This window comes from Canis lupus, chromosome 17 (genome assembly GCF_048164855.1).
Source record: "Canis lupus baileyi chromosome 17, mCanLup2.hap1, whole genome shotgun sequence".
NCBI lineage: Eukaryota > Metazoa > Chordata > Mammalia > Carnivora > Canidae > Canis > Canis lupus.
This window is the reverse complement of record NC_132854.1, coordinates 31449623-31521711: the sequence shown is the minus strand read 5'-3', so window position 1 is coordinate 31521711 and position 72089 is coordinate 31449623. Positions and strand designations below refer to the sequence as shown.

The 72089-nt window shown below is 35.0% G+C and overlaps 1 long non-coding RNA gene across 1 annotated transcript; it reads left to right on the top strand.

The window, feature by feature from the left end:
- Nucleotides 1-15063: 15063 nt before the first annotated feature.
- On the top strand, nucleotides 15064-43942 carry LOC140608372 (uncharacterized). Its single transcript, XR_012010384.1, has 5 exons — nucleotides 15064-15128; nucleotides 35962-36059; nucleotides 36939-37081; nucleotides 42839-42924; nucleotides 43582-43942. It is a non-coding gene; the product is annotated as an uncharacterized lncRNA (long non-coding RNA).
- Nucleotides 43943-72089: the final 28147 nt, after the last annotated feature.

Below are 72089 nucleotides of genomic sequence, written 5' to 3'. Positions count from 1 at the left end.
TTATGCACTTTATTTATTGCAATAATTATGTAGAATTCTGTAGTCAAACATATGTCTAGTAAATGCTGCTCACTGTTGTTGTTAGGTGTTAATATCATTATTAGCTACTCTGCATTTCTGAATGGTGACAGTGGTTTTTTTTTTTTAAGATTTTATTTATTTATTCATGAGAGTCACACAGAGAGAGGCAGATACATAGGCAGAGGGAGAAGCAGACTCTTCGAGGGAAGCCCGTTGTGGAACTCTATCCCAGGACCCTGGGACCATGCCCTGAGCCAAAGGCAGTGGCTCAACCACTGAGCCACCCAGGCATCCCATGAATGGTGACAATGTTATTTGTATTTACTATCCTTATTATTATTGCCCAGATCCTGTCATTCTAAATGGTATAAGAGAGTAGACCCTTTCTTGTGCTTTATTAAATTCTGTTCTGTGAAGCAGAATTGATATATTTTGTTTGCAAACACAGTTAAACCATCGCATTTTTACATATAGATTTCTTATTTGCAAGGGAATGATTTGGCAAAATACCAGACTAGGAATCAAAGACCCAGATTTTACCAGCTGTGTGACTTTGGGTGAGCTCCTTCATCTATCTTAAAATGGGTGATTGGGAAAATCAAAGGAAACTTGTATGTTAACTCCACTCTCCTTTTCCAACAGCAGCACCACTGCTCTTATTGAGACTGGTTAGGGCCCCCAAGTCCATGTCACATACTGTTTCAGAGGAGTAAGTTTCTCCCACTCAGAGTTAGTATGCAAGTCATCCTGAGATGACTGAAAAAATCCCTTCCTGTTTCATCATTCACTATTTGACAAGTGAAGAACACAGAGAAGAATTTGTTCTGTCCCCACTGGATCCATAGGCTCCTACTCACAACTTTTCATCGGATTCTCCTAAAATATTTTTTAGCACAATCCACTCTCTAAACTGCCTGTCTTGCATTTTCTAGTCAGTGTACTACAGGACTAAGGGTAAAGGCCACATCTGTCTCCACCTCAAGGAAATTACTCCCTAGAGGAAAACATGAAATTCTCTGTTCTTGTTTTTATAGATCCAGAGGCATACCAGTTCCCCCTGGGGCATAGTGTGGTCAAGATAGTTTTCCCTGCAAAAAAGAAATGCTTGTGCTCCATCTTCCTTTAGAAAGTCAAGGCAGATAACTGGCTTCTTTCATCAAACCTGTGTCATGGAGGTGTTATGAGATTAATGAGCTAATGTTTATGAAGTGCCTTGAGGAAAAAAGAGATTAAAAAGAACAACTCACTAAAACCCCTTCATTTTAAGTAAACCTTCTGACCTGCTCATTAGAGCTCATTTCCAGCACTGAGATTCTTGAAAGCCTGTATAAACCATTTGCAATTTACCAGAGGTTTTACTTTCGTATTTGAGAATAGGGAATAGTGAGTTTTGTCTCTCTCGCTAGTTTTTTAATTTAAAATTTTTGCTTCCTTACAATATTTCTTACTCTTTGGTACAAATGGAGGATAGTAAAAGAAAATGATTGTTTTAAGAGTGAGAGTATGGCCAGTCTACAAGCCAGAAATCATTAACTGCCACTACCAACAATATAATGATAAGCAAACATTTTAATTTCTTTTTCAACATAGAAGAACTATATTTACCTCTAAGTCCAGAAAAATACAGTGGGGGAAGCTTCTCTTGAAGAAACTTTGGTAGCTTTGCAGAAACCTCTCATTCAGTCATAAGCTATTCTACTGAATTCAATGAATCCTCACTCTTCACTCAAATTAAATTTCCTGGGCACATCTGTTGCATAATGTATTGTGATTACACATGACTGCTAAAATTGTTTACAGAGAGCTTTTTACATCTGTTGGAATGGCTGCCTCACAGGAAAACTATGTGGAGAATTAGTTACAGTTTGTAAATGCTACAGCAACACGTTAGTGTGATCATCATGGGTCTGGGGTTGCCACCACTTGATTCTCTGATGGGGAACTTTCCAGAGGAAGTTCTGGCCCAAGAGGGAACCCAACCTAAGAATGTCTCTTTCCTTTACTACTTAATTCAACTGAGTTACAGGTAGCTCCTGCGTCCTTCTTCTACTATATTTTCTCCTTCCCAATGTGGAAAAGTATATATACACCATCATTGGACTTTCAAAAGGCATTGTGATACTTGCTATAGAAGATTCAAACATTCCTGAAAGAAATACCATCTTTAACCATAATTATCCTTGTCCATAATTGTATTATATATGTACATAATACAAATATACATATAAAACTTACCCATTATAAAAAACCTTACCCATTATATATAATTACATCATATTTATATGTATGTGCCTATATCTAGCAGTTGATCAATAGATAAGTTGATTTACTCACTTTTGAGTGAATTTTAAAAATGCCTCTAAAATAATCATCTGATAAATATTGAAAAATTATATGTAACTCATTATGAAAAAGAAAAGTAACATGGTACATTCAATTCATATATGAATGTTTCCTTTGTACATGGTATTTCTGTTATGACATGAAAGATTTAAAAGTTCAAATAATTAGAATAACTTCACATATCTAATAGTTTCCAGAAAAAGGTGGGGAAAGAACACATATGCATAAATAACAATGTAGAGGATAACATAACTGCAATAAGAGAGCAAGGCCTTCTGAGTGTGTAGGAGAACAGATGTTACTTTATTTAGCTTGAAATGGAAAAGGGAAAGTTTCATGGAAGAAATATCATCACACTGGATATTGGATAAGGGTAGAAATTTGATGTTGGAAATTCAAGGAATGGGCAGTATAACCAGAATGAACAGCAAGGGTAAAGGTATGGAAACATGAAACTTTCCATTATATTTAAAACATGTTTAAGTGGAATATAAGGAACAAGCAAAGAGTAGTGGGGGATAATGTAGGAACTTCTTTTTAACCTAAACCATAGTGTTTTCACCTATGAAATGGGCATAAAAATAGTAAATTGTATGAGTTGATGTATGTGAATTTCTTAGTGCCAAATACATAGAAAGTATTTAATAAATGGTAGCAACTGCTTCCACATTGCAAAATTTTGTAAAGAAAGTATATTGTCTGTTTACATGGAACTATGGTTAATTTCTATCAATTGGATCAGTATAGTAATATTTTTCAGATCCTCTATATGCTTACTTAATCAGTTGTGATCTTGAGCAGATGTTGGCAAATTTCAGTCAGTGGGCATACCCCCCAGCAATCTGTTTTTATAAATAAAGATTTATTAGAATAAAGCCTGTTTATTTATATAGTGTGTCTGACAGAGTTGCATATTTGCAACAGACACTGTGGCCTTAAAAGCCTAAAATATTTACTATATGGCCCTTTACAGAAAAAGTTTGCTGACACTTGGCCTAGAGAGTGGCAAAATTTGAGTTTCTTGTTACTATTTTGTTTCTGAATTTCTTGTACTTACAGTAATTTTTAGTATTTGTATTTTGGTTTTCTGTTATCTGACACTTAAAAAATGATCATGGCATTTAATTTTTATCATCTTTTGAAGTGTTTCTAATTTATGTTTTGCAATTAACTTTATCTGGTATCTATATTATCAACTTCTGACATTTTGTTTACATTTAATATCTCTTTGTTTGCATGGTTTTATCCTTTTTTAAATAAAACTTATTTATTTATTTATTTATTTATTTATTTATTTATTTATTTATTTATTTATTTATGAGAGAGCACAAGCAAGGAGGAGCAGAGGGCAAGGGACAAGCAGACTCTGTGCTGAGTGCAGCACCTGACATGGGGCTCAATCCCACAATGCTGAGCATCATGACCTGATCCAAAATCAAGAGTAAGATGCTTAACCAAGTGAGCCACCCAGGCGCCTTGGCCTTACCCTTTTATAATCACCTTGTTATGATTGCATATATTTTTAAAAATCTAATATAACACAAAGTGAATTTATCCCACTTGCCTGTAGTGTTGTAATTATTGTTCTTAATCTTAATACCACTATTTTATTTTATATTTTTCTTTGTAGCCATCTTTTGCTCCATGGGATGCACATATGTATGTGGATCTATATATAAGAGAGAGACATGAAAGAGAGGAGAGATAGAGGAGAAGAGGGAGAGAAGGAGAGGGGCAAAGAGGGAGAGAGGGTGAGAGAAAAGGAGAGAGATAGGATCAGTATTGCAGGTACTGATTAGAGAAGAGGATTTGCTACCAGGTACTTAAGTGGTTTGTGATATTGTTGGAAAGACTAGAAAATCAGGCTCTGGGCAGAGTTGTTTTCTCCTAGGTTTGCACTATTCATCCATGATTGTGGTTGAGAAACCTGAGGTAATGTTTAAGGAAACTACTGAAACAGAAAGATGTTCCCATGGCACTCAGTTTATTACACTTAAGAAAACTGCCATTCCCCTTGTGGCTGGTGCTTTTTCCTGGGCCACACTGGTTACATTGTGATCTCTGTCAGGAAATGGATGCTTTGCATTCCACTTCTCTCTTTCTCACTTCCATGTCCATATCAGTGAATGGATATGTCTGGTGGATGCTCATACACACCTGGAACCCTCACATGTGTAAGTCGGGGAAATCTAGATTTCAGTTATCTGTTCTCTATACTATAGAAAGGCATTTAAAAATATATAAATGTTGAACAAGCCAATCCACTATATTTATCACCTGGTATTCTTTGCCACTTTAAATAATATAGCTTAAATATGCTTTAAATAAAGCATAGCTTTGAATAATATGGATGAGTTTAAATAATACATATACGTTTCTATTTATTGATTTATTCATATTAATTGGGACATATTCCCTCTGAAATATGAAGTATAAAGTATCCAACTGGTCTATTTCTTTGAAATATGAAAGATGAAGCAATAATCTAACTCCCCATGTTTTTCTTCATCTTTCTCATACTGTATATTAATTGTATTACTATTTTTAAGTGGCCAAAGTTTATAGCATTTACATTCTGCCCTGTAACTGTAGTTCACCAAGTGATTGGCATTAATTCTATACTTTTATAGATTTAATTATGCTGACAGTCTTTTCATACCATGGAATTTCCCCTTCTTTTAACTTAGTATATCTTATGCTTGGCTATATTTCATTAACAAGTTCGTCTACTTTGTAGCATATTAGTAAAAATTTGAAATAATTCTATATAGGATGACTAGTGCTAATGGGTCCTCCGTGAAATGCTATTCTTATTGTTATTTTATATTAATAATGGAAAATAAATCGAGAGGACAAAACTGAGTATATAAAGAAGATAATCGTAGAATACAATTCAGGCATATGATAAATAATGAATACATTTTGAGCCCTGTTTATTTCTGAGCATCAAGAATGCTAGATTTGAGTCTTTGCTGTGACACTAAACTATATCATGATATATATTAAACTAGAGAACCTGTCCAAGGCCACAGAGTCATTGATTTTCTGAAATATAACCCAAGAAATTTTAAAGAGTCATCTGTGACCTTAGGCAAGTTATCTAGTTTAATGGGCCTCAGTTCAGCCACCTATAAATTGAAAAAGCAGTGTTCATAATCCCTTCAGCCTCTTACTACACTATATTGTATTTTCCTGACTCTTGGTGGATTACCTGTAACTATTTTTAGAATCTAAGTTTGCCTTCTTCCAGGTGCTCTGAATGCTCCTTGACATATTTTCTGTGCTGTCAGTTGATGCACATGACAAGGAATGCCAACAAATTTGAATATTAATTTAAGAAAGCATCATTAAAACAGAAATTCATGTCATGTTTATCAAAATCAAAGAGTAGAGATCTTTTGCTTATCTATTGTATGCTGGCCATGTTATTGCAGGTCTTTTGTAGTATGTAAAATAAAAATAGAATTTTAAGGGCTCCTGGGTGGCTTAGTCAGTTATGCATCTGCCTTTAGCTCAGGTCATTATCCCAGGATCCTGAGATAGAGCTCTGAGTAGGACTCCTTGCTCAGTGGGGAGCCTGCTTCTCCCTTTGCCCCCGCACCTGCTCTCTCTCACTATCTTTCTCTCCCAAATAAATAAATTCTTTAAATATGTATATATAATTTGTATATATATAATTTGTAGTTTTATTTGTAGTCAATTCCCAAATAGTATTTTTGGGAACTCTGAAGCCATTTTGGATATTTATTTTTTTAAATGCCACACACACACATATATATGCCAATGGAATATATATATATATATATATATATATATATATATTCCACACACACACACACATATACATATTTCATTGGAATACATTTCTTTCTGATAGCTTCTAACAGACTGAAAGTCCCATTAAAATGAGAATACTGTCAAAACTAAAATAAAATAAGACAAGAAATACAGAAAAATCTCATGACCTCATAAATGACTTTATTTTATAAATTTGTGTAGTGGTTACAGGTTTCTAAAGCTGTGGTCTGGAACATTCTATTGCAAACTCATAACTGGATATCATAATACTGGTTTTCTGAAATATTATCTAAGAAAATTTAAAAACACTTAAGAACTAACATAGCAATGATTTTTCAAATCATTTATATCATTGAAATTGGAGATAATAGGGAACATATCAGTAAAAGTAAAATATTAACATTTGGTAGGAAAACATTTTTTTCAGTCTGCAATGTGGTATGGAAATATGATTAAGAGGTAACTTCATAGTGGCCAATCATAACCAAGGTTATTATGGAAAAGTTAAATTGTGTTTGAATATTCTCACTAAGTCTATGTTTAGTGTCTGGAATTCGTGTTAGTTCAAGTAACTATAAATAAAAAAATAGCTGCCACCCAGGCAGCTCTGACTTGGAATCCCACAAAAGAAAGTGCTAAGAACCTATTTGCAAAATTTGAAAATGAATCCCATATTTCTTGCAGCACGGTAGGTTTTGTGAATTGTTTTAGCACAAAGATAGCACCATAAACAATCATAGCAACCAGCTCAGAAAAACCAGATCCCTGGACAACAGTTAAACCTCAGAGAATGTTAGGTTCCTTCTCTTCCTCCTCTTCTTCCCCCCCCTCTTCTTCTCCTTCTTCTCCTTCCCCTCCTCCTCCCATCCATCCTTTTCCTCCTCCTCCTCCTTCTTTTTTTTTTTTTTAAGATTTTATTTATTTATTCACAAGAGACACAGAGAGAGAGAGAGAGAGACAGAGACAAAAGCAGGGTCCATGCAGGGAGCCCGATGCGGGACTCAATCCCGGGCCTCCAGGATCACACCTTGGGCTGCAGGCAGCGTTAAACCACTGAGCCACCCAGGCTGCCCCCTCCTCTTCCTTCTAAGGAACATCTGTATGATATTGAATTTGGGAGGAAAACTTTAAATTATGTATGTATATGTTGGTGTTGCACAAATTCTTCCACCTATCAGCATGTAACTTTGGGGAAATCATTTCATCTCTTTGAGTACTATGGTTGTTTTGAGATTTATAGGAGAAAAGCCATGGAAATGATAAAAATCTATGTGGTAACATTATTACATAATTTCATTTTGAAATTAGTGACATCGCAGGTTATTTAAACTCATATCAATCAGTTAGAAAAAAAAGATGTTTTAAAGCAATGTTTAAATCAATGCAATACCTAATATGTGAGCCTTAACAATTCTCATTACTGTTTTCTTAACTATGGTTAACTTTTAATTATCAGCAATGGATTACCTACACAGCAATTTATCATCAGTGAGAATTCATCCCCTCAAAAGAAACACTATATTAGGATATACTTTGATTACTTATCAGTGGACTTTTAATTAAAATACAATGTGTAACGATGGAGGTAACTGCAAGGTGAAACTTTTAGGTTTTCTATATATATTCCACCAAACCCAGAAAAGGATGTTTAAGACATATTTCAGTTTTAACCAATCTCAGCATCTTATAAGATTGTGAGAAAATCATCAATTGGAAAATGTTTAATAGTCATATCTTGAAAATCTCCTATTTGCAAGGCATTGTGCAGTGGTCTTTGAATAGTGGTTCTCAACTTTGACATGCATTAGAATCACCTGGAACACTTACTAAAATGCACATTGCTGGACCCCACTCTGAGTTTCTGGTTCAGCAGATCTGGAGCAAGGGTCAAGAATTTGCATTCGCAGCCAGTTTACAGGTGATGTTGAGAGAGCAGATCTGAGAACCACAAGTTGAGAACAACTATTTAGATAAAGAGACACAGGAGATAAAAGGATTCAGACCTGAATTATTTATTTGTTTGTTTATCTTCATTCATTCATCCATCCATGCATCCATTCATCCACCCATTCCAGTATGATTAGCATACTCTATTATATTAGTTTCAAGTGTACAATATAAAATATAATGATCCAACAATTGTATACATCATTCAATGCTCATCACTGTAAATATACTCTTAGTTCTAGTCAGCCATTTCACGCATACCTCCACCCACCTTCCATCTGGTAACCACCAATTTATTCTCTATATTTAGGAGTCTCTTTTTTTCTTTGTTCATCTGTTTTGTTCCTTAAATTCTATATATGACTGAAATCATATAGTATTTGTCTTTTTCTGACTTTTTTCACATAACATTATACTCTCAAATCCATCCATGTTGTTGCAAATGGTAAGATTTCACTTTTTATGGCTGAATAATAATCCATTGTGTGTATGTGTGGTATATATACATATAATGTCACTATCTATATACATAATGTCTTCTTTATCCATTCATCTATCAATGGACACGTGAGCTGCTTCCATAATTTGGCTATTACAAATAATGCTGCAATAAACATAGGGGTGTATATTTCTTTTCAAATTAATGTTTTTTTTTTTTATTCTTTGGGTAAATAGTAGTGGAATTACCGGATCATATATGGTAATTCTATTTTTAATTTTTTGAGGAAACTCCATACTGTTTTCCATAGTGGCTGCACCCATTTGCATTCCCACCCACAATGCAAGATGGTTCTTTTTTCTTCACATCTTTGCCAGCATTTTTTGTTTCTTGTGTTTTTTATTTTAGTCATTCTGACAGGTACGAGGTGGTATCTTATTGTGATTATGATTTGCACGTTACCGATGATGAGTGATGTTGAATATCTTTTCATGTGTCTGTTGGTCATCTGTCTTTTGCTCATCTTTTAATTGGATTATTGTTTTTGGTGTTGAGTTGTATAAGTTCTTTATATATTTTGTATACTAACCCCTTATCAGATATGTCATGTGCAAATATCTTCTCCCATAAAAGTACATTGCCTTTTCATTTTGCTATTGTTTCCTTTGCTGTGCAGAAGCTTTTTATTTTGATATAGTCCCAGTAGTTTATTTTTGTGTTTGTTTTCCTTGCCTCAGGAGACATATCTAGAAAAACGTTGCTATGGCCAGTGTCTGAGAAATTACTAACTGTGCTCTCTTCTAGGAATTCTGTGGTTTCAAGTCTCACATTTAGATCTTTAATACATTTTGAGTTTATTTTTGTGTATAGTGTAAGAAAGTGTTCCAGTTCCGTTCTCTTCCATGCTGCTGTCCAGTTTTCCCAGCACTGTCTGTGGAAGAGCCTTTTTCCCATTGCTTATTCTTGCCTCCTTTGTCATAGATTAATTGGTCATATGACTTTAGGTTTATTTCTGGGCTCTCTATTCTGTTCCACTGATATATGTATCTGTTTTGTGCCAGTAGAATATTATTTTGATTATTATAGTTTCGTAGTATAAGCTAAAATCTGGGGCTGTGATAGCTCCAGCTTGTTCCTGTTTCTTTTTTTTTTTTTTTTTAAGATTTATTTATTTATGATAGACACAGAGGGAGAGAGAGAGAGGCAGAGACACAGGCAGAGGGAGAAGCAGGCTCCATGCCTGGAGCCCGATTCGGGATTCGATCCCGGGTCTCCAGGATCGCGCCCTGGGCCAAAGGCAGGCGCCAAACCACTGAGCCACCCAGGGATCCCCCTTGTTCTTGTTTCTTAAGATTACTTTGGCTATTTGGCATCTTTTGAGGTTCCATGCAAATTTTAGAAATTTTTCTTCTAGTTCTGTGATAAAAATGCTGTTGGTATTTTGGTAGGGATTGCATTATATCTGTAGATTTCTTTGTGTAGTATGGACATTTTGACAATATTTGTTCTTCCAATCCACAAGCATGGAATATCTTTACATCTGTGTTATCTTCAATTTCTTTCATCAGTGTTTTATAGTTTTCAGAGTATAGGTCTTTCACCTCCTTGGTTAATTCCTAGGTATTTCATTATTTTTGATGTAATTATAAGTGGGATTATTTTCTTAACTTCTCCTTTTACATTATTAGTATATAGAAATGCAATAGATTGCTGTATATGCATTTTGTACACTGCAATCTTACTGAATTGGTTTATCAATTCTAGTAATTTTTTGGCAGAGTGTTCAGGATTTTTTATGTACCGGGTATCATGTCATCTGTAAATAGTGAAAGTTTTTCTTCTTCTTTACCAATTTATTCCTTTATCTTGTCTGAATCTTGTAGCTAAATATTCTAGTACAATGATGAATAAAAGTGGCGAGAGTGTATGTCTTTGTCTCGTTTCTGACCTTAGAAGAAAAGCTCTCAGTTTTTCACCATTGAGTATGATATTAACTATGGGATTTTCATATATTGTCTTCATTTTGCTGAGGTATGTTCCACCTAAACCTATTTTGTTGAAGGTTTTTATCATGAATGAGTGCTGTACTTTGTCAAATGATTTTTCTGCATCTATTGAAATGATCATATGGTTTTTAAACTTTTTCTTGTTGATGCAATATATCACATTGATTGAGTTTTGAATATTGAACCACACTCGTATCCCAGGAATAAAACCTACTTGATCACGGTGAATGATTTTTTTCAATGCATCATTGGATTTAGTTTGCTAATATTTTGTTGAATATTTTTATATCTATATTCATGAGAGAAATTGGGCTGCAGTTCTCTCTCTCTCTCTTTCTCTGTCTCTCTCTTTTTGTAGTTTCATTATCTGATTGTGGTATCAGAGTAGTGCTGACCTCATAAAATGAATTTGGAAGCTTTCCTTCCTCTTATATATTTTTTTGAAATGGTTTGAGAAGTTTAGGTATTAATTGTTCTTTGAATGTTTGGTAGGATTCACCTGTAAAGCCATTGGGTCTTGGATTTTTGTTCGTTGGGAATATTTTGGTTACCGATTTAATTTCATTTAATTAAATTAATTAAGTTTCATTTAATTGGTTTGTTCAGGTTTTCAGTATCTTCCTGATTCAGTTTTGGGAGGTTATATGTTTCTAGGAATTAATCCATTTCTTCTAGATTGTTCAATTTGTTGGCATATAATTTTTTTATAATATTTTTTATAACTTTGTATTTCTGTGGTGTTGGTTGTTTTTCCTTCTCATTCATTTCTGATTTTGCTCATTTGAATCCTCTCTCTTCCTCACTCTGCCTCTTTCTCTTTGATGACTCTGACTAAAGGTTTGTCAATTTTGTTGATCCTTTCAAAGAACCAGCTCTTGATTTCATTGATGTGTTCTATTGTTTTTTAAAATTTCTATGTGGTTTATTTCTGCTCTAAACCTTATTTTTTCATTCCTTTATAGGTTTTGGGTTTCATTTGTCCTTCCTTTTCTGTTTCCTTGAGGTATAATATTGTTTATTTGAGATTTTCCTTGCTTCTTGAGGTAGGCCCATATTGCTATAAACTTCCCTCTTAGAACCACTTTGCTACATCCCAAAGATTTTGGACCATTATGTTATCATTTTCATTTGTCTCCATGTATTTTTTATTTGTTTTTTAAATTATGATTTGGATTCTTAATTATGCTTTGATAACAGATAGCTATATGTCTGAGAGCTGAGTCATATAGCCTCTGCAAGATTCTGTTGGCTCATTGGGGTTGAGAATGCCATATCTCCTCCAAGTAGACCAGATTGTTTTTGAGAGAGCCTTGATTAGTGCAGGTAGGCATAGACAATGCTTACTTCACTGACTTTCTCACACTAATCACCTGCCCCTGTGTGAGATAGTTCTTATTTATTATGCCTGTGCCTTTGGGCAAGGATCAGCCTGCTATGACACACCCAGAAGCTGCTCTTTAATGATTGCTTTTTTCTTCCCTATTCTTATCCATTGGGGCATGATTTCTTAGAATGACACATTTCTCATCTTTCCAACTTCTTGAGGGCATTCCTCTCTATTATCCTAATATAATTCTCAGAACTTTTTCTTTTTTTTATAAATATATTACCTTGTTTATGAGGAAAGACTAACTCCTCTCCTCTCTGTATTGAGTTGAGACAATAAAATGAGATAAGCACTGTATAAAGGTTTATAAGCTACTTTATAATGGTAGATAAAGATTTGGGAGGACATGTCTTATAGCCCTTGGAGAATACCAGATTGAAAAGAGGATTAATTTTATACACATGAACCTGCAACAACTCTTGGTAATCCAGCAACTGACAGTATTATTTCAGTAAATCTGTATTCAAATGTTCACTTGTGTGAGTATAAACTGCCCCTCACCTTTCTCTCTTCTCTCTCACATCCCAATTCTCCTACTGACAACTGAAATTTCTGCAGGAAGGATGCTCTTAACTTGAATCAAAGAAATATGATAGAGACAAATTAAAAATGATCCCAGAGAAATGAAAAGATTGAGAAATAAAATGAGAATTTTTTCATCATAAAATAACCACTCACAGAGGAGAAGACATTTTCCTCTTGAGGTTCTAGTTTCATAGCGTTGGAATAAGATGTTAGAACTTTGGGGAAACTACATGAAAGGGGCAAATACTGGTGACTTTTGAAGTATGGAAAAGACCATTGGGTCACATTTCTCTCTCTTTCTGCTTTCACTTATCCAGTGAGGTACTAAGAACTGGGGATGGCTGTGCCTTATGGTTGAGAAATATTTTTACTCCTACAGGACTAAGGAACCAGGATGACCCAGGAGAAATTTTGGACTGATATTTAAGAGAAGGAAGAATGGATTTGAGAGTCTAATTAGTCTCATTCAAGTCTGGTCTAGCCTTATTCACTAAGAAGGAAAAGCTAAAGGGAACTCAAGGGAAAAAAAATTCCTGCACTTTCCTAGAGTGGCCCCTCTGGTGTATCTTTCAGGAATTCAAATCCATAGATTAAATTATATAATTCCTGGACTTGTTTCAAAGCAATCCAGGGAGGGTAGGAGAGATATATGTACATGGATATTCATGAAGCAGGTTTTGACATGCATTGTTTATTGTGGAAACTGGGGAAAAGGTTAATTTTACTATTCTCTATACTTTCAAATTCTATGCTCAAATATGCCTAAAAATGAAAAAAAGAGAGAAATTATTAACTTGTTTGATGACCTATAGATCCAATGGAAGAAAAGAAAACCCAGTATTTAATATGAAATAAATTTCATACAACTAGATTTTAAAATAATTTCCTTTAGGAAAGTTTCAAAACATTATATAAACTCAGTATTCATTCCGATTGTAACATTGTCATTTTATGATGCCAAAAACAGCTTCTCTCTATTACAGGGATAGCTGGCAGTTTGTATTTGATACTAACTCCTCAGTCACTATATCATTATTTTGTGTCATTAAAACACTGAAGTTATAAGTATAAGCTATCAGATGTGAAAATCACACCTAAAAATATAGCTTGTCATTTAGATGTTTCTAAACATTCCATTATTTGACAAAATACATATAAATATATATTTCTGGCAAATTTTTAAAAATCCATGGACTGTTTGAAAATATGAAGAAACAACTATAGAAGATTTCCAATGTAAATGACTAGACTGGCTTGTTGCATTTGCCAAGACAAGTGAAGAACTGACAATTAAACATATAATTTGAGAAATTGGGCTTTTCATATGAATTACCTAGATTGGATCTTTATGTTAACTGAATTCTCTGGATAAAACAGCTCTTCACTTTCTTTTACCTTTATAAATACTGTCTCTTTTAATTTTGTTTGATAGCGATAAAGTGAGCCTTTTCTAGCACCAAGCTTCAGCTTAAAATATGCACTAATTTCAAGTAAAAGTGTAGAGTAATTTGGGAATGTTTCATCTGCGGCTTTAAATGTGTGCAGACTGATTACATAATTATAAAAGCAGTCAGGTGGCTTAATTAGATGCAAGAGTGCTCACTGGGGCAAAACTAGGAGTCTGTACATATCTGTAATACATTTCTACATTTTGTACACTATCCATAGATGGAAAGTGAATTCTTCATGATTCTTTTGAAGAGCTTATTAGTACCTGAACAAGACCTGCACATTAGTATTCTCTGGACCAAACATACCTACCATACCCTGGCTGGCCACCAAAATTTGGGAAACATGGAACCAAAAGGAGCCAATCCTTGCTTACATATCTGACCTCATTCTATTCAGTTTGAAATTAAAATATTTGCTTGGCAATTTTCAATCACATGCTTGACTCCTAAATATCAGGTCTAAGTTCAGTATTGCCCTCTCAGAGAGGTCTTTTTGGGCCATTTAACCTAAATGTCTATTTAATCTAAACCCAGCCCTTTTCACCCAGCCCTTCCCAATTAATCACCTGATGTCATTTTCTTCATTGCATTTATCCCTAGTGAAAATTGTCTTGTTTATTTATTTCTGTTTATGTTCTATCTTCTTCACCAGAATGTAAGGTCCATGGACTTTATTATTATTATTATTATTTTCTTTACCATGGTGGTTAGAATACTGCCTGACACATGGCTGGTATTCAAAAAGATTTGTCAAAGAAATAAATGACTAAATGAATGAGTGAATGCAGTTAATTAGGACTTTTTTCTGAATCACAGAGTCAAATATTTATGAAGTATTGGTTATCAATAAAAAATGACCACATTTTCATTGGGATTGGTTACTAAATAAGAGCCTTGATTAAATCAAGCATTGAACCAAGGGCAAAGCCTATGTAATTTACCACATAAAGTTTAACTACTATAACAGCAAAAGCTCAAGTGCTTGGTAATACACGCAGTGTGAGAATGTCATCAGACAGTAGTAGTTCTGCCTTTGCCCCAGAGATCCCCAGGAAGCTGCAGTATCAGGAGGAGGGCTTCAATTAGGACCTATCACAGTAAATGTGGAAGGATGGCATTCTATGACTTAACAATGGATTGTGTGTAAGGAATGAGAACATGATGACTCCAGTGCTCAGAGATGGTGAAGGTTGCCCTTGGTGATGCAGAAGGTTAAATATTGCTAGAGAATGTCATACTCTAATATTCATATGACCCTATGTGAACTAGCTCTAAGATGGGTTGTTATCTCTTTATAGGGAGCTCTGCTGGACACTTCAGAGATCCCCAAACACTGGGGGTCTATGACCTGCAGTTTCAAGGACAAAGAGGAATATGTCTCTTCTGGCCACACTTAGTGATTGCCCCCCTCCCTCCCAAATACCTTCATTGTTCCATACAAATGTCCTCATTAGTGGGTCTACTTCTATATTTTTTTTCTCACAGTGCTATTCCCGTCAGGAATGCATTCTACTTGTCCACACCCATTCTTCATGTGTTAACTCATATGTTTATTAACTTCCATGAATATTCGTTGATGTGGCCACCTGAACACCCATTCTTCATGTGTTATTTCATCTGTTTATTAACTTCCATGAATATTCATTGATGTGGCCACCTGAAAAAAAAGAAAACTTTCCAAGTGGTGGAAAGTTTACTAAATCTGGCAAAAGAGTGAACAAGCTCTCTAGTGTCTCTTCTTACAAGTACACTAATCCTATTGGATCAGTGTCCTCACCTTGTGACCTTATTTAATCTTAATTATTTCTATAAAGGCTCTATCTCTAACTACCATCACATTGAGAGTTGTGGCTTCAACATAAATATTGGGAAGGGGTACACAACATTCACTTCCTAACAGACAAGATGTATTGTTGGTAGTTTTGGAATCTACTCATTTTATTTTGAATATTTGCAATACTCATAATTAATATTAGTCTATTATTTTAGTATCAATTTTATCCTTGCTTTGTAAACTGAATTTGAATGTTTTTGATCTTTAATGTTCTAACTGATCTCTGTTTGGTAGAATTATTTAATGAACCCGTTTGTCTCTGATATGTTTTTCTGAAGTAGTTCCTTTACAACTTCATTTCTTCCATTAAAATTTATCTGTTTAAGCCTTTCCTGGGGTTAATTTTGATAAACTGAATTTTCTTCTAAATTATCTATTTATTTGTATACAGATCTACCTTAATTTCCCAATAGCCAAATTACTGAAGGCTGATCTAGGTTTACTCTAATGTAGAAAAATAAAGATGAAATTTTGAGTTTAGAAAAATAGATACATGAGTTTTTCCTTCTACTTAGGTATCAAGGAACTTATGTATCATAATAACATATCTTTTATTTTTAAAAAATATTTTTATTTTATTTTAATTCCAGTGTAGCTAACAGAGTATTATGTTAGTTTAAGATATACAATATAATAATTCAACAATTTCACATATCACCTAGATGTTCATCAAGGTAAGTACACTCTTAATCCCCAATAACCACTGTTTCCATTCATTTGCATTTTATTTATCCTTTTTCTGTTTTCAAGAGGAATCGGCCTTTACTTTTACCCAGCCAGGAGAGTGATGACAGTCTCCTCAGGGTCAGGAGCTTGTCTTCTCTTTATACTGCTATAATACACAATACAATGCAATACTCACAGTAGGTGTTTGACAAATAAATATTATTATGAAAAGCAATATGGACCATAATAGATGTTTGACATTTCATAATAATCTTCTAGCAGCATATTATAATGCAGCCATACTGAGAACAAAAATTGATTTAAGGAAACAAATCCTTACATAAAACTTTGATAGAATAGTAGCTATACAGTTTTGCTTTACTCTGCAAATAACTCTAAACAATATACTTAGTAGCAATTGTCAAGAAGTATGTATAAGAAATGATAATTTGACATTTAAAAGAGTAAAAGTTTTACACCATTAACCACAAAGAAATATGTGAGAAGGAAAAATATCTATCAAAGGAAATATTTATGAACTAGTTGGAGTTCAAGGACAAATGCATTTAACATCTAAAAGAAGTTGGTTGTCTTTTGTACAGCCTTGCCAAAGATTGACTTTCACCCACTTTTCCTCAGAAAATGAGTGGCAGTTTGGCTATTTACAGGGTAGGATTCCAGGGATCCATTAAACCTTTCAAAATATCATTAACGGCATAATCATACATTTTTATGAGAGGTAATCATTTCTTCAGGTGGATCTTGTTAGCGAATTTTCACACTCTATATTAGCGTCATTATTGAACAGGATAACAAGGTAGATGCATCACCATTAGAGTATCAAGTGAACACCAGCATAGCAGTTTTATGAGTCACTGATCTGCTGTCAGCAGTGAGCAGTCTATCAGTGGGAAAGTGCCCTTGAAATGAACTTCACTTTGTCTGTAATGTTTCATTCATTATAGACTCCTTATAGTGGAAGGTATAAAATGTAGATTCCTTCACTGAAAACATCATAAATAATTTCACATAGTATCATTTAAAAGCAAAAAGTTCATTTGAAAATAATGAAACATTTATTTTAATAGGAATAATTTAGTCAGACTCTGTTAATTTAAGTTTGATTTGTCTACTTTCATCGTTTTCTTGTCTGCTATATTTAAATAGTAACCAGACAGTTGGAAATACAATGCCAGTACCTTTCAAGTTTTAGACACATTTTAATGTACAAAAAGATTAAATTTGCAAACTGAACTGAACCAAGTTCAATTAAACCAAAAGTAATAGATTACATTGAGCAAGCTTTTAAAAAAGATTTCTTTCAACATATTAGATCACTTGCATAGTATCACTGTATGCTTTGAGCCAAGAAAACGAAAGCTTTCTGTATCAGCATTAACTGTCACATGTAGCTGTAGAATCATAGATATGTGCATGAGTAACAAGGACATATGAAGATGTGTTATAGTTTAGACATATTCACAAAAATAACTTTAATAACCTATATTTCACATGGGCAGCATAAATATGAGAATAATGAATTAAATAATACACAAATAAATTCAGTAGGTATTTCAAGAGTGTCATCTATTTGCCTATTGACTTTTGGTAACACTCAATAAGAAAATTATTATACCTCTACTTTTGTCTGAAATATTGTATAATTGAGGCAAAATGCTTAGGATTTGTTTTTTGTCAGTTTTTCATACTTACAGTTCTTAACTTGGTTTTGCATTTATAGGCTCAGGCCGAGGCTAATCATAATCAGAGAGTAACTACGGATTATTAGACTGCTTCTGTAGTGCACTGATTTTATTGAGCTGAAATATTCCATCGCGTCTAGTTATTATATTGAGGGCAAGATCCATACATTATAAACATATTATTTAGATGATGTAGTTTTTTATTCTTTGACCTTTACATAATAAATAGTAATTGAGTAGGGATCCCTGGGTGGCGCAGCGGTTTGGCGCCTGCCTTTGGCCCAGGGCGCGATCCTGGAGACCTGGGATCGAATCCCACGTCGGGCTCCTGGTGCATGGAGCCTGCTTCTCCCTCTGCCTGTGTCTCTGCCTCTCTCTCTCTGTATGACTATCATAAATAAATAAAAAAAATTAAAAAAATATTTAAATAAATAGTAATTGAGTAAATTGAAATATATACTATTCTCTGCTTATCTTTTTTCTTTTCAATCACCTTGTCTGCTATAAAATACAAATATATTGGAAACTTTGTGAACTACTGTTCTTAGGTGGCAAATAGTTAAAATATTTCAGATAAAACAGTGTTGCTATTCTACCAGTAGAATTTTGGTAATTCATTATGACTAAAATTGAACTTGTTTCTGTACTCTGCCCCTCCCCTATCTCAATTCATGAATTCACCATTTACCCTTTCTTCCAAGCTGGAACTCCTGTTGTCATCCTCGATAGCTCCTCCTTCCTCATATTATATTCTCACCAATTTCTGTCAATTCCATCTTTGTAATATCTTCCAAATCACTCAACTTCATTCATTCTTCAGTTTTAAAGATTGGTTTCATATGCACTTCCCGGGGCATCATTTGTCATACCGTGAAGGAATGTCATAAAGCAAGGGTGGAAAGATGTTTTTAGCATGGAAACAATAGTGACTCTAGTACAATTAATTAAAATGAAATGTTTACTAAAATACATATCTCAGAATTGATCATTGCATGTCACTGGGTGTTGGTAGAATAGTTAAGAAATAAGATGCACTAAAATATTCTGCACTCTATTTACAGTTGTTAAAAACAATTTTGAACATGTCAGTCTCTTTCATGGAAACTTTACAAGCTCTGCATTGCCTATAGGATTAGGTCCAAACTCATTGTCAAACCATACAAATTTTACCAACACAATCTTTGCATGTTATAGGATATTTATCTATCCCCTGTGAGATATATAAATATATATCATATATATACACACATATGCAAACATATACATTCATTGTAAGATATATACACACACTGTGCATAATATATATATAAGTATATATATGATATATATATATATATATCATAAAGTATCAATGTATTGCAGTTGGTTTTATTGGCAATGACCCATAATTATCAGAGGTCAGCATGAAGCTGACTACTATTCATTTTAGTTAGATCAGCACGTTCCCAAGCAAAATTGTGCCATATCCCTTTTGGTTCTTTTTCAACTGCATTGTGGGAAGATGTGTATCCATGAGGTAATTTATGAAATATTTTGCTTTCAATCTCAGTGTGTTTTGGTCCTTATAAATCCTACTCTTACCTCAGACCTTTTTTATTTCACTAATTTTAATAAAATGAAAAAAATAAGGAGACATCAATTCCAAATAATGGAGTCAAGTTAAAATTTGGGGCAGGCAGAGACATTATAGAAATATTATCATTATAATCCAAGGCATCCTTGGATTAGACCAAACTTGCTTGCTGTTCTGTTATATTTTCTTCTTGAATAATTTTTCCTGCCAATACTTCCCCCAATTCTAATAAAATTTTTCTAATATTTCTTTTTAGTAATGGATTATATTAAATCTTTAAAAGCCAAACCATATGTAAAGTTAATTCAGTGATTCAAATTAAAGAACATTTATTCAACATTTGTTGTTAACAAAACACTGTTCTCAGTGCTACAATTATAATTTTCTAATAAGTCATACAATACTTGAAAATATATTTACATAAATATCTCTTTACATACAGAAAGACTCATTCTCTTCCTGTACTTTGAATTTTAACTGATCAGGGACCCACCTAGATTATTATTTTGCATACTTCCTTCATTTTCTAATTCCAAAACAGTCAATAACTCCAGCGAATTCTATTTTGTACATGCATCCCTGCTGCTCCCTAGAATCCTCTACCTACCTACTTACCTATCCATCTATGTTCAACATAAATAAATTATTCTTATTCCTTCATTCTCCATATTTAACCCATCATCATGCTCATTAATTCTAGCTCCAAAATAATAAATGTGTCTCACTACTATGGCAATTATCAACTCTACAGAACACCAAATGTGTGAAGTCATGCAAACTTTTAACCATTATCTATAAGAATCTGCATGATCTTACCTCTATCATTACTTATCCAATTAGTATATATTTATTAAGAACTCACTGTATGTCCAGCTAGATATTGAATATGCAGTAGGAAGACATATACTTTCTTTCAACAATCTTATATTCTAGTGGAAATATGGAAATAAATGTTAGTAAATAAATAATTAAATTATAGTATATTTTGATCAATTCCATAAAAGAAACAAATTTAATACTAAACCATAATGGGATGGAGGGAAATCACATTGAGACAGAATATCCAAACAAGTTGATAAGGGGCCACTTAAAATGCAATGGCATAAGTTGAGATGGAGCCAGCTGCAGGATGAGTGAGGACAAAGTGTTCCAAACAGAGGTATCTGGATGTGCAAAGTTCCTGAAGTGAGGATCAGAAAAAGAGGGCATGAGTGTCCAGATCTAAGTAATACAAGGGGAGAGGGTCAGGAAAAGTAATAGAGTATAGTTAAGGGCTTGTATTCATTTTCTATTGCTGCATAACAAATTATCACAAAATTAGTGACTTAAACTAAGATATATTTACTATGTACTTCACAGTTTCCAGGGATCTAGAGTCTGGGTGCAGTGTAACTGGATCTTCCATCCAGGGTCTGAGTCTTGCAAGGCTCCACTCATAATGTTGGCCAGCATGCTCCTTTTGGGGCTCAGCTCACATGGTTGTTGGTAGATTTCAATTCCTTGTGCTTGCAGGACTGAGGTGCCCATTTTCTTGTTACTAGAGGCCACTCTCAGTTCCTAAATGCACCCAAAGTTCCTTACCATAAGGCCTTCATACAGCCTGTCTCATAGCATGGTATCTGACTTCCACAAGGCCAACAAGAGTATCTCTCATTCCAGGCTGCTATGAAGGAGTCTTATATAATGTGATATAATTAGAGAGTTACTATCCTATTGTCTTTGCCAGATTCTATTGGTTAGAAGCAAATCACAGTTTCCATTGGACTCCAAGGAAGACATACAAGTGCATGACTCATTGGTGATCTCTTAGTATGTTCCTGCCACAGGGTTCAATCAAGTAAATCATGGTAAGGAGTTCGTATGTATTTTAAGTGAAATGGGATTTTGTGAAAGGGAAGGAAGAAAGATGGAAGTAAGGAAAGGTTAAATCATATTCCAGGAAATTAAGACAAATGGAGGAGATGATTCTGTTTAGAGGCTTGGGGGTAATTTCTTGGAGAAGGTGGCCCTAGGATAACAGTTTGAAAGTGCAGAAAGAGATAGTATCAGAGGAAGATTGTGTCTGAAAAAACCTGCAGGTGGACTAGAGCAGTGTGTGACTGAGGAAAAGTAAGTAGTCCATAGGTATGAGTGCTCAGGATGCATAGGGTCAAAAGTAAAGAAATACAAAGGATTTTATGTAGTGGGTGATTTGGGATGGTCTTAATGGAGAGCTACATTATCAGACATGCTAGTTTGCCAGATAGCCTGGTTCTGACAATAGGAAGAATGAACTGAGGAAAGAACTCAGAATAAGTAGGACATCATTATGTCCAGTGAAATTTAAAGATATTTCTAATACATTTTGAAATCTTTGAACTGTACAACAAGGATCAGCCCAATTTTATTTCTTTTTCCTTTCTTTTTAAACTGCTTTGAGTATGCTTGACATATAAAAAACTGTAGGAATTTAATGTGTACAACTTCATTTATTTGGAGAAAAGTGCATGCCCATGAAACCATGATCATTATCAATGCCATAAACTTATCCGTCACCTCCAAAAAGGTTGCTCCTACCAGCCCTCCTTTTTTTGGAACAATTTTCTTTAAAAAGAGCTGCATCATAGTTAGTAATTGGAATAAAACTTTCATTAGCTTATTTTCAAAGATTCTTTTGAAGGACCATGGTTTTAAGGGCATCTCAAAAGAACTAGGTGCCCTATCTTTAATTGGCAATTTCCAGTTTCAGGTAAAAAGAATTAGGGTAAGGAACTAGGGCTTGCAATCTCTGTATCTGCTAAGTAGGAGATTTTGAATTGCTTTGGGACTAGAAGCCTGGCTGCCCTGCTTATTTTTGCATCCTTAGTCCCTGACACATACTAGATGCTTCAAAAATATTTTTAAATGGGAAAATGAATGAATACATAGTCACGTCAAATAAATATTATTCCAGCCACCAGACCACTACCTCTTTCCACCCTCCTTTCTCTTCCCAGCCTTTCTTTTCCTTTCTAATGTCCAAATTCATCATTAAGATTCAAGGCATGCTCTAGTCTCAAACTCTCAAAGCATTCATTTTGATCTTGTTTTGTGTTAGAATGAAATTATGTAGATTGCCTTATCCACAGATCCTATGTAATGTGGGAGATCACCCACAATATGGAAGGCAAGCTCATGCCAATTGCTTGAGTACTAATGAGGACTATTCTCAAATTTGCACTTTGAAACTAACTTTGGATGATTCTTCATCTCAAGGCTATTTAATGCCAAACTGATCAGTAAATTCTGGGTCATGGAAGAATGTCCCCTGGGATATTACTTCTGAGCTAGTAAGTGATGATTGTGCAATGAGATAAAGGAGAAATGCATGTTTACTAGTACATGATTAAAGGTATGCTTGATATTTAATTCAACACAAATATTCAAATATTCTATTTAGAATTTCCTCAATTAATAGCATATTAGCATTTAGAATTATTTAGAATGTTTGTATGTCTTCTTCATTCATAATAATTAATATTAAAGAGAAATGAGGCTATTTTTTTTCACTTAATAGAATTATGGCAAATAAGATATTTCTCTTCCATTAACTCTGTGCTTGATGCCTAGAAATCACTAATAAATGTTTGTTAAATAATTTTTATCTTAAAAATTCAAACAAAACTATATTTATATGTCACTGTGGGTTGAGTAAATTACTTAGAATTGGTAATATAAACTTTACTTTAACTGCTTTACTCTAGGTAATTTTAGAATTTAAGTTAGTATTTTAAATACACAAATAAATATGTAATATTTAGTTTTTGCTTCATTATTTCCTTTGTAAAAAAAATGTTAAGATTATATATAGGAAAGATTATCTGAATAGGTTTCAGTTAAAATATGGCACATTTGAAATTTGAAAACCTCTGAGAATTTTCTAATGTGGGTCACTGTACTAGGAGGTTTGCCGTTGTAAATGGTGTTTACAGTCTGAGTAAACCACAAAAAAATGGAACAGACCAAAAAGTTGCCCATGATACATAGCAGAGCTTTAGCAGATTCTGAATGTGTGTGACATGTGTGAAGTCTGTTCTATTGAGAATGACCCACCATGCATAAATTTTTGTAATGATATGCTGTAATTCTTTTTGTTAAAAATAATGATTTTCCATCACCAAAATAAGGTATCCTGATTGTGATTAATTTGAACAATTAAAAAAATAATAATAAGAGAAAAATCCATCTATGGCTTCACTATCCAGGAATAAACATTCATAACATTGTTATCTTTCTTTTCAGTATTTCTTTAAAAAAAAAAGATTTATTCATTTACTTGAGACAGAGAGAGAGAGAGAGCATGAGCAGAGGAAGGGGGAGGGGAAGAGGAAGAAGCAGACTCCCCACTGAGCAGGGAACCTGATCTAGGCCCCAGATCATGACCTGAGCCTAAGGTAGCCACTTAACTGACTGAGCCACCCAGCTGCCCTCTTTTCAGTATTTCTATGCATAATTTTTAACCTAGCTGTGCTTCTATATTACACGCATAAGTTTATAGTAATTTAGAGGGAAAGCTATAAAATTTGGAAAACATGGGAAGAATAAAGAAAACATCCAGAATTCCATGAACAGATACAGACTCTTTACATTTTAATGTGTTTTCAATTTTTTTTTCCTATGCATATTGACATCATCTTTCATATTCTTTTTTTTTTTTTTAAGAGTTTAATTATTTATTCATGAGAGACACAGAGAAAGAGGCAGAGACAGAGAAGCAGACTCCCTGTAGGGAGTCTGATGCGGGACTGGATCTGAACCCCAGGATCACAACCTGTGTCAAAGGCAGATGCTCAATCAATGAGTCACCCAGACGCCCCCATCTTTCATATTCTGACTGTGAAGGGTGGTTATCATGGAAGTTATTTTTTGATGGAATAAGATATCCTTTGGGACTTTCTTAGGATATTTCTGTGATTAGTTTGACTTGTTAGTTTTTCTCAGTGAATGAAAGCAAGTAATTAAATTATTCAATGTAAGATTTAAAAATATGAAAAATAATTTCTCAAGTTCTTTGATAATTTTCTACATAATTATGATTTTGTAAAGAAAAATTCCCTTAATGTCCCAACCATTTTAATGAAAGCAATAGTATATAGGGTTTAAGATAAAATCCAGGTCTGTCAAGATGAGTGAGCTTGAACAAGTTATTTACCTCTCCATGCTTTGCTGTTCACATGGATAAAGTGGGATAGATGAATTAATATGTGTGAACTGCTTAGCAGAGTGCCTGTCACTTGGTAAATGCTATATATAGGTTAGCCATGACTAGTAAGTTCTAGAAGAGAACAATATCTCCTTTATTGTTTAAAGCGGCTATATGTGGCCATAGACATTATATGAAGTATGCATACAGAAAGAGCTGTACCAAGTTTTGACACCAGGCTACAGTTAATTAATCTAAACTTGATGTTGCAATTCAAACATAACAAGGAAAAGCTTTGGTGTCATGATTAAAATTGTGAGTCTAATTTTAAGCAAGATATTTATAAGCCATAATAATCTTGGGGGATTGTTCTAACTCAATGTATTGACTGTAAATAAACAGATAAAAATGTTTATGTGAAAGGTATTAGTAAAGATGAGATAAGTCACATGTAGTACTGGGCACAAAATGAGCACCCAATAAATGTTACATGCTATTCTTAATTACTAAGGTAATAATAGTTCTTAATAACTCCAAAATTTTCTGTGTCTTTGAATTCTGAAATTTCTCTCACCTCTAAGTCATCTAGAGTAGGTGTTAAATCTATGGTCTCAAACAAAGGTTTATGATGTTTTTTGAGTTTTAATGTATTTGAGAATTCACTTCTGTTTTTTACTAATGAAAGATGACTTGAAGGCATAAACATTTCCTCTATTCCATCTCATTGTCTCAAAGGATTATAGTTTTGCCTCCACTCTTCCCTTTTTGATGGGAAGTCTGAGGTTTGTTTCCATAAGGAACTGTTTTTCTGCCTAGAACTTGTAGGGTTTTGTTTTTTTTTTTTTCCACATGTGTTTTTTGCCCTGGCAAGGCATCATCTCTTTTGACTAATTTCACCTGAAAAAGTTATGATCCTTTTTTAGATCTCCCTAAATTTTTCCAGTTGAGATATTTTTTAAATATGTCTTTTCATATTTCTTCTGTTCCAAGTGCTCATGTTCCTCACTCTTCTCAACCCTCTTAAGAAGCATGACCTTTTCCAGCTTTTTCTTTTGTCTGCCCTTTTTAGTTGCTTTTAGTGAGAGCTTTTCAAGTTATTCCTCTGATTTATGTATTTAGTTTTCCCTAATGCCATTGTAAATTTAAATTTAATGTTATTAGCTTCCTTTTTGATTCTTCCTTACCTTACTCTTCTCCCTTTAAGTCCCATATTTTAATTTTAGCTTATTATTTCTATATAATTTTCTATTCAAACTCTATAGATTCTTTCTTCTAAATAATATAGTTATTAATTTGAAACTTTTCTTTTTTCTTTGTTTTGTTTTTGCTTAATGTGCTTTTCTGTTTAATTTTTTATTGAAGCATAATTTTTAAAAAAAGATTTTATTTATTTATTCATGAGAGAGACAGAGAGAGAGAGAGAGAGAGAGGGGCAGAGACACAGGCAGAGGGAGAAGCAGTCTCCATGTAGGAAGCCTGATGTGGGAATTGATCCTGGGACTCTAGGATCACACCCTGCCTGAGCTGAAGGCAGATACTCAACCGCTGAGCCACCCAGGCATCCCTATTGAAGTATAATTAACATAAAGTGTTATATTAATTTCAGGTGTACAGTTTAGTGATTCAACAATTCTATACATTACCCAGTGCTCACATGATATTATAGTTTTAATCCTCTTTATCTGTTTCACCAAACTGCCCCATCCATCTCTTCTCTGGCAACCACCAAATTGTTCTTTGTATTTAAGAGTCCTGGGGTTTTTTTGGTCTTTTTTGCTTTGTTTGTTCATTTGTTTTGTTTCTTAAATTATACTTATGACTGAAATAATAAGATATTTGTCTCTCTCTGATTTGTTTCACTTATTACACCATCTAGATCCATCCATGTTGTTACAAATAGCAAGATCTCATTCTTTTTTTTATGGCTCAGCAATATTCCCATAGATAGATAAATTGATCACATCTAATTTGAAGCTTTTTTTTCTAAATAATGTCACATTGATTTTGATTCTAAAGGAATGGGTTTTCTTTACATTTTTTACTGCAGGAATTTTTTTACAGGTCTTATTTTATTCTTTCTCCCTCTGTAGATTATTCAGTAAGTAGAATTCTATCCAGGTTTGGTATTGCCAACAGACAGAAACCATAGATTGATTTTAGCCTCACTCTCTATTTACTCAAAAGATGGTCACATTGAACCAGAAGATAAGCTGGTATGCATGGTTTAACTCCTCAGTGTGAAGAAGTTTGTGTATTCAGTGCCCCCACCAAGTGAAGATCTGCTAACTCAGCAGGACAACATCTTTCCTCATGGTCTGATTGTCTGTCACCATGAATATATGGTGCACATGAAAAAATGTAATCTTAATCTCTCTTGCCTTCTTCCCGCTACTTTCACCTAAAGCACTTGCCTTCTTTTCTCTTTTCCCCTTATTCATACAACCAATCCAATTTACCCCATATCTCTTTCTTTTTGGAGATAAGCTTAAAACGAAGTAGGAAGAGGAAGATGAGAATTAGAATTGAATTTTTTAAACCTCCTCTTCTTGCTTTCATTTCAAACCCAGAAATAATAGGAATACGCTATAGGATGACCCTTTTAGATTCTACAGATGAGTAAGACTTGTTATAAACAAGCCTCTGTGCCACAGAATGAGGTATTGCATGATATATTTGAGTAGGAAATATATTAAAAATATATACTAGGATTTCTTTCATTTATTTTAGAATCAAAGGATACACAACTTGCTTTGCATTACTTAACATGTGTAAAGAAATTTGTTTTTGTAAATCCATAATGATCCTTTGTAGATCTTTATGTAAACCTTCACTGCAGACTCATTTCTGTATTTTTGTTTATTTAAGAAGCATGTGTTGCCTTTTATTTCTACTGAGGTGTTAGTTCATGGTGACTCTGTCAAGACCAATCATTAATGATCCATGTGAATAAGTTTTCTTGATAGAAATTGTATCTTCTTTTCAATAGTAGTTGACTGAAGCCATATCATGTGTAGATGCTAATCAAGCAGGGATACTTTGAAACAGCTGTATATCAGACATGGTTCCTGTGTATATGCTGAGTAATGTATATATTGAGAATATTTGGAACAGGATACTTTCAAATGTAAAGAGCTCTAGCAAAAAAAAAAAAAAGAGCTCTAGCTTAGTCAAAAGTTTAATCATAGTGCACAACCGGTAACCTCATGTGTATTTTTCTTTTGTCTGTGACAACTATATGAAATTTGAAAATTAAAAGGATAAGAAAGAAGCTACCAGGATTGGATTACACCAGTGAAGTTCAACACTTTATTGGAGATATTTCATCTTCACAGCTGTTCTTCACACTTCACACTTCTTTTGTGCTAGACTGTGTGCCATACCCGGGCTATATAAAAGTTTTCAAAATAAGCAACCTCTTGGGGGAAAGCATACATATAATAAACAATCCCACCAAATGCATTAGTATTGTGCCAAATGCTATAAAGCAAAATGTAGGATATTGAAGTAGAGTACACTAGAGAGAACTGATCTAATGGAGAGAACTCCAAGATATTATGGGACTTGTAGACAAACTAAAATTTAGATTGTGCTTGTTTTATAATTCTAAAGTCATCCTAATGTTTATAACTTAGCCTTATGAAGTACTGAAGTAGACATGGGTATTTTCTGTAGCACTATTGTAGAGAAGTCAAGATCTCAATATTCTGCTGTCTTTTTGCAACAGGCTCTCTCAAGTCAGTGACAGGATGTTAGGACTAGGAGTCAATCATAGGCTTCACAGAAATCAAGGTGTCAATATTAAGATGCTTCTCTCCTTCTACTCACATTTTAATTATCTCAAACAGGTTAAACTAAAGGATTGTAGTAGTATACATTGACTAAATTTTCTCCTAACATAGCTGCTAGAGATAGCTAGAGGATCTTACAGATTAGTTTGAGACTTACCTTTTGCACCCTTGTTTTAAAATTTAGTTAGCCAGCATATCTGCTGAACTGATGTGATGAAACTCAAGAATTTGGGGCCCACTTGAGTCTGGCCTGTGGAAAGAGTCTTTGGGGGCAAATGGACTTGACTCATTTGACTTGAACTCTCTTACCTCCAGAAACAAGCCTCACTATATAGAAATAGAATTTGTGAAATGTGCTGAATAATGGTAACTGTGTCTAAAACTATCACCTGTCAATGAAGACCCTGAAATTAAATTAGTAAAAGTGACTGAATCTGTAGAGCTAAAATTTAAGCAATTTCTCTGTGTACAGCCTGCCAACCTCAGCACACTAGCTGGGCATCTTGCCTATTGGTCTTTGACCTAGGATGGCAGCATAAAGACTACATCATAATTCAAATTGAAAAGTCTGATTGACCTATTATTTTATGTAGGGTGACTCCTGCCTTAGAATTAACCATGGTTCTCCCTTCTAAATGAGTTTTGACTGGGGAATCATCTTTAATTCATATTTTTCACACTACATTTAAGTTTTTGGGCAAAAGGATTCATAATGTATACATGACTAAATTTTTTAAAGACTAAACATTGCCACAGGCCTGTGGCACTCAAATTTCTAAGTGAAAAACAGAAGCTAGAGCCTCCACTTCACAGATCTCTGACCGCTCTGAATTTTATAACTTGTCAGACTCTTTGCTGTGAATGGGGCCTGGATCCAACCTGACTAGTCAGTATCATCTGTAGGCCCATCATCACTATCACTGACAGCATGCATATGTCTGGAAAGAATGGGAACTATTGCATTATCCAGGAGGGGCTGTGGTAATTGCTGACCTCTAGTTACTAATTTGAATTGTTACTTGATTCCATAATGGAGATGTGGGCTGGAAAGATCAATATGGTTGATAGGATACAACCCAGTCAGCAGGCAGGAAAATCCATGACCATTCTTCCTTCTCTACTGGATCATCCTGACACTTTTATGGCAGCCAATGGTGAATATACTATTGATTGCATTTCAAACTTTCAGGAGGATCTGCAGTTGTTTTCAATTTTTATATTCTCTTTGGTAAGAAGGTTGGACTAGCCATAATTATTATACCTCCATCTCTTCTTGAATGTTTTAATTTCAGAGACCAAGGCCAGATATAAAGGTAGAGTTGAGAAAAGATCTTAAAATGTATTCTTTGGCAGAGATCCTTAGGTGTCCTGGGTAATCTGTTTATATGATATCAGGAAAAAAAAACTCCTGAGATAGAACTCACAGGGGGGCTTACATCTAGAGGAAGTAAGAGTGACCAACTTCACTGCTCTCTTCTATGTCTAATAATCCAGCCAAATACCGACCCAACACAGCACACAATAGATCCCATGAAATCTAGGCAATTCACAAGAGCTGATAAATGTAGTATTAGCAGTTTCCCTGACTCTGACAACTCAGGGCAACTAAAAGAAGTTACTTCCCATTCCCTACTACCACACATCTCTCTTCATTTAGGAAGATGAAGAAAGGAGTGGATGTAATCACAGTATTCTTGGAAAGGTCATTAAGGTTTAATCATGATAATATGGCCAATCTATCTTCCACAGTTTCATGGTTTTTGTATATATGTTTATTTTCCCCCAACTTATATAGATTATTTTTATTTAGGATTGCTAGCAAATAGATTTGGTAGAGAGCAAGAGGAAAGCACTATGTGCAGGCTATTATAGGGTAAAGAATGGTGGAGCTTAGAGACTTGAGTCTACATTAACCAACCCTGTGACCCAGGACAAAACCATTACCACATGATACCTTAGCGTCTCCATCTGTCAAATGTTTTGGCTGGGGAATAACTATAGTCATTGATACCTTCAAAATTACAATTCTAGTTTGCAGCTTTGTTTCTTCAAATAGTTCATTTTATTTATTTTATGGAGATATTAATGTTGGGCCTTTTTTTTTTTTTCAAGATTTTATTTATTTATTTATGAGAGGCAGAGACATAGGCAGAGGGAGAAGCAGACTCCCTGTGGGGAGCCTGATGCAGAACTCAATCCCAGGACCCCGGGATCATGCCCCGAACTGAAGGCAGACACTCAACCACTGAGCCACTCAGATGTCCCTTAATGATGGTATTTAAGGGCTTACTTAATAGTGTTTCTTAAAAATGGTTTTTACAAAAACGTAAATTTAAAAAGCATAGTAATAATAGGTCCTGTGACGTGCCACTCAGACCTCCTTTGGGAGAGTGAAGGACATATTGATCTAGCTGCTATGTGTGCCCAACATCCAGATCTCAGTGGTCAGCCTTCTTCAGAATTGCCTCATTGAGAAGAACCACTTTGCCCAAAGCCATGGTTCTTTGACATGGAAATATGAAGGTTCAGCCTCCAGACCTGAATTCTTAAAAATGTAAAGGGTCATCCTTGAATCAGACCTCCCCATATGGCTGGCTAAGGCCTCCCTTGTGACTGCACCACAGCCCAACATGTTCTCCTGTCAAATTCTGGCTTCCTTCCCTCTCCCTTTCCAAGTGCTGATCTCAGGAGCACTCCCTAATAATCCTCCCCTCTACTAATCTCCATCTTAGAATCTGCTTCCTTGATTACCTAAACTGTAACAGATGGTGTATAATACCTCTCTTGATTATCAAGTCTTGTTTATTTATCTAAGCTTCTAGGGTTCTTTCTGATTCCCAATAATGAAAGTCCACTGTGCTGGTGGAGTAGTTTCCTGGGGACACGTGTTATGATCTCTTTCTCTTGTGCAATATAATCCAAGTAAAATAGTTTGTCTACACTTTGCAGATTCATTAAATGCATTGACTACTCAAGAAAATTGAACTTGTTATTTATGGCTTCCTTAGATAAATGTATTTTTAAAAATTCAATGTTTGTAAATAATTTGAGTTTACTAGAAGGAGTTTGACAGATTATTTAACAGGACATTGAATTTTGTGAAAAGATGGCATTATTTCAACTGCTTAATGTTTTAGCCCACTTATGAAGTCTCCTTATTTATGGAAACAGCATAATTTTAAGCATATTATATTTTATCTTTAAAAAGCACACCATTAAGTAGAAAATTTGCAATTGCACTCTTTTTAGTTGGAATAGAAAAACTGAAATCAAGTTATGAAAAGAAAGATAGTGAGGGACAGTTTGAATGACTTTAACTTACACTATTCAACATTAAATGAAAAATACGTAAACAAGCACTGCAAAAGGATAGACTCCACACCAAAGGTATATTTTCTCATTGACCGTCTCTGAGGAACACCTACAAGTAGATTTAACTCAATGGAATCTCAATGAGAAAAGGAAAAAAAATGGACCATTGAGACATTTATTATGAAAAACATCACAAGGTAGACATTGAAATATTTCTATAAAGAATTTACACTTAATATTTTAATATTTATATAGTTAAAGAATACAAACCAAGGATCAGTTATCTAAACTAGAGGTAGTTTTTTTGTGTGTGTGTGTGTGTGTGGTTTTTTTTTAACAAGGACACTAATACTGAGGCAGCTTCCTCTTCTTACCCCTCTCCCCACCTCCAATTTCTGGAAACCTTACATGATTTTTTGGTACCAACTCTATTTATTTCAGTGGTCCAGAGAGCAGGACAGTTTTTCTAATTAGTCATTAATAAGTTACAAAATAGCATAAGAATCAAGCAAGCAGAAATAAGAACAACTTCCTGGGCCACAGACATTATTTTGTTGCATTGAGATTTTGCATAGAAAGTATGTTATCCTACATCACATTCCTATGCTTCAGGAGCATATGAAAAATTGTTTCAAATCCAGTGAGGAGAGAAATTATCTGAACATAAATAGTAAAGGACAATGGAAACTAATGTGTTGCCTATCTGTATCTAGCACCATTCTAGACACTTACCTCCATCTCCATAGAACCCATGAGGCTTGAATTACTAATCATGCTTTACAGAGAAGTTAGTAACTTGGCTAACATCACACAGTTAAGAAAGAGAGGAGTCACTGGGTGTTATGCTATATGTTGGCAAATTAAACTCCAATAAAAAAATTAAAAAAGAAAAAAGAAAGAGAGGAGTCAAGATTTGAAGTAGGGTCAGTGAACCTCCAAAACCCATACAGAATCTTTCTGTTATATCAGCAGGAATGGTTATGTGCACTATCCTAGGCCCTTCAGACCACTTATTCTCTCGTACCACTTCCTCCCCTTCTTCTTCTTTTCCTCCTGCTCCTATTTTTTTTGTTAATATCTGGTTTGCTTGTCTATTTAATGAGGGATTGGAATGTTAGCTATGAATTACAAGGATGTTTGAGGTAAGAAAGATGTAAAATTTAATTGCAATCTAATGTTGGAATAATAGCATGATGAAAAATTCAGCTTCAACTCACCTGAGCTCACCTCTACTCTTCAAATAGCAAATAATCAAGCCACAGAGGACTTTTTAAATTACAGTGAGCAAAGGATGAATTCATCGCATTGGCTTAGTATGTTTGTACAAAACAAACCTACCACTAATAGAGTCATTTACCACATTTCTGGGATGAATGTGTTATGAAAAAAAGTACAGTTTTAAAAAGACTTAAAATTATTTTTAACAATTCAAAAATAAATCAGATGCACCAAGGTGAGTGGTTATTAACCAAGTGACTTTGTCCCCTATGCAAAATTTGGCAATGTCTGGAAACATTTTTAATTGTCACAACTGAAGGAAGTGCTTTTGGCATCCAATGAGAAGATTCCAGGGGTGTTACTAAATATCCTACAATACAAGGAAAGCCCTTTCCTGAAAAGAATTTTCTAGCCCCAAATGTCACTGGTTGAGGTGATGTGCAATTCTTTTTAATGAGACCAATTTTTCTCTCATCAGATCTCATAGAGTCAAAAGTCATACGACATTTTCCCAACTCAAACATTTATGTCTGTATTTAAAATTTTGCTATTTTATTTATCTGAAACATTTTTGCATCTATATTTTTAAAAATACTTTATCTAAATATTATTTATTTTGACTATTGAGTGTTTTGACACCCCATTGAGTTTTTTTTGAAATATTTTATTCATTTATTCATGAGAGACACACACACAGAGAGGCAGAGACACAGGCAAAGGGAGAAGCAGACTCCATGAAGGGGGCCTGATGTGGGACTTGATCCCGGGACTCCAAGATCATGCCCTAGGCTGAAGGCAGGTGCTCAACCACTGAGCCACCCAGGGATCCCCACCCCCATTGAGTTCTGTGCCAGGGCATATATCTCACCCACTCTACCCTAATCTTGGTTCTGTCCAAGATACAAAAAATAAAACATAATATAGCATAGTGGTGAGGAATGAGTCTCTAAGTTCTAAATGTCTGGCTGAAATTATAGGTTTAGCACTTTCTAACTCTATGACCGTCTCACTTTATGTACTTCCTCACCTGTAAAATGGATAAAGTAGTACCTATATGTACCTTGGTTGTTTCAAGGGGTAAATTTATCAGTTAGCAAAGAACTGGGCATAGAGTCAGTGCACCACAAACACAGTGCTATTAAAACATAGACCTGAACTGGGTGTACTTTCTGGTGTCATGAGGATGGATGAAGGAGAATGACTCTGTATTGGCTGGTCAAAATTTCTAAGGAATGACACCACGCAACTCATCTCTTTTACTGTGCTATTTCTAAGCTAATGGCCACATTCAAGTTCTCTCTTTTTGGTGGTCTTACGCCTATTTTGCTACAGAGACAATAGCTATTAATTGCCTAGAAGAAGAGTCACTTTCTCCCTTCTATGATAGTAATAGGATTTTGAATAAAAATAAATATTAAAACCAAAAGCCAAGTTAATAACTTGAAATACAAGTTGAAAATAAGAAAAAAATTATGGAAATTTAGGTTCTGCTATGAGTGGGAGAGTCTACATTGGGTGAATGGAGGTCTCAGTTCTTGGATCCCCACAAAAGATTTGCCTGAGGATCCAGGCTCAAATAAAGACAGACAGAAGGAAGATAACCAGCACAAAGTAGTTGATTAAGCACAGTACACTCTCAAGATGGGAGAGTGAGCAGGCCCAGAGGTGGTAACTGCCCTGAGGCTGCAGGTGTCTTTTCTTTTTATGTAAGCAGGGTCTTGGGTCATGGACAGAATGGTCTCTAATGGAGGCTGCTTCCAATCAGTGGTAGGGACTCCTCCCACTGGTCAGGCGGGAGAGCTTTTGATTCTATGGGATTTGTATCAGAACCATCATGGCATCCTCCCTCCATGGAGGGGGGCCAAACCCACAACCCAAATGCATTATAATGAGTCTAGAGGTTACCCTGCAGCAGAGATGGAAGAGGAGAGTTCAGGTTCTGCACCTGTGAGTTTTGGTCTATTAGCCCCAGAGTCTTAGAAGCCACAGGCCAGGATGTTGAGGGATCTTGAAAGCCCTTAGGACAGAGTCAGGATGTTGTGCCCCCAGGCTTCTAATGCATAACCTATTTATCATTACCCTTGCCTCTAGCTCATGTCTAACTACCTGCTCTATCAGTTCTAATTTTCTGTTTCTAAAATAAGTAAGTCTAGCTGCAGTCATTTGATAAGTAATGTTGACCACAGTGGAAACATACTAAAGGATGTGAAATTCAAGGAAGACTGTTTATGGATTTCGACTATTTAGGAGGGAGATTCTAGCCTGCTTCAAAATGATGGCTGGAGCTCCAGCAGTTACTCTGAAGCATGAGAATATCGGGAATAGCAGACATACAGTAGAATGCTGAAATGGTAAAAATGGGCATCAGGATTCTTGATAACAACATGGAACTTCTGCAACAGACCTATCCTTCTCACCTCTGGATCTCTTTTAAATGAGAAAGAAAAATAACAATCTCTTATTTCCCTTGAGCCTCCATATTTATGGCTGTTGTAGCCAAACATAATCTTAATTGATACAATTACGTTTCCATGTGTCATCTTGTAGCCTCTGAGAGCTAACCAGCTTTCTTCTACTACACCCACTATAACCAGGATTAGTATGTATATCTAACATGCTTAATTTAGAAAGAGCTTTGTAAAAATTCCTTAATTTCCCTTATGTTTTTCCTTAGGTTTCATTTATTTTTCATGTTACTGAGTTGGCTTTCACCATTAATATTCTGTACTCAAGTTTTACTAATTGTATATGCAGATAAGCTGACCTTACTTTTGTTGACTCACTCCTAGGAAAGACTGCTTGCCCATGAAACATACTTGTTTTTCATATGTGACTTCTCTGACCATTAACTGGAAGACTAGATGTCCTTGCTTTTCCAAGCTGCTTGGTAACTATTACTCTGACTTTAATTGATTAAGACTTTTAGGCCAGAAGAAAACACATATTGTGCTTCAAAGTTCAAGTTGTATAGCTTGTTTCCAGCTAGAGTTGCCAAAGTAAATCACTGAAAAATTCTAATAGGAGAGAGTAAAGATATAATACAAATAAAAATAATAAAGAAATTAAATGACAAATGAGTAAAATCACTACCATTCAGGTGATAGAAAAGCCTTCTGCTGGCAGGTTTCAGGCTCACCAAATGTGAATCTGTACTTCAAATTTAGGGATGAGGACAACAGAGAATTAATTAATTAATGATAAATTAAATATGTAGTTGTTTCTTTTTCTTCAGGTTTCTTTCTGATGCTCAGAAAAAGCCTAACAGTAGAATATTATTTGATAAGGTTGTCAAATTCCACCTAACCTTTCTTTTTAAAAAAATATACTATGTCTCCTTAAACATGGTTTTTGTAGCAGATACTATAGTGCCCCTATGGCTATGGGCCTTAACAATTCAGAGAAGTTTCTCTGGTCCCCAGATCCTGCCCTGCCCTCAAATAGGACAAACCAGAAATTCCAAGGAACTAACAACATCCCTCTGGGGATAGCCCTCAACTAGTGACAGATGGCAGTTGGTGTATAAAACCCTAGTTGCCTCTCCCGTTGAGCAGGATAACTCTGAGATCCATCTTTTTCACCTGCTCCCAGAATTCCCCAGTGTGATTAAGTTGGCTTAGTAGTACACAATTTTAATGAAAGATGATAATTTGTTGCTGTATAAGTCCAGCATTATCTAATTTCAGGCACTATACCTACAATTACTAGCTTGATTAGAAAGGAGCTCAAGTGAGTCCAACTGATTGCTTTAATTATATATCTCCACAAGGATCTATCGCATACATTGCCTGCCCTCCAGGTGCTTGACAGAGAGAAAATCCTGAAATGCTCAAGAGGAACAATATTTGTAGAAATTCCTGAAAATCAAGCATTTATTCAACATTGAGCAAATGTTTGCATGCTTACTGTGTGGTAAGATACTTTGCTAGAACCTAGCTATACAGTGTTGTTTGTATAGTCATGAAGCTTATAGCCTAGAATGAGATGAAAGACTTAGATATAAAATATGTAAAGTTGTAAAAAAAAGGTGCCATGAAAAGCATACTTATTGCCTGTGCATCCCCTTTGCAATAAAATCTATCTCTGAGTTAAGCAAGTTCTCTCAGAGAGAACTCTCTGTGGACTGTAATATATAGTCCCTTGGGTGAAATGGTTTTTACTAAATTGTGCTTTGTTGAATGTCATCTACTCACGTAAAAGTATGATATATGGAAACTCTACAATTATACATCTAACTGTGTTTATTTGAAGGATGATATGAGGGGTGTTTGTTAAACAAATCTCATAGTATCTATAAGGACACAGATGGTAATTTCTCTTTTTTCTTATTATAAGGAATATTTGTGCTTGTCCTAATCAACTAGTTTGCTCTTAACTTTTCCAGCTCCTGTTACCTGCTAGAAAACGTGGGACACAGATCAGTATTCTGGTCCATCTCCCATGAGTGCCTATAGGGTTTTACTGTCTGTATTATTTGTGGCTATCACTCTGGGGTTCATTGTATTTGTCTGCTCTTATTTTTCCCTTATTATATTTCTCTCACTTTTGATAAAAATGTATCTTTCTAGATGACCTGAATCTTTTTAACCTGCCTCAAATCATTCTAGAATAAGACTGGGCAAAAATAAATCCTCAAAAATATAAAATAACTAGAATCTCACAAAGCAAAATTTACCCAATTTCATCTACTTAAACTGACATTATTTAGATAATTTATTTCACTGCAGTTCTTTCTTTCAAGCAGTGATTAGAAAACCCATATCATAGGTAATATACACATTTTTGTTAAACTTCAATAATTGTGAATGTATTTCAAATAAAAAAGAAGTACTTTTATGTGGTATGGATAGGAAGGAATAAAATGAAAGCAATAAAGATGTGTATTTTTACATTGGAAAGATTCATTTCATTTGTCCTTCACATGCCAACCTTCTATTGATAGAATTTTCAGGGGCAACTTTTTTTAGTATGTAAAAAAAAGTTTTTTGTTGGAAATGTTCAGAATTGCAAGATATCTGCTGTTACTTTGAGGAAAATAAAAATAATCTAGCAGTTGAGAGACTATACAGAGTACAGCCCAGAAGTACAGAGTGTTACATGGTACTAAAATACAGGCCTGCCTCCATCTTTTACAGTTTCACTAAGCAAAATCCTGAGATTTGAAATTTGGAAATTTGAGTTTATAAAATTACACAAAATTCTCTTAGGTATAAAGATCATCACTCCCAGCTTCATATCTTTGTTTGTAGACCATATATGACTGCAACAATTTTTTGAGTTCTTTAGCTTTTGAAATATCAATCTGAGATCATCTAACTATACTGGTTCAAATTAGATTAAACCTATGTTTGACAGGTAGTTGGCTTTTTTTTAAAGCTTGGTTCTTATCTAATTAAATACTTGGAAGGGCACAAATGGCAGAACTGATTGACTCATTTTTTTCTCCAGAAATAGCAGAATTTTTTCTTTAAATACAAAAAGGCAAGCATATTAAGGCTACAGGCAATATCAAAGTCTTTACTTTTCCCAAATATTTTATTTGATGCTTCACATGTACATAATTTCCATATAAATGTCACAGAATTATTTATATTAATCTTTGCATTATTCCTGTCCTTTTTCTATTAGAGACTTAAAAAAAAAAAAAAAACAAGACCCCCTATTGAGACCTGAGTTATATTAACTCCTTTAAAATGCTACTTCTGGTTTTCAGTTCTACAGCTGAGTTCCCTCACTTCTCTCAATTTATAAGAAAAAATAGTCTTAAAAATAACTACAGTAACAGAAATGTTCTGCTCTTACATACAATCCCTCCTATATCATAACAATTCAGATCATGAGTGATAGTTCATTAAGTGAATAAAGAAGACAGCCAGAGTTTGGGGGTGGCAGGGAACTGGTGGAAGACATAACTCATTGACAACGAAAGTGCTTCATTCAAGGTTGAGAATGGAAGCTCCTGAGAATTCAGTTTCTTGGTGGGCCTTTGTGGTTAGGCTAGTCTGTTCTTTTATTTGGTGTCCTGAAATGATGAGAGATTTTATTCTCCAAGCCTGTCATTCCAGTACTTTTCACAGACAAGTAATTGAATTTCCAAAAGCCTAGTACTGGAAGAGCCAAGCTCAACATCCTCTCTTGGCTTCCATTCTATGGCTTTTTTTCCTGCTGAATAAGGCCCACGGAGAATGACTAGATTGTAGTTTATTATGTTGTCCTGATTATGAATCAGTGCAATTTACGAATGTTTTGCATTTGAAACCTGGAGTTGTTTTAGGCTCATTTGCTGACATATGTGAATTTGCTAGAAAGGGGCAGGATCAAATGACATCCACCATCTGTGGAGGGTATTATGTCTGGAGCTAAGAACTGGAAACATGAAAGGGGTTTGCAAAGTGAATTGAACCCACTTGAGTCCAAAAGCAAAAGCAAACATTTATTCCTGCAAAATATATCCAAAATCATTCAGTTTAGAATTATGTCTACTCTTGCATTTAAAAGATTATTATAATGCATATATTAACATCAACTTTTAAATCATGGAGAATATTTAGAATAAAATTAGGATCTGAAGGTAAATTTCTGTGTAAGAGAAATTATTAGAAACTGTAACATAAAACCCAACCTATCTTTTGTTCCCAAATAACCTCTCTTGATTATCATATATAAACCTATAAAACTGTATAAAGTTCAAGTCTTATAATTTTCTTCAAAACCTATTTTCAAAGATGGTCTCCTCTTATACTCCTTGTGACTATAAGTTAAGGTTAATAACTTTCCTGAGTGGATGCCTGGGTGACTCAGGGGTTGAGCCCCTGCCTTTGGCTCAGGGTGTGATCTTGGGATCCAGGATTGAGTCCCACATCGGTCTCCTTGCACAGAGCCTGGTTCTCCCTCCACCTATGTCTCTGCCTCTCTCTCTCTCTCTCTCTCTCTCTCTCTGTGTCTCTCATGAATAAATAAATAAAATCTTAAAAAAATAACTTTCCTTAGGTTAAATACTGCTTTTAAACTTAAAATTAAATGATTGGTCCCTTTCTAGGGTATTTTTTTGGAAGAGGTAGTGGAGATTGGGAGGCAGAGGATAGGTTTATTTGAAATCACTTCTTATAGTGGACATAATACATTACCTATATATCAGGCCATTCTTGAGTTTTGGCAACTTATTTTAAGGGTATTTTTGTTAGCAAAGCAAGGTGGGTACCACATTTGATGGTGGTGGGTCTCACAGCAGTCTATAAACTCCAGTAGAATAAGAAAGGAGCACACATGGAATGCAGGACATTCATAATAATGAAGAACATCTCAAATCATAAGGTTCAATTCTTATCTTCTATTCTTGGTGTTAAAATGATTTCTCTTTCATTGATTGATTTATTTAGCTAGTATTAAATAAATGTCTATCATATACCAAGAACTGCTACCAAATTTGGATGTAAAACAGTAAACAAGAAAAGAGACAAAAACCTTATTGTAATGACACCTACATTTTCATAAGGAAAACAGTAAATAAGCAACTAAATATCTATGTCGGGTGGTAGTAAATACCACAAAGAATAATCAACTAGGATAAGGGGAAAGAAAATGATTTAGATTTCATACTCAGTTTTCAGCAAAGGACTCTGTGAGGAGATAACATTTGACCAGAACTTGAAGTAGGGAACAATTAATACAAATAAGCTGGGAAGAGCAGAACAACTAGGTGCAAAACCCTGATGGCAGGAATACTAAGTGTATTTGGAGGATAATAAAAATGCCACTGTGTTTGTTATGTAATATGCAAGGGAGAGAATAGTAGGAAAGAATGTCACATAAGTAGCACTGAGCCTTATGTGCCAAACTAAGGACTTTGGTATTTTTTTATCAGAGTAGAAAGCACATAAAATTTACCATTTAACCATAAGATGGTATAGATGTGTAGTTTAAATGTATGCATCAATAGTATTAAGTATATTTACATTGTTGTAAAAATATCTTTTGAACTTTTCCTCTTGCAAATCTGATACTCTGGACCCATCAAACAGTGTGTCTTTTCACTGTCCCCCACCCCTGGAAGCCACCATTTTACTATTTGTTTCTATGAATTTGACTTCTTTAGATACCTCACATAAGTGCAATCAGATAGTATTTGTCTTTCTGAGACTTATTTCATGTAGCATGACATCCTCAAGCTTCATATTATAATGTAAGATGGGATTTCTTTCCTTTTTAAAAAAGAATGATATTCCATTTTATGTATATACCACATTTTATCTATTCATTTGTCTATAGATGTAAAATCTTATAGTTATTCTTGAATCCTTTTTTTGTATCACACCCTACACTCATCTGTATTTTTCAGGCATTTCAAAATATTTTATTGTGCAAATATTACTCTCTTTGGTCATTTCCCTTTTCCATTCAAAACTTTATCATCTTTTTCCCTCTTCTAAAACAAGTTTTATCTGATCTAATCTGGCTTCTGGCACTGTTGTTGCCATGGTGTCTTCATTATACTCAGTTTCATTACTGGCATTCATCACAGCTAAAATAAATTAGTATTTGTATGACTGTTTCCTTTGAACCTTTCTTATGCAGCTAGCAATGAGCATTGGACAAATCTTAGAACAAGTGTGTGTGTGTTTAAATTTTGTTGAATGAATGCTGAGAATCTGTGTCTTTTGCTTTTGCAAATTTCTGTAATTTATAACTAGCTCTCCAAGTAATGGGATAAACTCTCCTCATAAAACTTCAATAATGTGAGGAGAGGAAGAAAATGTTTTTTTAGGGAACTAGAAATATCACTGAGAATACCAATTCATACCAAATAAGGAACACAGAACAACTGATATGTTCTATAAATAAAGTAACATAAATGCTGACCTACCATGGTGTAGCATTGTGCTGATGTGTTAAATATCATCATTGATAGTATCATAATAGAGATATATATTTATGGTCACTGAAGATGAAAAGATAGATTTTAGGACAGAAGTTTTAAAAGATCACATGAATGGCATGATATGAATACATGCACTTAGGATTTGATGAATAGAACTAGGAGGAAGAACATTTTAGGTAGAGGAACAACCTAAGCAAAGACACAAAGGCAGGAGATTAAAAACAGGCATGCAGATTCAACTTCGAATGGAATAGTCTGACATAAAGTTTGAGTATCTTAAGTATTCTGTAGTGGAATATAAAAGCCAGAAAGGAAGGTAGGGTGAATGATGTATGGTGTACCAGGCAGGGGGTTTGCATGTGCTTTACTACCAGGCAGTGGGAAGATGTGGAAGGGTTTTGGGGAAGGTGAACAAAACAATCGGAACTTTCCTCTAGGAAAGATGATCTGTTAACCATGGAAGACTTGAGGGAGAAAATGCCTACTGCACGGCCAGGAAAACAGGCAGATGGTTGTTGAATAATCCCAGCAGTAGGTGACAAAATGCCAAAAGTGACCAGTAAGCAGTGAGGATGTGCAGGGAAGACAGGATGAATGGCAATATAGAGACTTGCATAACCCTAGCAAGTGGTTGGATTGTTAGGTGGAGCTAGGGAGGGGAAAGGTCTGCTAGGGGAAGATTTTAGGGACTGGAGAATACGGCAGAAACATAGCACTAGGAATTAGTAGAAATAGAGAAGGAGGAACAAATATGATGAATATGACTTTGAATTTGTTATTGTAACTTTCAGGAGTACAAGAGTCACGGAAAAAGCAAGGACAAACTACGTTTAATATTCTGGTGGAGCAATAGGATGTGACTACAAATACTATTCAGGTAAATATGGGGCTTAGGTATAGTCAGTAGTGGTTGCAGAAAATATAAGATTAAAATAAAAATATTAAGCATCTGCTAAGTATCAGGAGTTAAGCTAATCTTCTTTATGTAATTTACAAAAACATATCCCTCACAACAGTTCCATGATGTCGTCTCGTCATGATTAGTGTGATCCTCCTGAAGAACAAACAGGTGCATTAAATAACTTGCCCAGGGATGCATAGCTAGTTGGTGGCAAAACCAGGACTAAGAGGCCAGTTCATCTGACTTCAGAGGTCATGTGGATTAGTGTTTTTCCCTTAACACTATGTCTCTCTATCCTTGTCTGTTTTTGATAATGCAGTGTTTGAAATTTTACTTATGTTGCTCAGAAACAACTTGGGATATGTGTAGCTCTAAACACTCAGAACTAATAAAATTACATTGATCTGTAACACATCAGAATCACAGGACAAAGCACTATCCAAAGTAATTCTAGCTACTTTTGCCAATTTAGCAGTAATTAGGTCTAGGGAGGCTGGGGAGTCCTGTGTTCCAAGCATATCTAGAAGATTATACTCTTACCACCAAGCTTCCAATTATATTTTGAAGATTGTTTTCATTACCATCCAGGAAAGAGGCTGTATAACCTTGTTTTCCCCCCATTGTTCCAACCAGAATAAATCTGGCTTTATTTAAAGAAAAACAAACTAAAACCTACCCCAAATACCTCAGACTGGAATATTTTATCTTTGCTTCTGGCATGAAAATGATGGTTGCTAAGAGATCCAGAGAAGTGAAAAGAAAAATGAGACAAAGGAGGCTGAAATAATGTTTGCCTGGTTACTCGGAACACCATGCAGGTACTTTGGCTTTCTTTGCCTTCCTCTTCGTACTTTTTAACAAACTGGAGATGTTTTTTTAAACTTCTTAGTGAATATAAATATCACCATTGTGCTACTGACCTATTTATATCCCCTGGATATTTCTAACTGAATCATGACATTCAAAATATATTAAATTTTAAATGTTTCCAGTATCAGCATGAAAATATTCTCTTGCTTTCTTTCTTAAAAACCTGTCACTTGGAAGAAGTACCTTTGCATTACTAAGAGAAACCTCCCATAAGGATGTCTAATGAAGGCAAATAAAGAAACTGATCAAAAGTCTGATTCTCCTTTGGGGATTAGTGAATGTTGTATGTAATAATTACTGATTACAGCTGCAGGCATATACAGCATCTAGTAACAATGGCTTAGTAATATAATAAATATTTACTAGTTATATGTTTGGAAAAAATTGTAAAGGGCTCCTTTTGAGTGCATAGTCTCTGTCATGCCAGACTAGTGGGGACCTCTAAGGGTGTCTTGACTGTCACCCAAGATCATGGCATCTTTCAGTTTGAATATCTTAGATACATACAAACAAGTGATTAGATCAAATAATTGCTTTAATCAGATTCCAAGCATCAGGAAATCAAGCCGTTTGTTCCATGGTCCAAGATGTCACTGGATCGAGACTTTCTTCGAATCAAGAGAGATGTTATTTCATTATTTTTAAATTCAGGAGCAGACATATGAAAAATACTTTGGGGCCCTAAAAGCTAAAAGTCATATTTAGGGTTTGCGACTCATATATTTCCTACCCAGCATCTTGTAGCATATTTACCTTATGATATGGTCATCATGGAGCTGACCACACCAGTAGAGACAATTCTACATTTTTAAATTTTGTTTGTTTTTAAATAGGCTCCACACCCACTGTGGGGCTTGAACTCACAACCCTGAGATTCAGAGTTATATGCTCTATCTACCAAGCCAGCCAGGCGCACCCCATTTTTAAAAAAATTTAAATGGAATTTCACAAACCACAAATTTAAAAGCAACATTGTGCATTGCTGACTAGCCAAATTAATTATCCTGTATTAATTAAAAACAAAACAGATTGGTTACTGGCATGGTTGTTTTAAAGGTAAAATTGACACCAAACTGTATTTTCAGAAAGACAAGTTTTAAGAATCAGGGTAATAAACTCAGATTTAATAAAAGCTAATATTAGTATAGTCAAATTATACTCTCCACACCAGCCTCCTGAGTTTTCATTATAGTGTTTCTTCAAGGACTTAGGATCTCTATATATTTATTTACTCTGATCTTTATCAGTGGTTATGGTCATTGGTTAAGGTGATATAGCTGGAAAATGATCTATAAAAGACTGGAAGTCACTTTAACCTGTAATTTAACTGAGCATTTAACTATTTCAGCTATATTGAAGGAGAAACAGAATTGAGAGCTCACAGAAAATCTCTTGTAAGAAGGTATCGATCCCTACACCTTCCTACTGGTGCAAGTACAAATGCCCAGTACAGAATAAAACACGCCAAGGTCAACATTGTTTTTTGCCATCACTTACCCTGTACTACCCCATGTGGTATAGAATTTATTGAAATTCACAGAGACAAGCATCAATGTTTAGAAAGCCATTAGAGTGTAAGTTTCTTGAGGGCTGCGACTGTAATCATCACTGGATGGTCCCTAATTTCCCATATATCACACGGCCTAGCACACATAAACACCCAACACATACTGGGGAATGAATGAATGATTTATGAGAAATTTAGAACTTAAGATATTTCTCATATCTACCTCTTCTCTACATATATCTTATTAACAGAGCATAATTAAAATTTGAACCATCTTGATTTTCTGTCTTCATTGCAAAGGCCCATCTGGGCTCATCAATCTCACCCTCTTCACCAAACAACTCAAGTCACACAGCATATGTTTAGTAATTTATCACCTTTGGAAAAAATAATAAAACTCTGCTTGGGAGTAATTGCAGTCCAGAAAATCTCATTAGTGTAGTACAGCAAGTCCAATCCTCCTACCTAACTTTTCGTCACTGCAAAAGAACAAATGCATCCCAAATTCAAAAAATGATATTATGGCATGATTTCAGAATAGTTCAGTTCACAGATCCTACAAATTGTTCCAGAGCTGATGGAATCATTCAAAGTGAGACTAAACTGTTCAATGCTGCTTCCAAATATATATTTGAAAAAAAATTGAATGCCAAAGGTAAGAGGTTAATTTTAATTATATTCACAGCAACAAATATTCTGCTGCATAAAATGTTTGAATATATTACTGTTTCATGGAGCCTTGACCTTTATACCTACTAGAAAAATCTGTTTAGGCAATAACCTTAAATGCTGAATGACTTAGTATTCTTAATATTTTACTTAAGAATACTTGACAATGTGGCATCATTTTTTTAACCCTTGGAGTGGAATAGCTTCATATCCTACTCAAGTTTGCATTCTGAATGTGTCCAGCAGAATACAGTTGAGTCTACCAGAAGCTGACCTCAGTAGTGATAGTAAAAATGCTAGACAGCAGAGCAGAGAGTACTCAAGGCCTGTGGGAAACAATAGAATCACAGGTGACAAGTACATGTTTAAGCAACAGACTTTTGAATCCTAACTTCTCTAACTCTATAACTTAACCTAAGTTTCTGTTTCCATCCACAACACGGGGATAGTAGGTTACTTAGAGGGCTCTTACGAGATTCATTGACCTGATGCCTGAAACGCATTTATGCAGAACCAGGCACTTCTTGAAAGCACAATAAATCTCACCTACTATTACCCTGTCCCATAATTTCTGTTTGAGCAAGGGCAAGAAACGTTAACCCTCTGGCAACATTTCCTCATCTATAAAAAGGGGTGTTAATCATACTTGTCTATATAGTAGTGAGGATCTGATGGTTAAGTGGAAAACTCTGTGTAAACCGTGGCTAATATTTAGTAGTTACACTTAGTATTATTAACTGAATGCTCAAAAATGAACTGTTAGCTATTCATTTACCTTAATATTTGTTCAATCTGTATATGTCACCCTTGATATTGGAGTGAGGTGGGTCCCTCCGATAGTATATTTCAATAAGTGAATTAATGATACTATACTATTTGCTGAACAGAAATTTTATACTATAGTATCATGTATGCACCTACTTACTAATTGAAACACTGAGTTTCAATTCTGAGATAAACAGTTCTAGTTGCTGAGGATATGGCAATGGGTAATGCTGATGAATTTCCCACTTTCATGGAGATTGTTTTGAAGAGAGAAAGGCAAGAAAATAATTAATATGTCAAGTGATGATTACCTATCACCAAAAATAGGATAAGGGGCCTAGAAAGTGATAGGGGTCAGAAAAGTTCTCTTCTATTAAAGTGGCATTTAACCAGAGATATAAAGGGAAGAGGACTAAATCATGCAGAACAAAGATCAAGTGCAAAGTTCCCCATATGGACAACTGCTTCTCATATTAAGTAGACAATAAGGGAACTAGTATGTCCAGAGAGATCCAGCAAGGAAAAGAAAGGTGGGGAGTCTTCAGTTAGGCTCTGAGTGATATGGGAGATTTGAATGGAGAACTAATGTGGTTTAACTTGTATTTTAAAAGATTCTCTTGTTTTGTCCATCCATTATGGCTGCAGTAACAAAAATACCACAGACTGGGTGGCTTACAAATAAACAGAAATTTGTCTCTCACAGCTCTGGAGGCTGGGAAGTCAAATACCCAGACATCGGCAGATCAGTGTCTGGCAGTGAGGGTCCACTTCCTGGTGCATAAGCAGCTGTGTCCTCATCATGCCCTCACAGGGCAGAGGTGAGGAAGGAAGCTCTCTTCCCCTGGTGACTTTTTTCTAAGGATACTAATCCCATTCATGTGGGCTTTGCCCTTATGAACTAATCACCTCCCAAATACCCCACTTCCTAATACCATTATGTTGGGGCTCAGATTTCAATGTATGACTTTTTCAATGTATGACAAAGATTCAGTCTATAGGATTTACCCTGTAGAGACTAGATCGCAAGTGGAACAGGAGGATAGGAGAGAGATTGGCTGGTAAGTTATTGTAACAATCTCGATGGGAAGCACGGTGAGTTAGTTTAGAGAGTAGCCATGGGAATATGAGACAGTTATGATTCTGGAAATACTTAGAAGCCAGAGCTTAGGGAATATAATGGTAGTTTGGAGGTGAGAAGAAATAATAATGACACCAAGACTTCTGGCCAGAACCATGAATGTAGGACAGAGATGCCACTAATTAGAGTAGTAACTACTGGAGAAAGAGATTTGGAGATAAAAGAATTTGGCTTTGGTCATGTCAAGTTTGAACTATTTGTCATAAACTCAAATGGAGATTACAAGTAGAAAATCAAATAACCATGTCCAGAGTTCACCATTGAGGTCCGGACTGTAGACACAAACTTGGGGGTCATCAGCACATACATGAGGTTTAAAACCCTGATCTTGGAATAAATCACCTATAGACTAAGAGAGAAGTCCAAAAGGGAAGCCTATACCATTCCCACATTTATAGGATGGGAGTAAAGAAGATGCTAAGGGAAACAATATATGTATATGTGTGTGTGTGTGTGTGTGTGTGTTATGTACACATACACACATTTCTCTTTCTCCTCTTGACAAATACTATGATTGGCCAGTGTTTTCTCAAAAAGAGCTTCTTACATCATCTGCCTCAGAGAAGTGCTTATTAGTAATCTATATTCCTGGTCCCAGTGCACAGTGACTGAATCAGAAACTCTAGGAATGGGACCTCAGAATCTGTGTTTTTAACAAGTTCCCCAGCTGAGTCTTGCACACACTAAAGTTCGAAAATTCCAAAGTTTTCTCTCATAGCACATGTAGAAGATGATACTATGTGTACAGCATATTGAAAATAGATAAAGGACTTACTTGGGCAGAAGGCATCCTCTGGAACCCTGGCTGCCCGGCCTGCCTTCTAGCCCAAGGGATCAAAATGCTGGTGTATCGGTTATCAGTTCAGGTCATATGAAAGTACTGTGGCACATAACAGGGAAGCATGGCTTCAGCCTGTCACAGATACAATTCACTGTTAACAAAACTGTGGTTATGTTTATACATTTACTCTAATAATATGGGAGTCATGAGATGACTTAATCAGAGATTAAGCCATATCTTATTTAAGACACCTGTTTTGGCCACAAGGGCAAATATTATGAAAACATGGATGATCTAACATCTAAAGGAATTCTCATAGTCTAGAAATTCATGGTACCAAATTTTAAGAGAAATAAAAAAGCTTCCTTTATTTCCATATCACTAATGAGTTCTCTTTCTTTTTTTTTTTCACACAGGCATTTAGGATTAAAGGTTTTGTTTAACTGTTGTTGTTGTTGTCTTTTCCTTATGCATTTAAGCTTGAGGCAATATTACAGTAATGGTTCCTAAAATCTGTTCAGTAAATGTTAATGGTGCCATGGCTAATTCGGGAGCAGTTTAGATCTTCTTGGTTGTTAACAGTTCATATAATGTTATGAAGAAAGTGATTTAAGATGTAAAAAACAAACAAAAACCAGTTTACTATTGCTCACCCCAGTATATTCCAGGTGTATTTTATCAAAACAACTATTTTTTTCTGAAGAATTATATGACTTAAAGATCAGTTAGTGTTCCTCAGGACATAATCTCACATTAAACTTGGTCTAGAAAACTGTCTATAGCACCGCAGGTAAAGAAGTCCTGGGTATTTTAGCAATCTGCTTTCAGACCGCTAGCCTGAGAGAAGTGATGATGAGCCAGGTGATTAGTCTAAAGAGGCTTCTTAAGCAAGTGAAGCTTCTTGGCAATAAAGAGGGATGTGTTGGTAGAAAAAAAAATGACAAGGTAGAAGGGAATCAGAATGATCTGAGACAAACTTGCGTTTAGAGTCTGGGAATACAGTGAAAGGAAAAATTTTTTGTTTGTTTCAGAAATTTCTTATGAAGGTAACCTGGGTGGCTCAGTGGCTGAGTGTCTCTCTTTGGCTCAGGTCATGGTTCTGGGGTCCTGGGATCGAGTCCCTCGTCAAGCTCCCCAGAGGAGCTTCTCTGCTTCTCCCTCTGCCTGTGTCTCTGCCTCTCTCTGTGTGTATCTCATGAATAAATAAATAAAATATTTAAAAAAAAAATAAATTTCTTATGGAATCAAAACTCAAGTTTAGAAATTGAGATATGTATTTCCCTGAGAAGTGTTGAGAAAGATTTTTCATCAGGGTAATATACTTACTGACATTGGAGGTGAGAAGTGAGGGACTGCTCCAAAATAATATAGCCCTTGCTGGGTACCAACCACCCTAAAACTAGATAGTTTAGAAAAGCAGTCATTTAATTAGATCATGATTCTGGGGGTTGGGGGGGGGGTGGGCAGGAATTTGGGCCAGGTGCAGCTGAGTGAGTCTCCAGCTTTAGTAGACTCTTGATGTGTCTATGTTCAGTAGCTAGTCAACTAGATGGCTCTCCTGAGTTTTTACCAACTATCTGGTAGGACAGTGAGGTCTCATTGGCCACATCTCTGTCATCATCCTGAAGGTTAGCCTGAGGAGCTTGGTCATGTAGTTCACAGGGTATCATTAGCAGCAGGAAAGGAAGGTCTCTAGAAGTGTGGGTTACAAATTTGCGTAACCTCACCATCATGGGTTACTATTGGTCAAAGAAAGCAAAGGCAGCCCTGATATAGGGATGCAAAAAGAGACTTCCATCTCTTGATAGGGGAAGCTGAAAACTACTGTGGTGTGGTTTTTTTGTGTGTGTGTTTTGTTTTTGTTTTGTTTTTTTTTGCAAACTACTATAGCAGGTGATACAGACTACATGGTGGAGATATTTTGTGAAACAGCAAGGAAAACAGGAAACCGAGTCTTGTAGAAGGGGCAGAAGCAGAAAGGGGAGTAAAGTAATATATGGTCATGTAGATTGGCAGGATTTGGTATGGTTACCTTGTATCTTTCTCTCAAATCCAGCCTTTCTAGACTGAGAAGTAATGATTAGTACTCTGGCAAGTTTACCGAAGCTTTCTCTAAACCATATCTCTTTAAACTTTATCTTCCCGAATCTCTCTCTAGAATGATTCTAGATCATACGCTCCCCAGGTACTTTTGTTCAAACAAGGTTGCTCTCACACTTGATAGTAACAACTGCAGTCAGAGATAAATATGTTCCATAGGTACACTCTTCTGAATTATAGACTCAGCATTTTACAAAATTAAAATATATAGCCTTTGCTAACATGAAGCATAATGTTCTAAGTGTTTTTAATTTAAAGTTAATAACAGTCTAGGGGTACCTGGATGGCTCAATTGGTTATACTTCCAACTCTTCATTTGGGCTCAGGTCATGATCTCAGGGTTGTGAGATCGAGCCCCACATCAGACTCTGTGCTAAGCATGGAGTCTGCTTGGGATTCTCTCTCCCTGTCCCTCTGTTCTTTCCCCTGCTCATTGCTTGCTCTCTCTCTCTCTCTCTCTCTCTCTCTCAATCTTTCTCTTTCTAAACTAAGCAAATAAATAAAATCTTTTTAAAAAAGTTAATGACATTTGAGAACTGTAATTCCAGATACTTTAAACAATTCCTGAGAAGTGGGAGGAAATGGAGAAGATGAATATAAGCAAGCTTAAAATTTTATATAATTTTAGATGGAGTTTATAGATACAGATATGTTCTTTTAAAATACATCTTTTAACAGGTAATACATTTACAGCAAGCAAAATTAAAAGTTCCAAAGATAATATGATGAAAAGTTATCCCTCTCATTCCAGTTCCCTGGTCCACTTATTCCTCTCACTAATTCCTCATACTGGGTGATCCACATCTACAGATTTCTTCTTTATTCTTATAGAACTAAGTGCATCTTTTTCTTTCTTTCCACCTTCATCTTCCTTTTTTACTTAAGAAGTAGTCTACTACATCTCCTGTCCTATACTTTTCCCTAGTTAACAAGTTATTCACAGATTATCTTATAAATCAGTTTGTTAGTAAACACCAAATTGCCTCATTATTTTGAACTGCTGAATTTGTCTCCAATTATATACCGAAACTGAATTTGTCTTTTTTAAAAAATTTTTTAAATTTTTATTTATTTATGATAGTCACACACACACAGAGAGAGAGAGGCAGAGACACAGGCAGAGGGAGGAACAGGCTCCATGCACCGGGAGCCCAATGTGGGATTCGATCCCGGGTCTCCAGGATCGCGCCCTGGGCCAAAGACAGGCGCTAAACTGCTGCGCCACCCAGGGATCCCTGAATTTGTCTTTTTTTGAAGAACAATTACACTCTCCAATATTTTGCAACTATAAGCCATGCTAAAATGAATATTCACATTTAATGATGCATTTAAGTGAATGACACATTTTAAAAATGTGCCATTTCTTACACATGCCAGTATATTAGTGGAAAGAATCTAGAACTAGAGTTTCTGGTATAAGAAAGGATGTGTACATTTGTCACTTTGAAAAACATTGCCAAATTGCCATCAATCAAAACATTTCACTCTGTTCTGGCTTTTAAATTTTTCTATTATAATTTACAAATTTTTTTTCCTTTATGGTTTCTGAGCTATGTGTCATACTTAAGATATTTTTTCCAGCTCAATATTGTAAATCTCACATTTCTCTCTAGAATTTTGATTCTCATTATTTTATTTGTTTACTTGTATTATATATATATTATTTTGTTGTTTTAATTGTTTAATCTGCCTTCCTTTATTTTGTGTAAAGAGCAATGTAGAAACTCAATTTTTATTGCAGATGAAACCCACTTACTAGTATATACTTTGATTAGTGTTTTCAAATAGTGTGTCATCCTAATTAATTGTTGATGTTTCTTTCATGTCTATTCATGAATGCCTCCTCTATTTGTACTAAATATCAAACATGAGTTTTGCAAAGGCATCTGCAGCTAAGTAGAAGAAGCAGGCGTCACAGTTTGGAAAAGTCAATGAAGACCAGTCTGAGAATGAATTTGACACTGAAAGAAGAAAAAAGAGCAATGAACCCAAAGATATAAGAATGAAAGCAGTATTTAAAGAGAGCTAGACAAAAAAAGTTATATGTATCTGTCTAAATGATATCATGTGGAATCTTATATATGCATAGACATATAATGGGGGAGGAAAACAAGACAAACCATAGCCCTTGTAGGAAGGGAAAGATAGAGAGGGATTTATAAGTAATGTAAAGTCTATAAAAGCCCAGAGGGATAGAAATTAACATGAGATTTATGGTTGGTACTGGGGTCTGTAGTGGCCACAATCAATAGTACGTCCCTTCCCTACTCAGGTTATGACACAAACTTTTTATTTTATTACTAATAGAGACAAGGTTAGAAGACACAGCTTTAGAGCCATTAAGAAAGAAGGTTTGCTAATCCTGAACTTCTGAATTCTTTAGGCTTAACCACCAAGTTGAGGCAGTACAAGCCCATGGAGTCTCTTCTGGAGAAGAACCACATCTCCTAGGAGTGGCCCCCAAATTAATGCTTATTGCAGGCATCTTGCTCCCTAGAGAGAGCAAGGATAGAATGAAATGAAGCTTGTCCAGATGTTTCCAAACAGACACATTATGCCAGATAACTCAAGAAATGGAATGAATAAAGGGGCAGAGAAAGGCAAAAATAGTGTCCAGATCCCTCCTGTAGGAAACCAGAGGAGGAAAAAGTGTTCCTTCTAACATTAGACTTGTAGGCCTAATGGATGATGAGATAAATGATCCCTGAAAAAGAACAAGGCATCAGTTACAGCATGTTTGAACAATGAAATGTCTGATCATATGGGTAAAGGAATGCAGGGCAATCAGCTGGATGCTATTAGGAATTGTATAATGAGCCAAGGTTTTGGTGTTGTTGGAAATAGGAAAGTGTTTACTAAGAATTTTTAGGAATAAGTAGGTAAAAACATAAAGTTTATTGTCAATCACAGTAAAGAGGAAAAACATGATAAACACTTTGTTATATGGTTGTATCAAAAAAGAAATCTATAATGATTGTTAATAATGCATCTTTATTTTTTTTAATAATTCATCTTTAGAAATTAAAATTACATCCTTATTATGGAGAGTTCTCACCCGGACACACACACACACACACACACACACACACATGCACACCTCACCGTGCTTTTACTGACCTAACTCCGTACCCCACAAGATAATCACTATTATTCTTAATATTGATATAGTAGTTCTGGAAATTTTGGAAGCTTGTTAGGTTTCAAGTATGTAATTGGCCGCTTGAAATAGTATTTGAGTGGTTGATTCCAGAAGTTAAAAGAAAAGGAAAAGATGTCAGCAACTTAGCCACAGAACTCTAGAGCTGGAAATGAATACTGTGGTTTCCAGGAGCACCATTTTCTGTCTTTCTAGTTGTGCTGCCTATGCAAATTTTGACTTCTTTGAGCCTCTGTTTTCATGATTTAAAGAATGTATACATATATAAAACATATGGTCCATCACTGTCTGGATCCACCTTATGCCTTACCTCTTCATCAGAATACCCTACTTAGTGTACAGTTTAAAAATAGAAGTATTTTACATTTTAAGAATTTCCAAATAATGACATAAGAAGTAACAAATGATACCTGATTTCATTCTCACTTTGTACCATCTATCAGTTAATTTCATAATAATAAGATTGAATACTGAAGGATCAGTTGGCTTAACTATAACTATGGATTAAATAAATGACTTCATTCTATTCTAAACTTTGAAATTCATGTATTCATTAAAGTATAAAATATGCAAAAACCACAGGAGGAAGTTTGTTATGGTATCACCATATTACACATCTTACATGTCATAAATCAATAGAATTGTGTAAATTATAAGACAAATACAATTTCTGGATGTCTGCCTTAAAGATGCCAGTGCATATGCTGCCCAAACTTAACAGCATCAGCCTCACCTTGGAAACTTGGAACTGCAAAATTGGGCTCTACTCCAAGACCTGCTGAGTGAGACATTCTGAGGGTTGGGACCCAGAAATCTGTGCCATAGCTAGTTCTTCAGGTGATTGTGATGCATGCTTAAGTTTGAGAACCACAGCTATGTGGGAATCCATCTTGTCTATTCTAAAATTCTCTCCCTGAATAAGAGAAGCTGAAATCGGGTTGTGATAAAACAGATAATGCACCCCAGAGACATGGAAGTAATAAATTATGGTATTGTATTTAATGTCTCTTTACATGGAAGTAATAAATTATGGTATTGTATTTAATGTCTCTTTTAGGCAAATTAATATTTTGGTGGGAATTTTTGTCCTTTTCTTCGTCAGGTAAAGATAGCTTTAGGATTCAGATGTATATGTAATACAGAATGAAAGAATGCCCATACAATTTACTACTTTATAACAAGACTAAAGGATATAGTTACATCTGTTTGAATCCACTGAATGTGATTTTTACATACCATTCTTTGAATAAAAATGATTCTCATTTTCCTAAGATAGATTAGCTCACCAGTACTTTTCAGAGGAATCTTTGCAGGATTATCTTGCCTTGGACCCTTAGGGCAGCCAAAGGAACAAAGATGGAATGTCACCAAAAAGCAGCTTTAAGCTTCGCCCAAAGCATTTTACCTTAGAGTAACCACCAACTCATTCTCTTTGTGTAGAAAAGACAACATCTATGTTGTCAGGTCATTAAAGATTCTGCCAATTTGTATAGTTTCCTGGGAATTAAATCAACACTGTTTGTAGAACTCATTTAATATTGCTCATAGGACTGAGTTCTGTTGCTCTTCTTTTCTTAATGGCTACTAGTACTTCCTTATACGATGTATAATAATTTACTTAATTAATTTCCTATTGTTTACATCATTTGGGATATTGTGAACATTGTTAAAAATCCTTATACTTATTTTTTTTTTAAGATTTTACTTATTTATTCATGAGAGACACAGAGAGAGAGAGAGAGAGGCAGAGACACAGAGGCAGAGGGAGAAGCTGGCTCCATGCAGGGAGCCCGATGCAGAACTTGATCCAGGTCTCCAGGACCACGCCCTGGACTAAAGGCAGATGCCCAACTGCTGAGCCACCCAGGAGTCCCAAAAATCCTTATACTTAGATCTTTGTTGGATGATTTTTCTCTCAAGATATAGTTCTTTCGATAGCATCTTTGTGCCAAATATATGTATATTTTTAAAGCATTTGATACATATTGTTATACTGCCCCAGGTACTTCCTAGCAATTAGCAATTCAATTTTCAAGATATGCTTTTATTTATATGCATGTTTTTTTTTAATTTATTTTTTATTGGTGTTCAATTTACTAACATACAGAATAACCCCCAGTGCCCGTCACCCATTCACTCCCACCCCCCGCCCTCCTCCCCTTCCACCACCCCTAGTTCGTTTCCCAGAGTTAGCAGTCTTTACGTTCTGTCTCCCTTTCTGATATTTCCCACACATTTCTTTCCCCTTCGCTTATATTCCCTTTCACTATTATTTATATTCCCCAAATGAATGAGAACGTATAATGTTTGTCCTTCTCCGACTGGCTTACTTCACTCAGCATAATACCCTCCAGTTCCATCCACGTTGAAGCAAATGGTGGGTATTTGTCATTTCTAATAGCTGAGTAATATTCCATTGTATACATAAACCACATCTTCTTTATCCATTCATCTTTCGTTGGACACCGAGGCTCCTTCCACAGTTTGGCTATCGTGGCCATTGCTGCTATAAACATCGGGGTGCAGGTGTCCCGGCGTTTCATTGCATTTGTATCTTTGGGGTAAATCCCCAACAGTGCAATTGCTGGGTCATAGGGCAGGTCTATTTTTAACTGTTTGAGGAACCTCCACACAGTTTTCCAGAGTGGCTGCACCAGCGTGGCAGGATACAAAATCAATGCCCAGAAGTCAGTGGCATTTCTATACACTAACAATGAGACTGAAGAAAGAGAAATTAAGGAGTCAATCCCATTTACAATTGCACCCAAAAGCATAAGATACCTAGGAATAAACCTAACCAAAGATGTAAAGGATCTATACCCTCAAAACTATAGAACACTTCTGAAAGAAATTGAGGAAGACACAAAGAGATGGAAAAATATTCCATGCTCATGGATTGGCAGAATTAATATTGTGAAAATGTCAATGTTACCCAGGGCAATATACACATTTAATGCAATCCCTATCAAAATACCATGGACTTTCTTCAGAGAGTTAGAACAAATTATTTTAAGATTTGTGTGGAATCAGAAAAGACCCCGAATAGCCAGGGGAATTTTAAAAAAGAAAACCATATCTGGGGGCATCACAATGCCAGATTTCAGGTTGTACTACAAAGCTGTGGTCATCAAGACAGTGTGGTACTGGCACAAAAACAGACATATAGATCAGTGGAACAGAATAGAGAATCCAGAAGTGGACCCTGAACTTTATGGGCAACTAATATTCGATAAAGGAGGAAAGACTATCCATTGGAAGAAAGACAGTCTTTTCAATAAATGGTGCTGGGAAAATTGGACATCCACATGCAGAAGAATGAAATTTATATGCATGTTAATGCTACATAGTAATACTATTTTTTCTTTGCCACTCTAGTTATTGTATTACATATAAATGTCATATTTTTAAATAAAATGTTCTTTGATTAATAGTGAGGTTCCATATTTTTAAAATTTCTTACTAGCCAATAGTATTTCTTCTTTTATTTATTTTATTCACCAACCTTCTATTGGATATTTATCGATCTTAACTGGTTATAAGAGATCTTTGTATATTTGTGATGATAATCCATTAATGATATTAATGATACACTGCAATTATTTCTCCAAGTATTTTTTCTACTATTTTTTCCCTGGTTTTAGTGAGATATAAATGACATATAATATTAGTAAGTTAAGTTTAAAGTATACATGTTGATTTAATCATTTATATATTATAAAATTATTTTTACCATAGTGTTAGCTAGCACCTCCATCCCATCACATATCCAAGTTATACTTTGTTTTTACTTAATATTTTGTCATGTTTTACACAGAAAATATATCAATCTTCTCCCTATATATTTCTATTACTTCATGTGACAAACTTAAATAATGTTATCTATCCAAAATTATGTGAAATCATCTGTATTTTCTTCCAGTACTTTTTTCATTTAAATTTATAACATATCTGGAATTAGTTTTGATGTAAGTATAAGAGTCTTTTCTTCTAAAGAACTCCTCATTTCAAAATAATACAAAATAGGAAAACTTTTTGAACCTCTCAATACTAAATGACTAGTTGGTAATTTAGAAAAATCCTATCATCTAATCTACTTCTCTACTATTTGCTTAAAGGAATTTTGTCATTGTGTTTCTTCATTGAATTGGCTGGCAACTTTTTGGTTGGTGTGAGGTAGAAGAACAAATGGTTCACTACTTCTGAGCTTTCTTCAAGTTCCCTAGCTCCTTCTCAGATTTTTATCTGAGTTTAAGAACACTGCAGCAAGATTTCCTTCTGATGATGATCCCAGTGAGCTATTTATTTCAAAGCATAGCTGTAATTATTCTGGAAAGTTGCAGCTCAAAACATAAAAAGCTTTGTTCCCTTAGTCCCTCTCTGTTACTCTTTGTTGTAAGCTGATATAATGTAAAGTCTATTACTAAGGCCAATTGCTGATTTTCTTCAGTCTGTGTCTCCTTTCAGGGAAAAACTGAACCAAGTCTTTCATCCATGGAGGTCTGAGGCAAAGATAGCATTTCAGTGCCTCATGGACTCATACATTCCATTTAGCTTTCAAAGTAGCTTTGAGCTGATCTTTTCTTATCAGACTTCGGCATTCCTCAGGGTGCCCTTCTGTAATCATAGAGCGGTATGTTGGGTATACTACAGACAATTCTGGCCTGGTGGACTCCAAATAGAATTGCCCAACAGAGATTCAGTTCTAATTCTTACTATACCATTCATTAGCTTTCAATTCCTGCTAAAGCTCCTTAATCTTATAGTATTTCAAATTTTGCATCTGCAGTGAGTGATAATAATGCTGATATATGCTACCAGGAGGTTGTTAGGATTAACTAATTAATGGTCACAAAGAGCCTTTTAAATAGAAAGTACCAAATGCCTTCCCTGGCATAAAGCAAAATCATTTGCTTGTCGTTTTATCTGCTCTTTGTTGTTGTCTGTTTTCTATCCTCTACTTTCAGAGTGCTTAGACCCATCTACTTTTCAATTCAGTTCCTTTCAAAAGACTTTTAAATACAATAAAAACTACTTTAATTCCCAATTATGGGTAAAGGATCCTGCTTTTATTGCTTAGTGCCTGGGGAATATGAATTATCAAGTGCTTCTGATTCCCTGGGACTGGACTGTTTAAAATATCCAAAACAAAATGCCTAATATATATCTATGTATATAACATAAGGCAATTTCATGAGATCAGAGTCCAAACTATCAGAAACCTCAGTTAGCTGGAAAGCATTTTCCTGACAATTCAGCTTTCATGAAACGAGGAGATCATACATTTTATTTTAAAAATATACACACAAATTCAAGGATGTGTCACACTTTGACCAATTTTCTCTAAAGATATATCTATAGACTAGACAGACACATAATTTATCATTTGAACAAGAACCCTTTTGAGAGCAAAAGAGGGACTATTAGTGATTCCGCAGGGTCAGGCTTTTATCAGAACCGCTCCACATTAACCAGTATGTATGGTCATCCTGTCCATATGTCTACTGAATCATCGTCATTGGCATTCAGTTTGATGATACGATACAGCCAAGCTTTTGAGTTTCTGTTATTGACAAAAATAGCAACACAGAAAGGTTTTCTGTTTAAGCCTGCTCTAATTAATTTAATTAGAAATTTCTGTTTACTAACCATTCTAGCAACCTTGAATCCTCATAATTCAGAGAGATACTCGGGCAGTAATTAGATATGGCAACTGTCTGTTTGCAGGGCATAAATTTTATGCTCTCTGTTTTGTAATGGCCCATCTTATGCAAGTCCATTCCAAACTCCTGCCCTCCAGGGTTGTGTGTTGGAAAGGATTTTTGAGTTGTAAAGGAGAACAGAATATGACACCCCAAAATGTGCCATATTTGCATATGGACTATTTTGAACTGAAGGCAGTCAAGATCCAGAGGACTCAGGAAAAACTTTTTACCTTCCCATTATCTGCCTAAAGGAATTTAGAATAGGGGTCTACACCAGGAAGAGAGTTATTGCCAGAGATAACTTTTTCATGTGAGACTTATCTGAGTGGCAAGGCAAAGATTTATTTACCGACCATTTCCTCTTTTTAACTTCTTGTGAATGGTCTTCCTCCCCTTTGAAGCTCCAGACCCCTATCCTTTTCCTTAGCTCAGGGTGGTATATAAGCCTCAATTGCCTGAATGTCTTTGAGTCTCATATCTTTGTAGGGCTCCCACATGTACACATATGCATATGTAATTAAAATTGTTTGATTTTTTTTATCAATATTATTATTGGGTGGCTGGAGGTCTCAGACAAGAACCTAGAAAGGTAGAGAAAAAATCATTTTTCCTCACCAACAACAACTCTTGTGAAACTGAGTAGAGCTTTAGAGCTCTTTGACCTTGTCCAAGACTGCATTATCTTAGCAACGAATCACTCACTGAAGAAGGACTCATATTAGCATGTACTGGCTCCCCACACAGTTGTTATGCCTCTAACTACTTCCAGCTATGAGCTCAAGAGCCAAGAAATAAGCTTTTACTCTGATTGTAGTATGAGTAAAAATCACTAGTTTGTTTGCCTAAAACAGTTCTTAGGCCCCAACCTCAGAGATGCTGATGCAGTGGGCTTGCCAAGGCACTCAGAATCTATATTACTTAAAACATCCCAGATTTTTCTTTTTTTTTTTTTTAAGATTTATTTATTTATTCATTCAGAGAGAGCGAGGGAGAGGCAGAGACACAGGCAGAGGGAGAAGCAGGCTCCATGCAGGAAGCCCGATGTGGGACTCGATCCCGGGTCTCCAGGATCACACCCCAGGCTGCAGGCTGCACCAAACCGCTGTGCCACCGGGGCTGCCCAATCCCAGATTATTCTGAAACTACTTGCCATGGACCTTTTTTCCCAAAGAAAATTGTTTTCAAAATTTAAACACCAAAGTTTGGACCATACTCTATCTATGATCCATAAATATGTGTTTTCCTATAGTTACTGTATCAGTCTGGACTATGATGGCTACAACTTAAGAGGCTAAACAAATCTAATATTTCCTATAAAATAAGCAATGAGTAGGAAAACTTACTTTTCTTATGAAAAATTTACTTCAAATGTTAAATCATTGGGGCAGCCTGGGTAGCTCAGTGGTTTAGCGTTGCCTTCAACTCGAGGCCTGACCCTAGAGACCCAGGATTGAGTCCTACGTCAAGCTCCCTGGATGGAGCCTGCTTCTCCCTCTGCCTGTGTCTCTGCCTCTCTCTCTCTATCTCTCTCTCTCTGTCTGTCTCTCATGAATAAATAAATAAAATCTAAAAAAAAAAAAAAACGCTAGATCATTAAAAACTGAAAGCTTGATTTAAGAGCCCTTTCCCCAAAAAGTATACTTCAAATGCCACAGATTATTCTGAAGCAAATGGCCAATGGGCTTCACATAAACTCAAAAACACTGTTATTAAAAGCTAAATATCAACTTAACTGACCATAACAAGGCTTTATGTTTCATGAAAGTGATTGTGTATATCTATAAAATGGATCCTACACCTTTAGGATATTATTATTTTTTTATCCAACAAACCATAAGCAAATGTAATAACATATTAGAATATTTTATAATTTAGTAGGGAAAATAGGTCAAGTGCACAAAACATACATGACCAAAGTACATTTTATTTACCTGACTGTTTAGAAAATGTTTGGTTATCTGTATGTGTTTCTAGACTTAATCCATCTGCCCCAGGTTGTAAAACATTCCAAGATATATTTTATTATTTTATTGGCTAATAATAATGATAGTGAACAGTTATGCTAGGTATACAGTAAGTGATATACACATAAAGTTATTTAGAAAGAGTTCATTCATGCTTATAAATTAGTCCCAAAACTATTTATTTGCCCCCTATGAAATGGGACATATCATGTAAGGTGCTATTGATGGCAATGGACAGAGCGGACAATAATAGGAGTCTATCTTCAAACGTCAACATTGACATTTAAAAGACAACTTACTAAAAATTGTAAATTGATCAAATTAAATATTGATTGAAAAGAAACATGCCATAACTCAATGCCTTTTTTCATGGGTTAATTTTAGCTGAGTCTTCATAAAATGCAGTAAAACTACAGAAGAGCCATGTGGTAGATGTTTTGACAATGAGGAAAAGTTTCAAGAATTTTTTTCTGAAATGGGAAAATACTGGAGTTCTATGTTCAATTATTGGAATTCCCCAAGGTCCAAATATGAAAGCCATTATATACTCTTGCAATAAGCAAAAATAAAAGTATAGTTTTAAATACTGAAACAAAGAAACAAGAAAATAACTGTGAAGATAGATATTACCTCTAACATTCACAATCCTTGAGCTGAATTGTTTAACTAAAATAAACAACCAAAGTCATGGAAAAGTTTCCTGATAAAGTCTTAATTCAAGTCAAAGAATTTGGCTATTTACTAGTTATGAGCCATCATAACAGTGACTAAACTAAACTCCACTTGCTTCATCTACAACATGAAAGAAAATACTTATTTTGCAGGGCTGTTCTGAGTATTAAAGAGGTAATAAATTTTAAGTGTTTAGTTAGTCCTGTGCATGGCACATAGTAAATGCTCAAGAAATGTTAGCTATTAATTTACTTTAAGTCATCATTTAATTCATTATTTCTCAATTCTGTTTTCTATAATATGAGCACAATATTATATAATCCTAGGGGTCGTAACGATTTCATGGATATTTAGTTCTCATAAGATATTATATTTAGATCTGAAGTACAAAAGTTGCATAACTAAGGGATTTTTCAAAATATGAGTGGAAGACCACTCATCCTGTTCCTTAAAAATCACAATTCTAACTGCACCTGATACCTCTGGTTCAAAGGCAGCTCTCTTCTTTTACACTGATCTGGGCTTACATTTTAAGCACTCCTTTTCTCAGATTCTGCACCTTATAGGAGTATAATTGAGAGGCTTTCAATTACAGAGAAAGAACTGATGAATTGTTAAGCCATTCCCCTTGTGGGAATAATGTCTCTGACTCAATACAAATACAAATTACATTGAGAACAAGCTTGACAACTGTTTCTGAGTTTCATTATGCAGAATTTCTTGAAACCTCCACCAACCCCACCCACCTCTGTATTTTTTCCTTTATTACCTTGTCACTTTATTTCATATTTATAAGATCTCTCAAAAAATTCTTTGGGAAACTCAAGGAAAACTTTAAGTGTTATGTGCTTTTCAAAGGCACATATTTTGGTATGTGAGAAATTTAGTTTGTAAGACTGATGTTAAAGCTGTGTCTACTCCTTGAGACAATTTCCAAATGCCACTCTCCTCACCTGAGCACATTAAAGGAGCCCCTCAACATCTTCTGGATGGCTCTTGATCTCCATTTTGACCAACTCGAATCAAACTGATTACTACCCAGAACTAACTGTAGGAACTATGGGTAGGGACCACCTTGGCTTTTTCATCATGGAAATGCTTAATTCTTCCTCATTGTTTAGCCAGATACATACTGAAATATCAACATTTATTTTTCTATTTCCCACCAAAATCTTTAAAGTAAGGGATAATATTTAGTTACCCTCTATTTAGGTAAAAATATTTGCTAATGACAATGCTTCATTTGCCATCATTAGATTAGATTGATATGTAGAGGAAAACCATTGATTCTGTCATCAAATAGGCAGAGGGGTAAATGGTTACAAATGTTTACACTTGCTTCTACCCTTTGTGAACACACCCAAACTCAAAATTTTATATTTTTCATTTTATTCCAATGACAAGGCAATCATACTTAAATAGTGACCAGTTCTTAGAATGGGAAAAGTAGAGTGCAAAAAAAGATTTATTTTATAGTGGACATTTTCAATATATTTGTGTTCACATAATTGCACCAGAAAAAGAGTGTGTGTGTGTGTGTGTGTGTGTGTGTGCTACCTTACTTGGTTCAGTAGAGAGTGATTTTCCTACAAGATATATTTTTTTCTATTTTTTTAGGGGGGTAGTGGCACAGGGAGAGAGAGAGAGAATCTTAAGCAGGCCCATGCAGGGCCCAATATGGGCTTGATCTCACAACCCTAACATCATGAGCTGAGCTGAAATCAAGAGTAGGACGCATGGCTGACTGAGCCACCCAGGCATCCTCCTACAAGATATTTTTAAAATAAAATTGTAGTGTGAAGAAATGATGCAGTCATTATTCTCAGAGTTAATGTTTTCAAATTGTGAATCTCCTGTATTCCTTTGTTTTTTATTTTCAGTCTTTCAGTCTTAAATCTTTCAGAAGATTTAAGAGCATCTTCTACTAATATGTCTCTTCCCACTCTCAAATCTCATACATGATACAAGATTGAAGTTTGAGGTCAAATAAACAAACTACATGAAATACTTGGAGAAACTCCCTTTTTGCCTCCCTCCATTCCTCCCTTCCATCTCCCTTTGTCTTTTCTTCTCTTTTTGGCATTTTAAATATATTTTAGATTGTAATTCATACCATCCCCAGGTCAAGTTAAAAAGCCAGTCTCCAGACAGTTAACCACAGACTCTTATTACCATTCCATGCACATTCCTGTTTCTAAGATTGTTTCACTGACATCTAAGTATATACAGTAGAGAATTTACCACTAATAAAGATTCTGTCCCTTGATGTACCTTTTCAAACTATGAAGATGACATAATGTTTTGAAATAGTACCCAGTATTGGTGAGTATAAATTAAAAATGGCAGTCTCATAAACAAATTATTAAACTGCATAGTGTATACATTTAGGGAAAGCAATTTGGCAATACTCTGAAAAGCATTAAAAATACACATAAATTATGATTCAGTGACTACATTTCTAGGAATCTATGCTAATAAGATAAACATGTACACAAATGTTTTTAAGCAATACTGTTTGTTATTCAGAATGTTAGAATATGAGAAATTTCTTGAGCATCTAATGATTAGAGAATTCATTAATAAATTAATCATAAATAGAGGGGAGCCTGAGTGCTCAGTTGTTTAAGCATCCAACTCTTGATTTTGGCTCAGATCATGATCTCAGAGTCATGAGATAGAGTGCCAAATCAGGTTCCACAATGAGCATGGAGCCTGCTTAATTAAGATTCTCCCTCTGCCCCTTCACTCACTCACTTGGTCTCTTTTACTCAAAAAAAAAAAAAAAAAAGAAAAAAAGAAAATAATCATGAATGGAATATTATGCTAGCATTAAAATCATGTTTGTTTTCAAAGGAAAAGTATGCTATCTCTATGTATTTCAAAAAGATTTTTTAAATATGCCTAGGAAATAATACGAAATTAGGGAAAAAAGATTTTAAAAGTGTGAATCTTGTCTGATTATAATTCTGAAACTATCTATATATATATGAAATATGTATATGAAAATAATAGAATACAGCAAAATTCTGATGTTCTATTTAGTTACTGCTACATGGTGATATTATTAGAGGTTTTAATTCCTCATTAGACTTTTCAGTATTATCTAGAATGAGCAAGTGTAATTGCTTCAATCTGGAATAAGTTCATTTTTAAAATATCAAATCATTTCCCATCTGTTCCACTATTCACAACACACTAATTCTTACTGCTATTAATTTTGGTACTATCTTCAAAATATATCTTCTCTACACTATACACATTTAAGCTTCCCAAATGCTTCCATTAAAGTTTTAAAATTATCATTGATTAATAAAGTTGACTGCTGCAAAATATAAAATATTTACCTAGATTGATTTAGTGAAAAAGATGACCTCATTTATATTTCCAGTATGAATATACAATTAATAGAGAATGTGATTCAAAGAAATTGAGACTCTTACATGCATGTAAACCATATTTGACAAGATGTTAGCAATAATAATATTCAAGGAGTCATTACAAATTAGTGAGTTCTTATTATTGGCCTGTTTGTTCTACAACTTTCTGCTGGCAAGATTCACAGGAATTTTCTAATGCAGTGGTTTATACATCATATCTTATCCAGAGCAATTTATTGTTTATTTCATAAGGCTTGACCCAAATTTTACAAATTACACTATTATGCTTTTCTGAATGTTGTCAAGCTACTGTGTGGAAGTACATTATATCAATCTAATTTCAAAAGGCACTCTTTTGTGAAAAACATTAAGTTTAATGTTCCAAATATGCTTTAATTTCAGGTAATTTTCACCATTATTACATATTACAATCTTATATAAGTCTTAATGATATACTGGCATGCTGTTAGAACTCTCAGAATACAATAAATGTTTCAGTTATTTTTATTAAAAATAAAAAAATCAGGAATAACCTTTTTTTAATTTTAAAAATTTTTATTTAAATTCAATTTGCCAACATATAGTATAACACCCAGTGCACATCCCTTCAAGTGCCCTTCTTAGTGCCCATCACCCAAGTGACATTTAAACTGGTCTCAGTGAGCCTGGGCAGAGGGGAAAATGGACCAGGAGGCAAAGGTCCCAGAATATGAAAATTTCTAAGGCAAAAAGAAAGGTTACTGAAAATTGCTCACGAGAGGCAGAACTTACAGTAAGAGGAGATTTATTTAACAAATGTTTATAAATCATCTACTCAGTGCCATGCATCAATTGGTACTGGGAATTTGTTGATGAACTAGAGTGAGGTTGGGGAATAAAGATAAAGAGGAGATAAACACATGTAAATGTGCTGGGTATTACCAGAGAGGACAATTCCATGTAGTCCAGAAGACCTAACCCAGACTGGAAAGACAGGAAAGACTACTGGAGGAAGTGACTGAAGCTGAAATCTGTGGATGAAACCATCCCAGCCAGCTTGGCAGAGTCAGAGAGTCAGAGCAGAGGATCCAGGGAAACATGGGAGTGGGGGGTGGGGGGATGGAGTTTGTTGGCATGAGAGCACAGGGCAGGAGAGAACTACCAGAGTCAGGCAACTTAAAACCCACTATGACTGAGTGTGGAGAACTTGGAGGAAGGGGACTGGTAATGGATGAGCAGTGGGGAGGGGTAAACATGCAGGGCATTGTGAGTCAAGGACTAGGACCTCTTTATTCCTTTGAAGGTTAATAATTATTTTGCTATTATATTGTGCTTAAAAAATATTTTAAAAGCCAAAGTTCAAAAATGATTCACGATGCAATTAAGATTTCTATAAACTAACTCGTGTTAAATTGCATCAAATACTTTCTTTAGATTAAATACCAGTGTATGTTGTTAGATTGTATACAATATCAGAATCACAAGTTGAAAAATATAAAATTTGGTCAACTAGTTTTCATCTACTTTATGCTAAATGATTTAAATATAACAACAATGGGTTTGTGTGTGTATGTGTGTGTGTTTTATAAATTTAACAATCCAAACTGATTTACAAAGTTATACTTTAGTACACTTCGGTATGATTGGGAGTTGCAGAATTGGTTAGGTGCAGAACTTCTTACAGTTACATAAAACAGTTTGCTAGCACTTACACAACACATATTCTTTTTTTAAGTTCCAAACTTCACAAATATTAAAATTGCAAATAATCTCCCCTGTAAAACTTCTGCTTTATGGCTAAGAATCATTATTTTGGGGGGATTTTTTTTATATGCATCACCAACAATTGATTTTCTATGAAGGGGTACTTTCCCCACATATGAGTTTTTATAAGTCAAAACTATGTGAGGTTGACTACAGAACAAGCATGGCACTTGCAGAGGAGGTGCTTGCCAGTCCACTGGCTTTCTCTGTGATCTAAGTGAATCCTGAAGGTCACTATCAGTGTGAGAGAGAGACAAATTATCAAAATTAAGGTCACCTGAGATAATGGCTTCCAATATGAAATCTAAGAATGCTGTACTATAGTATATAAAAATGATATCCTTATATTTTTAACATACATATTTGTATGTTAAATCTCTTTCCAAATAACACAAAGAACTTGAAATAATTCCAGTTGCCCCTCCCATCTTTCACGTTATTTTCTAGTGTGATAGTCCTACCTTCTTTTTTCTTATCACATCACCTCATAATTAGTCATTAACATGGTTAGTCATTAACATTGGTTAGTCAATCAAAATTAGTCATTGATATGATTAGAAGGACTGTGATCTTTATTCTAAGAGCATGGAAAATTTTTACTTCCAAAAACAAGGGAGTGACAAAATCAAATGTGCATTTTTTAAAAGGTCACTCTTGGAAGCATTGTAGAAAAACTTGGGTTGAAGGAAGGAAGCAGCTAGTGAAGGGAGACTGGTTAGGCAGCTAATACAGAGCTTCAGAAAATAGGTAAAAGTGATTCGAGTGGTAGTCATAGTAAAGACCAAGACTAGCCATAGAAAGATGAGCATTTTAAAGACCAAGACTAGCCATAGAAAGATTAGCATTTTTCTCCAGCATATCCTCTCCTAATGACTGAGACTCTAGATGGGCAGCCAATTTGCTCTTTATAAAATATAAAGCCCATATTCCCCTCTGACAGCACAGAGAGGTAGAGCTTTCACTCATGATGGTTTTCTAAATGACCACTGAGGCAGACATCACTATGCCTGCCTTAATGATTCATTTAATATCTGCTTTACCTCATTGCTACAAAGTTTGAATGGGATAGATCATTTGAAAGTGCTTTGGAAACTATAATCATTTTATTATGCTCACGAAATAGCAAAATGCAAAAACCCTAACACACACTTCCTTTGTGCTTGACACTCTGCAGGGCATGATGGAAAACCTAAAGGAAATTTAGGCATACATTGGTGTGTGACTTAAAGAAGTGCATAAATGCAAATAAAATTAAGAGAACACTAAAAATAATGAGGAAGATGCAAACCTTAGGCTCAAATAAAGATCATGTTTCTCTGTTTTAAATCTGTGAGAACTGTGCTGAGTTAACCTTGAAATACAATTCATCTTCTCTTGATTTAGAAGTGTTGATTGCCCTAGGGAGTGAATTATCATCTTGTGAGTGAACTTGAGAAGTTTCTGGTGGAGATTTCCCAGCAGTTGGAACCCAGCTGAGTACTCTATCTGTCCAATGTCAAGGCCAGACCCTCATGTTTATGTTTCATTGTAATCCAATTAGGTAAACAAAACCTTAAAGGTTTATAGATAACAGAGGTTCCAAATGTCTTAATTTCTTTTTTCTTTTTCTTCCTGTATGGAAGACTGCTCACAGGAAAAAAAGAACAAATAGATTATATTCTCTGTAAAATCATTTCAAATTCATCTAAACTGTTTCTGGTTCTTTTCTCATTTCTGCTGCAGTCTTCCTAACTATACCAGGTTGTTACTGAGAGCATGTTCGTTTGCACTTTGTGAAAGCACCATTTGTATTTTCATTGACACCATTAACTACAGTTAAGTCTATGTTCCAATGAATATAGAAGTCAAACCTCCATGAAGCATTTTTATTTGGGGGGAAAAACTAAATTTTTTGTTTCTCACTTATGGAATGTCCAATGATTTGTGAATATTGTTGATTATACACACCTTTACTTGACTTAAATTTCATTTTAGAAATTATTAAAAAATACAGTTCAGAAATGATAGAATGGTATGATGGATTAATATTTTTGAAATTATAAAAAGATATGAAGTGCAGAGGAGATATCAGAAGATAAAGATTTTAGTTCTTGTTCTTGAAAAAAATTTTCAGACATCTCAAAAACCTTAAAAAGAATATCAGGAGTTATTCTGCAAAAGGATTGGGACCATGCCATGGTTTTGAATTTTAGTCTAAAAGCAATTGTGAACCCCTGAAGGCTTTTAAATGCACGAAACATGTAATAAGATGCATGTTTTAGAAAGACCATTTACATTTTTAGTTCTATGAAGGATAGTTGAAAGGGATGAAACTAGAGCTCCATGGGTGAGCTGGGAATTTACTGTGATAGTAACATGAGAAATGATGATTGTTCAACTAGGGTAATGAACTGAGATTAAGGAGTAAATTCAGGAGATGGAGATGATAAAAATTCAGTGGCCAGATGGTTAGATGAGAAGTAGAGAGAGGTAATGGATTGTGATTTTAACAATAAGAACAGAGAAGGGATGGAGACAAGAATATTTCAGAAAAACTGTAAGATGTATTTTCTCCCAGGAAGGAGAAAAAAGGAAATATACATAACCTCAACAAAATTATGGGCCTATTTGGATGTATTATTTAAGTGCCACAAATTATATTCCAGCATTTTGACAAACCATTGTATTTTCATTATATTTTATTATATGTATTACAGGCAGATACATATTCACTTTGATAGCAAATAGGTTTCTTTATAAAAAATAATTTTATGAACTCTGTTGTAATTTTAGTGTATAAGAGAAAATTTCTCTAGTAGCTAAATTGCAAAAAGTTTTGCTCTACAGCATTAACATTTGTTTTTTGTTTTTTGTTTTTTTTTTTCAAATAAAGGAAAGGGGATACAAATCTTTCAGTCACACTAACAGAAGACAGCTTTATCACAAACTTCTTAATTTATTTTTTCTTATTTTAAAATGTGCCATTTGACTGTTAAAAAGAAAAGAGGGTCCATAGGGCTATTTTAGAAAGAAATTAAGAACTTTCCTATTGCAGAAAATTACAAGGTACCTGAAGAGTACTTTTTGATATTTTTCTTTCTTTTGCTGCTAGGTATAATAGCTTGATAAAGCAAGTAAATTCTTTTTCCATTGAAATTAATGAGTCCCTACAGTATGCATTTGTGCATAGTGATTTGTCCAGACTCTGGTTATTTCATAAAGTATCTGCAATGAAATCCATCCTTTACGACTTTACAACTGCTTTCTGCAGTTGGTTTAAAGGTTCAATAGGATGTTGTCTCCTCCAGGTATCAATGCTTGGACCTAATGCACCCACTTGTGTTCCATAACACCCCATATGAATGGTTCTATCTTTTTTTTCAGTTTTTTACTGTAATAATCTAAATAGAGCCTCTGCCCTTGGAATATGAAATTCTTGAGGGCAGATTGCTGTATAAAACTTGATATAAACTTAACTAATACAAACTGGTATCATAGCATCAGCCCCTCTCATCAATCTTAAGGTAAAGTCTGCTAGTGACAAATCCTTTTAGCTTTTCTTCATGTGAGAATGTCTTTATTACCCCTTAGTTCCTGAAAGATAGTTTCACTGGGTATAAAACTCAGGATTAACAGTTCTTTTTGAGCATTTGAAAAACATTGTGTCACTTCTTCATGGCCTCCATGTACTCAAGTAAGGTGCCATTTTTCTCTGGTGCATTTTAAGATATTTTCTTTGCTTAAATTTCAGAGGTTTAGTTATGATGTGTCTTGGTGTGAATTTCCTCAACTTTGTGAATCTGTAGGTTTGTATCTTTTGAGATATTTTCTGACTTTATTTCTTTACTCCTTCATCCCCTCTATCTTTTGCCTCTCACTGGAACTCCAAGGATAAGAATGTTGGCTCTTGTGTTATTGTCTCACAGTTTACTGAGGATGTGTTCATTTTTGTTGTTGTTTAGCCTATATTCTCAATTGTTCAGATTGGATAAGTCCTATTGTTTGGTCTCAAATTTGGAGTCTATTGTCCATCAACTCTCCCCCTTTACCATTGAGCCCATCCACTGATTTTTAAAAACTTATTGTATTTTTCAATTCTATAATTTCCATTTGCTTTTTAATTTTAGCTTCTGTTTCTTTCCTAATGTTTTCTATGTTTCTCATTTCAAGAGAATTCATAATTATTTGTTAACACATTGTATGATAGTTGCTTTAAAATCCTTGTGAGATAATTCCAGCATAATATTCATTTCAGTGTTAGCATTAATTGTTTGTCTTTTCTTATTCAGTTCATGATTTCCCTGGTTCTGGGTATAATGATGATTTTTTATTGTGTTCTGAACATAAGGAGATTCTTGTTTAAATTATTTTATTTAAATTATTTTATTTTAACAGGAAGACACACTGTTTAGGTTTGGAATCCAAGTTCTGGTCTGCTTTAATGATTCAATTATAATCTAATTTTCAGAGATTATGTTGTACTATGTTTGTCTATTTGGTTTATATCATGTCACTGGGGATTTTACTGGTCCCTGGTAATGCTACTTGAGAAATCTCCAGGAGCTTGCCATAGCCAGGCTGCCTTGTCCAGATAGATACGTGAAGGGATTCTTGGGCCCATGAGACAAAATAGTGTTTCCTGGGCTGGGAACTTGTAGTGATGTGTTCCTCCCTGCCTGGTAGAGACAAAGAAGGTTTTCCATATAGTGTTTGTTGG